Below are 72089 nucleotides of genomic sequence, written 5' to 3' on the forward strand. Positions count from 1 at the left end.
CTTCTTCTCCCCCGTCATATGGTTTGTGCATCCGCTATCAATAATCCAGCTTGAACCCCCGGATGCATAAACCTGCAAGGCAAATTTAGGCTTGGGTCTTAGGTACCCAACTCTTGTTGGGTCCTACAAGGTTAGTGCAAATATCCTTAGGGACCCAAATGCAAGTTTTGTCTCCCTTGCATTTTGCCCCTAACTTCCTAGCAACAATTTTCTTATCCTTTCTACAAATAGCAAAGGAAGCATTTAAAGCACAGTAAATTGTAGAAGGTTCATTCACTACTTTCCTAGGAGCATTATAAACAACATTTCTCCTAGGCATTTGATGAACAACATTTCTTCTAAGCACATTTCTACCAGGCATAACATGAGAACTAGAAGCAGTCATAGCATAAGAGTCATAAGCATGTGAACCAAAAACATCATGACTTCTAAAAGCATTTCTAGAATATCTCCTATCATGATATAAAAAGGCATGGTTCCTTTTAGCATTAGTAGCCATAGGAGCTTTCCCTTTCTCCTTGGTGGAGATAGGAGTCTTATGGCTTGTTAAGTTCTTGGCTTCCCTCTTGAAGCCAAGCCCATCCTTAATTGAGGGGTGTCTACCAACCGTGTAGGCATCCCTAGCAAATTTTAGTTTATCAAAATTACTCTTGCTAGTCTTAAGTTGAGCATTAAGACTAGCTAATTCATCATTCAATTTTGAAATTGAAACTAAGTGTTCGCTACAAGCATTAATATCAATATCCTTACACCTAGTGCAAACTTCAACATATTCAACACAAGAGTTGGATTTATTTGCTTCTACTAGTTTAGCATTTAAATCATCATTTATGCTTTTTAAATTAGAAATAGAATCATGGCATGTTGACACTTCACAAGCAAGCATTTCATTCCTCTTAATTTCTAATGCAAGGGATTTTTGAGCCTTTACAAACTTATCATGTTCTTCATACAACAAATCCTCTTGCTTTTCTAAAAGTATATTCTTTTCATTCAAGGCATCAATTAATTCATTAATTTTGTCTATCTTAGATCTATCTAAGCCCTTGAATAAACATGAATAATCTACTTCATCCTCACTAGATTCATCATCACTGGAAGAATCATAAGTATTAGCATTACGAGTGGTTACCTTCTTTTCCCTTGCCATGAGGCAAGTGTGATGCTCGTTGGGGAAGAGGGATGACTTGTTGAAGGCGGTGGCGGCGAGTCCTTCGTTGTCGGAGTCGGACGAGGAGCAATCCGAATCCCACTCCTTTCCAATATGAGCCTCGCCCTTTGCCTTCTTGTAATTCTTCTTCTTTTCCCATTTTCCACTCTTCTTTTCCTGGTCACTATCATTATCGGGACAATTAGCGATAAAGTGACCAATCTTACCACACTTGAAGCATGAGCGCTTCCCCTTCGTCTTGGTCTTGTTGGGATGCTCCTTGCGACCCCTTAACGCCGTCTTGAAGCGCTTAATGATGAGAGCCATTTCTTCATCATTAAGCCCGGCCGCCTCAATTTGCGCCACCTTGCTTGGTAGTGCCTCCTTGCTTCTCGATGCCTTGAGAGCAATGGGTTGAGGCTCGTGGAGTGGACCGTTCAACGCATCGTCGACGTATCTTGCTTCCTTGATCATCATTCGCCCGCTCACGAATTTTCCAAGTACTTCCTCGGGCGTCATCATCGTGTACCTGGGATTCTCACGAATATTGTTCACGAGATGAGGATCAAGAATGGTAAAGGACCTGAGTAGTAGGCGGACGACGTCGTGGTCCGTCCAACGCGTGCTTCCGTAGCTCCTTATTTTGTTGATAAGGGTCTTGAGCCGGTTGTAAGTTTGAGTTGGCTCCTCTCCCCTTATCATGGCGAATCATCCAAGCTCGCCCTCCACCAACTCCATCTTGGTGAGCATGGTGATGTCGTTCCCCTCGTGAGAGATCTTGAGGGTGTCCCATATCTGCTTGGCATTGTCCAAGCCGCTCACCTTATTGTACTCTTCCCTGCACAAAGATGCTAAGAGAACAGTAGTAGCTTGTGCATTTCTATGAATTTGTTCATTTATAAGCATAGGACTATCCGAGCTATCAAATTTCATTCCATTCTCCACAGTCTCCCATATGCTTGGATGGAGAGAGAATAAGTGACTACGCATTTTGTGACTCCAAAATCCGTAGTCCTCCCCATCAAAGTGTGGGGGTTTGCCAAGAGGAATGGAAAGCAAATGCGAATTCGAACTATGTTGAATACGAGAATAATCAAATGAAAAGTTCGAATTGACCGTCTTTTTGTAGTCGTTGTCATCATCCTTTTGGGAAGAAGTAGACTCATCACTATCGTCGTAGTAGATGATCTCCTTGATGCGCCTTGTCTTCTTCTTCTTCCCTTCCTTCCGTCTATGCCCCGAGCCGGAGTCGGTAGGCTTGTCGTCTTTTGGCTCGTTGACGAGGGATTCCTTCTCTTTGTCGTTGATCACGATTCCCTTCCCCTTAGGATCCATCTCTTCGGGCGGTAAGTCCCTTTGTGAAGAGAACGGCTCTGATACCAATTGAGAGCACCTAGAGGGGGGGTGAATAGGTGATCCTGTAAAATCTTAACTTATAGCCACAAAAACTTGTTAGAGGTTAGCACAATAGTTGCCAAGTGACTAAGGAGGAGATCTTGCACAAAATGACAATCACAGAGAAGACACAGAGATTTATCCCGTGGTTCGGCCAAGTACAAAACTTGCCTACTTCCACGTTGTGGCGTCCCAACGGACGAGAGTTGCACTCAACTCCTCTCAAGTGATCCAATGATCAACTTGAATACCACGGTGTTTTTCTTTCCTTTGATCTTTTCCCGTTTGCGAGGAATCTCCACAACTTGGAGTCTCTCGCCCTTACAATTGAGTTCACAAAGAAATACGGAGTAAGGTGGGAATGAGCAACGCACACAAGACTCAAAAATCAGAGCAACAACACGCACACAAGTCGCAACAAGAGCTCGCAACGCAACACAAAGAGTTCACAACTCCACAAGAGCTCTATATGCTATCACAATGAAACGAATGCGTGAGATTGATGTCTTGGTGCTTAGAAGAGTTGTAGGAATGCTTTGTGTGCTCCTCCATGCGCCTAGGGGTCCCTTTTATAGCCCCAAGGCAGCTAGGAGCCGTTGAGAACACATCTGGAAGGCTATCCTTGCCTTCTGTCGTCGGGCGCACCGGACAGTCCGGTGCACACCGGACACTGTCCGGTGCCCGATTTGTTTCCATAATAGGCGCAGCCGACCGTTGCAGACCGTTGCAGATCTGGCGCACCGGACAGTCCGGTGCACACCGGACAGTCCGGTGCTTCCTTCCGACCGTTGGCTCGGCCACGTGTCGCGCGCCGATCGCGCGGCCGACCGTTGGCGTGGCCGACCGTTGGCTCACCGGACAGTCCGGTGCACACCGGACAGTCCGGTGAATTTTAGCCGAAGTCGCCGGAGAAAAACCCGAGAGCGGCCTCTTCGGCCGAGGCGGCCTGGCGCACCGGACACTGTCCGGTGCACTACCGGACAGTCCGGTGCCCCAGACCGAAACAGCCTGTTGGCTGTACACAGCCAACATTCTCCTTTTCTTCTTCTCTCTGTTTCTAACACTTAGACAAATATATTAGTACACAAAACCAATGTACTAAGGCTTAGAAACATACCTTTACTTGTGATTTGCACTTTGTTCATCCATAGGCATAGATTCACATTAAAGCACTTGTGTTGGCACTCAATCACCAAAATACTTAGAAATGGCCCAAGGGCACATTTCCCTTTCAGAAGGGGGCTATGGAGCTCGTGGAGGAGCAGGCACATGCAGGAGGCCTCAGCCACTCTGTTAGCCACAGCGCAGTACTCGGCCTCTGTGTTGGAGTGGGACACAATGTGTTGTCGCTTGGCGGCCTAGGAGACGAGGTTGGCGCCCAGGAACACGGCATAGCGGAGGTGGACCAACGCGTGTCGGGGCAGCCGGCCCAGTCAGCGTCGGTGTAGACCACAAGCTCCGACATCGAGGATGGTCGGAGGAGGAGGTCGTAATCGAGGGAGCCGCGAAGGTAGCGCAGGATCCGCTTGAGAGCGGTGAGATGGGTCTCCCGTGGGGTGTGCATATGGAGGCACACCTGCTGGATGGCATAGACGATATCGTGCCGGAAGAAGGTGAGGTACTGGAGCGCGTCTGTCAAGCTCCGGTAAGACGTCGTGTCGGTGACCGGGGGCCGTCGTCCTCACAGAGCTTCGCTTGCGTGTCGACTGGCGTGGAGCAGGGCTTGCAGTCGAACATGCCAGCCCGTTCCAGAATGTCGATAGCGTACTGGCGCTGGTGCAGGAAGAGACCCTGAGGCCGACGTTCGGCGGTGATGCCAAGGAAGTGATGGAGAGGTCGCAGGTCCTTCATCGCAAACTCCTTTTGGATGGCGGTGATCGTGCGCCGTAGGAGATTGGTAGTGGATGTCGTGAGCACGATGTCGTCAACATCGAGGAGGAGGTAGAAGGTGTCCTCGTGTAACACTATAAAAACCATTAAATAAAAATAATGTAGCTAGTTTATTAATGTTAATTATGGTAATGAATTTTCCTTTAAGTGTTTGTTATTTATTTGTATTTGGAATGATTTTTGAATGCTCATGATTGATTTTTGGATATTTAATATCATTTCTTCTTAAATGAAAATTCAAATAAATAATATAATAATTATTAGTCCAAAAAATATTTTATTTATAAATAATTTTGGTATAATTATTATGGTTTTAGGGTTATTTAAAAATATATTTTGAAATTAGAAAAGAAAAAAAAAGAAGAAGAAAACCCTAAGGCCCACTAGGGGCCCAACATCCTCCCAGCCCGCGCCACCCGCCGACCACGCGACGCCCGCAGGACCGCGCCAGGCGACCCGCACCCCGCGCCCAGCCCTGCAACCGCGCCCAAGTGCCGCGCCAGCGCCTCCAGCCGCCAGGAGCACCACGACCAGGACACCGCTAGGCCCCGACCGCGCCAGGAACCCGAGCACCGGAGGCCCAGCCGCGCCGTTCGTCTTCCTCTGCGTTATTGGAACTTCAAAGCAGTCGTTACTCCCTCCCCCATTACCCCCTCTCTCCATTGACAACATGGAATGAAACCGACGCCATCAATGGCGCCTTGAAGCACCCCGGTCGTCCCTTTGTCTCCCCGACGACCTCTCCTCTCCCCTTCCTCCCTCTATAAATACGACCGAGCTCCTCTCTCCCTCCTCCCTACCCGAGCTCGCCCCTCTCTCACACTCCTTGCTCGCCCATGCCGTCGCCGGAGCCCCGTAGCCCGTGGAGCTCGCCGGAGCTACGCTACCCGTCGTGCCAAACCTTCGCATAGACGCACGCCCAAGCCCGTCCACCGTTCGTCGCAAGGTTGAAGACGACCCAAAAGAATTTTATGTATTTTCAAAATTACTTTTTGATTCAGTTTGTGAATTCTATAATTATTGTGTTGTAATATGAGCATGTTGTGATTCGAAATTCACATGTATGTGCGCTATGGATTTTTGGTAGATGTATGCGATAATTTAGTGCACCGTGATTATTCATGTTATTTACGGTGACTTTTAAAATATTAGATTAGAAAGAAGTATGACGAGAATAGATAGACACATGATGGTGATAAAAACACTAGATAGGTATTTTTTTATATAGTTAATTTTGTTCACAAGGAATGTTGGAAATTATTTGGAAGATTATAATCATAAGTTTATTTTAATAAATAATAGAAGCTTTTCTTAACATGGAATTAATAAATGGTATAGAATTCATGGCAATATAAACATTATAGGTTATTAGATGATTTATGTCTGATTATTATTAGTGATACTTTCTTTTAGAAAGAAAGGAGAAAACAAAAGGATAGAATTTCATAATAATGTTAAAATAACCTAATTAGACGTTCATACTTTCTTAATAAAGAAAATAATGGTTATGTTGATAAACATAAGTTTTTTACTGATGGATTAGATAATTTGTTTCTAGTTTAAAATGGTCTTTTAATAGATATCATGTTTTTAATTTAACAAGGTTCGTTATAGATATTTAAGTATAGCCATATTAAATAGAAAATTAAAAGAATATGTAGACCATATGTTTCTTAATAAAAATAGAAGATAAATATATGTCCAATTAATAGATTATTTATATTTTCTTAATTAAAAGATAGCAAGGGTCATTGCTTTTATAAACTAAAATGATAGTTTATACATTTTTCCTTTCAAATGATTTAGATCATATGTGCCTAAATTGAAATTAAATATAATCAATAGATGATTTATATTTTCTCATAATTTATTAATTAGACTTACATTTCAATTTGTCCTTAACTAGTAATATAAGCGTGATTAATCCGTTCATCAAATTGAATTCATATTATATATATATATATTTATATATATATATATCATTTAAAATAAAGAAATTAGTGTTATATTCTTTTTATAATTAAAATGTTAGTTTACATATTATTTTGTATATAACTTTCTTAATAAAGAATATAGACCATGTACCTTCTAATAAAAATAAAAGATAGTTATTTATTCATTAACTTTTGCATGACAATCCACTTAAGGGCCTATACCATAACTTTTCATAAAATAGGTGTTTAATAATAATGATCTTTTCACATAAAACCTATTTAGACTTATATCTTAGTTTATCATAAGTGAATGTTTAACAATGATTTATAATATCTTCCATAATGCTTTTAAAATTAATAACGTGTCTCGTAGTCCATTAACCTTTGATATATAACATATATCTTTTCTAAAAGTTTAAAAAGGTTTAATATTGTTATAATGTGTTTTATCATCTTATAAACTCTTAATCTTAGACATATCACATATGACGTTTTATAAAAGATTAAATTGATGAACCTAATATTTGTATATTTTAATTAAGATATTTTTAAGCTCATGTCTTGTTTTATAAAGTATAGATCACACATTTTTGAAAAGAATACCCTCTCATTATAACCATTACTTGCGATGTTTTTGAAAAACGAATGCTCTTTTCGTTAAGCTTTCCTTTAGCTTTGCGTGTGGTGAATGTTGTATGTTATTGAGTGCTGTTTGTTTCTTCTTGTTTATTTGTGTGATATTCAGTGGTTGATCTAGTAGTTAAGAATCAAGATCTATTCCTATCCATGGAAGAACCTCATGTTTTCAATAAGCAAGACAAGTGGACTTCTCCCTCTGCATACTCTGTTTGATCCCAAACAATTCATTTAATAAAGTTTATTCTTGGATATATATGCATAATTTGATGGGTTACCTATTCAGATACACCTAACCTTTCCAACCTTATTCCTTGTTTAACCTAGGTTTATGATTTAATCTAGTAGCTATGCTATTGCTACAACTTTAACTTTATGATGGTACTCCTGATGATATCAAGTTCCAAATGGTAAGTTTACATTATTGTTGTTAATCCGTTGATTAAGCAAGATCATATGATTTAATTGGAACATGGAGTGACCACCCGAGAAAACAGTGCTACCATGAAGGTGGTATGGGACGCCCTTAACTAGTATAATATTCTGTAAAGTAAATACTAAATAAAGTAAGTACTGAGTAAAGTAAAGGGAGAATAATATAGTGAATAAAGTAAGTCTTAAAAAGGAAATGGTACAAGAGCTATACTAGACAAAAAAACCAACTTTGGGAACTTAAGATCAATCTACGTCTAACTCCCACACTGGATATCCTACAGAAAAATGAAGTGGAACCAAACTAACAACTTTCTTTGTTTTGTCCTTGCTTTCATGAATGGCGAGGGGTGTACTCCTCTATTTATACTATTTGAAGTGGAGCCATGAATTCATGTGTCATGCATCAACACCATATGATCAAACCAACCTAAAATGGAGAGCAGGGATAATCCAAGCTTATGCTTCTTTGCATGCTAGAAGGCAATAGAGCTTGGTGGGCCCAAGTGGGGGTTGGTAGACCCTCTCCATAGCTAGTGGGCCCTCCTCCCGTGATGGGGACACTCTAGTTAGCTTCCATGTTGGGTATGTGCCAAAGTTTGTTTACTTGATGTCATACTTGATTGTGGGGCTATCAATCCGTTTGAAGAAATCTGTAACACCCTGAATTTGGGGGTATAAAATTTCTTTGCTCATATTCACAAATTCAGGTGTTACTTCCCTTTTCTCATCCTTCCTTATTCTTTTCTTTTCCATTTCTATAGGAGAAAAGTGCTTATTTTATTTGTAATTATAGTTTAATATGGTTAAACCCTAAGGGAGTATGAGTTGTTGCATCATGTTGAACCCTAGATTTCACTTTTGCTTGGTGCATAATTCTTGGAGTCTAATTTGAATTTGTGGCTTATTTGGATTTGAATCAAATAGAGAAAATAAAAAGAAAAGAGAAAACAAATTTCAGAATAAAAAGAAAAGGAAAGAAGCCCAACCCCGCCGCCCCCTCGGCCTTTCGGCCCACTAAGCCCATCCCGCGCGCGCGCCTCTCCCCCCCCCCCCCCCCCCCCGCTCTCTCTCTGCCCTGCCGGTCCCGCCCGTCAGCGCAGCCGCCTCCCGCGCGCCCGCCCCTGCTTTCCCCTCTCTCTCTGCTCGCGGGCCCGGCTTGTCAGCCCCATCGTCCTCGCGTAACCGCCGCCCGAGCTGCGCGTTGCCGCGGTCTCCGCGCCCACGTCGCGCGTGGAGCTCGCAACCGCCCCGCCCCTGGCCACTTGAGCCCCGAGCCCCACTCGCCCTCTCCCCCTCCCCCATTTGCGCTCCAGCAGACCCCTCTTCCACCTCTCCCCCCGCTGCGCGCACGCCAGAGCACCGCCGCCACAAATCCCCGCCGTCCCGAGCTCGTTTCCCGGCCGCCGTTGGAGCTCCGCCGTGTCCGTTGCCACGGTGAGCTTCGCCCCGGCGTCCGCAACCCGGGACGCGCCCCAATTTCCTCTCCCCCTCCCTATTTCTCTCTGCCCGCGCTCACCCGTCGTTCCCCGTGCAGCCGCGGAGGTCCGCCACTGCCGCCCCGGGCCACCGTCGCGCCATTGCCGCCGCCGAGGAGTCCCCGGAGCCCGCCTTGAGGTAAAGAACCTCTCCCGCCCCTATCAACCCGTGTATTGCCTTCTGTCGTGTGTAATTCCTCGCCGGAGTAGATTTATGCCGCCGCCGAGCCGCTCCGCCGTGGACCGCCCCCCTCCGGTGCCCCTGCCCCGACCCAGACCCCACCAGAGGATTCCTCGTGTCCTCCCCAACCTTCCCGGCCGCTCAGGTCGTCTCGGAGGCCCGCCAAACGCCCGCGCCCCTCGTCTCCGGCGAGTCCTCCGCCGCGGGGACGAGCGCCGCCGCCCCAGCTAGCCGTAGGAGAAGCCCAGGCCGGCCACCCGATCCCCACCGTCCGTCCTAGATCGGGTGGTCCCGTTTTAATTAGGTCAAGCCTAATCCTGGCCGTCCGCCGGAGATCCAGCGGCCCAGGCCCGCTTCCCCCACATCCCGCCTCCCTGCCAGTTGGGCCCCGCCTGTCAGCCCGCCCGCGCGCTCGCGCTGCTCGCCGGTCCCGCCTGTCAGCCCGCCCGCGCCCGCGCTGCCGTTTGGGCCCCGCCTGTCAGCCGCGTGCTCGCGCTGCCCGCCCGGCCCCGCCTGTCAGCCGCCCAGGCCGCCGCGCGCTCGCGCGCCCGCCCGCAGGATCTAATCCTGGCCGTTCGCCTTAGATCTGACGGCCGTAGTAGCCCGATACCCCTTCGCCCGCGCGTTTTCTTAAAGAGACCCCCGGTTTTCTGGAATTTGAACCCGCCGTCCCTGGTTTCTCTCAGTTAGGTCCCTGGGCCTTTTATTTAATTCAAAATAGGTATTTAGGGTATATTTTTAACCCCCTAAACTTGTAAAATCCATAACTTTGTCATATGAACTCCAAATTAGGTGCTTCAAATTGCAAAATGCTCATGATGTTTTTGTCTGTCTATTTAAACAATGTTTCCCTGCTGTTTCCATGTACCAATTGATGATTAATCATTAGGATAGGATTAAGGTTATTGGAACCCTATTTGAGATAATTAGAAGTTGGTAGACTTTAATAAAAGTTGGAGTACTTAAGTTTAGGGACTTAAACACCTAGGTTTAGGAACTTAAAACCATGTAATGATTTAATCCCACCCCTGACTTAAACCTGATTAGTGGATAATGAATCACTTTGTATAGTCCTCTACCCCAGACCTAGGGAACACCAGAGTGCCTATCCCTTTTCTACTATGAACTTGTGATCCCTCTTTGCTGCATATGTTTGGTATGTTGCTTTTTGTTTGTTATTTTCCCAAGTGCATAGTGTGAATGATTACTTTACGTAGACAACGAGCAGTCTGTGTTTCCTGAGGAAGTTGCAGAGGAAGTCCCTGATCAGCAGTTTGGTGAAGGCAAGTGTCCTCTATCCCATTATGTCCTATTCATTTATAACTTACTACCCCGCATTACTTACTCGAAACCTAAGGATTGACTAGCTTTACACTTTACTTTATCCTTGATGACCTTATGGGCTGTTATGGTTAGCACTCTGCTATTGCCTTAACTTAATCAATGAACATGATGTGACTATTTATGATACTGTTATCCTGATGATGTTGATGATCTTGTGATACTCTAGGGGGCTCAGGCTGTTTCCTGAGTACCTCTCCGTAAGGACTTGTTCGTTGAGAGACCACCCAGGATAACAGTGCAACCATGAGGGTGAAATGGGATGCCCTTAGCTGATTAATCAGATGAACTAGAGGTGTAGTTGCTTAGCCGTCGTGCCGTCAATGGGGTCCAGGCACAGTGCTTGCTCTGCCGAGGCTGAGTGCCGAGGTTCTTTCGTTTTGCTCTTTGTTAGTCACTCTCCTGCGGGGAGGGGTACTGTGTTTATCAAACTGGAGAAACCTAACGGGCAGCTATGATCTCTAGGGAATCTTTGTAAAAGCTACGTAGTGATGCCCTGCCGGACCACCTAGGTAGTGGTCAATGGGGATTAGCTCTCCCCGGGTAGAAAGGGAATCATGACTCATGGGTAAAGTGTGCAACCTCTGCAGAGGGTAGTGAAACTGATATATCAGCCGTGCTCACGGTTAAGAGCAGCCTTGGGATCCTCTTTGATTAGAGATACAGATGGTTCGAGATACAAGGATTATGTTATGGTTTTGGTTCGACTATGATGGTGTTGTTCCTCAATGAGGAAATGGTTCACGGGTTGGTTAATGCTAAAATCTGGCTTCTACTAATGATAAATACTTGACCAACTAAAAGCAACTGCTTGAGCCTAACCCCACATAAAGCTAATCCACTTCAGCCAAACGGGACATTTGCTGAGTACGTTGATGTGTACTCATCCTTGCTTTACCACAAAACACCAGGTTGTCCGCATTGTAACCACTGCTCAGGAGAAGGCGAAGCCGTGGAAGGAGACTTCCAGGAGTTCCAAGACTACGACGAATTCTAGGTGTGGGTTGGCGGCAACCCCCAGTCAGCTGCCTGTGAAGGCCTTATCTTTACTGCGTTCCGCTAGTACTTTGATTTACTTGTTAAGACAATGACTATGTGGATGTCTATGACTCTATGATGTAATAAGTACTCTTTTATGTTATTATTCGAGCATTGTGTGATGATGTTCATTTATGTAATCGCTGTGTACGTGAGTTCTGATCCTGGCACGTACATAGTTCGCATTCGGTTTGCCTTCCAAAACCGGGTGTGACATAAGTGGTATCAAAGCCGTGATGACTGTAGGACCGCTGACCTAGAGTAGCACTGGTCGTACTAAGGACTATTGACCTCCCCTCTCACCTTGACCTCTGTTGTTACTTCAAAAGTCGGTCACCTCGACCAACCCTATGTTTTACTACATATATATACTATATTATACCTTGTTAAAATTTTTATCTTATTCTGTCTATGGTTTATTCACTTGTCATATTAGTTCTGCTCTTACTCTTATGCTTACGGTGTCTTTTGTAGATGGCTCGTCTTAGACACACTGCACGTAAGTCGGTGATTCCTTTCCTGCCGTCTCGACTTGCGGAGCGTCCTCTGCACCGTACCGTGTCCGGTCAGTCGAGTCACCTGGAGAGACTGCACCGCCGCCTGCGTGAGGAGCAGGAACGCCGGCGCCAGCACAGAGAGCAGCAGGGCTCTTCCTCCCCTCACCAGCAGGAGGTGGAGTCCGTGAGGCCCCGTTCCTCTGTTGCCCAGTTGGAGGCGCCCCCTGCACCACCACGGGACGCCCCGGCTGTTGGAGGAGCTACTGGAGGAGATCCTGGAGGAGACCCCGACGACGACGACTCAGACCACAGCACGGAGTCCTCTGAGCCGCAGGAGGCGGAAGGATGGGTCGCCCGACCCATCACCCGTGACGCCGCTCGCGGTTGTCACTTCCACGACGCACTCGACACCTTGCTGCGCCAGGCTTTCGACCGGCACACCTGGTCGATCGAGTACCGTTGTGTAGTCTACCAGCACAATCGCGGGAGGTACCCGGACCGCTGGGAGGCTACCTGCCTAGTTCGCCGTCCGGAGGATGACCTCCGGGGTGCGGAGGCCGTTTCGGAGCACTATTCCATCTCCGAGAGGGATACTGCAGAGGCGGCTATGCAGGATGCAGCACGGCGTGCACTCTCCCAGTACTGTTCTTTGTTCGGTGGGGTGGCCGACGGTCTTAACCTTCGGTACTACCCCCGCCGCCCTACTGGCAGCACAGAGAGTGTGGTCGTCTCACCTGTTGGTGAGGGTAACCCTAGGTTGAGCAGCACAGTCAACCTAGTCGCAGTGCTTAACACTGAGCTGGACCACTCTCTGGACGAGCTAAGCAGGGCTCGAACGGAGATTGCGGAGTTGCGTGCTGAGCTGGCAGAGCGCCATCACCAGGAGGGTGGTTCCCCCGCTCCTGTTGGGACTCAGCACCCATACCGCTCACCGCCACGTGGTCACCACACTTATGGTTCCCCTGTCTGTAAGACCCGGATAGATCTGGATCCTTAGATCGTTAGCGTCGAAGTTTGTAATAATTCTTAAGTCAGATGTCTCAGTCTTAGGTAGTCAGTTTAGTTTGCTTATCAGTTGCTTCCATTTAGTTTGGTTTGCTTATCAGTTGCTTTCATGCTTGTTATGATGAACTTGTGCTGGATTTGAATCTTTGTAATGACTGTAGCCAACATGTGGGTTTCCCCTGCAGTTTGGCTTAGCTAGTAATGTTAATGAAGTCAGTTGCTTAGTTGGGAAACCATTTACTTCTACTTTCCTTCTTATCTGAGAGGCTGTGTTGAATCATAATGAGGATCAGTGAAGCTCCTTGTTCACTCAGTGTCGTGAAGAATTCTGTATTCTCTTTTCTTATGCTGAAGGGTTGTAAGATCAATGCTGATGTATGAATGTCTTCCACAGATGTCTGACAACAGGCGCCGATGCAACAGGCGTGCTCAGCAAGAGCAGCATGACCAGCAGGAGGAACAACAGAGGCAGCCTCCCCCACCACCCCCGATGTCAGTGGAGCAGATGTTCTTGATACAGACCCAGGCAGTGCAGGCCATTGGGCAGACTCTGGCAGCCATGCAGCAGGCTCAACAGCAACCCCAACCCCAATTGCAAGTGCAGATGCCCCAGATGCCACGAGATAAGCGTGGTGAGTTCATGAGAGGGCACCCTCCTACCTTCACCCATTCTGCTGACCCCATGGATGCAGAAGACTGGTTGCGCGCAGTGGAAAGAGAACTGCGCACCGCCCAATGTGACGACAGGGAGAAGGTTCTGTATGGCCCCCGTCAGCTGAGGGGAGCAGCCCAGTCCTGGTGGGAGTCCTACCTCGCCACCCATGCTAACCCCGAAGCCATCACCTGGGAAGAATTCAGCGAGAGTTTCCGCAGGTACCATGTGCCGGAGGGACTGATGATCGTGAAGAAGGAGGAGTTTCTGGCTCTGAAGCAGGGACCCCTGTCTGTTAGTGAATACAGAGACAAGTTTCTGCAGCTATCTCGTTATGCACCTGAAGATGTCAACACTGATGCCAAAAGGCAGTACAGGTTCATGAGAGGTCTGGTGGATCCCCTGCATTACCAGCTGATGAATCACACCTTCCCCACCTTCCAGCACCTGGTCGACAGGGCAGTTATGACTGAGAAGAAGCGTAAGGATATGGAAGATCGGAAGCGCAAGATGAGTGGACCCCAGTCCGGAGGCATCAGCCGTCCACGATTCTCAGGCAGTTCGTCTCAGCAAGGCAGACCTGGTCACCCACAGGGATATCAGAATCAGAATCAGCGTCCGCATCAGCAGCAGTTTCAGCGGCAGTACCCACAGCAGCAGCAGTATCGTCAGCACAGCCAGCAGGGAAGTAATCAGTATCAGAAGCAGAACAACCAGGCACCTCGCCTTCCTGCCCCAGCAGCAAATCAGAGCAACCAAGCAGCCCCAGCACAAGGAGGAGGCAGAGGATGTTTCCACTGTGGAGAACAAGGCCAATGGGCGATGCAGTGCCCAAAGAAGATAGCTTAGCAGCAGGCCAACCCCAATGCTCCAACAAGGCAAGGTGTACTGCAGCCGGCAGCAGGCAATCGTAGCCAAGCGTACAACCGTGGAAAGGTGAACCGCTTGGAGGCCGAAGCAATCCAGGATGCACCAGATGTGGCAATAGGTATGTTCTCAGTCGAATCTCATCCTGCAAAAGTGCTATTTGATACTGGTGCAACTCATTCATTTGTCACTGCAACCTGGGTAGAATTGCATAATATTTCAGTAGAGGCAATGATGCCGCCCATGAGGATTAATTCGGTTGGTGGCAAAGTGCAAACAGATAAAATATGCTCACATATAATGGTGGAAATAAGGGGGATAGGATTCCCCAGTGACTTAATAGTAATAGACACCCCTGGGATAGATGTTATTCTAGGGATGAATTGGTTAATGAAGTATGAGGCAAATGTTAGTTGTGACAAGAGGACCGTAACATTGAAGTCCCCGTCAGGAGAAGAGGTAGTGGCCGAGCTATGGATGCCTAAATCAGAAGAGGGAGTCTGTCACCAGATTTCAGTGGATAGTAAAGAGCCTAACCCGCTCGAGGCTATCAAGGTTGTGTCAGACTTTCCGGATGTGTTTCCCGAGGAGCTAACGGGCATGCCACCCGAGAGAAAAGTCGAATTTGCCATAGAGTTTATCCCTGGTACCGCCCCCATTTCCAAAAGAGCCTATCGAGTGTCTGGACCAGAATTGGTGGAACTCAAGAAGCAGATAGATGAGATGTTAGAGAAGGGTTACATCAGACCAAGTACCTCGCCTTGGGCCGCTCCAGTGTTGTTTGTAGAGAAGAAAGATGGTACCAAAAGGATGTGCATAGACTACAGAGCCTTGAATGAAGTCACTGTCAAGAACAAGTACCCCCTGCCAAGGATAGAAGATTTGTTCGACCAGCTTAGAGGTGCCAGCGTATTCTTGAAGATAGATCTGAGATCTGGTTACCATCAACTCAGAATCCGACCCTCGGACATACCGAAGACAGCATTCATCACCAAGTATGGGTTATATGAGTTCACAGTTATGTCCTTTGGATTGACAAATGCGCTAGCCTTCTTTATGTATCTGATGAACAGCGTGTTCATGGACTATCTAGGCAAGTTTGTGGTAGTGTTCATCGATGACATTCTCATATACTCTCAAAGTGAGGAAGATCATGTGGAGCATTTGAAGATGGTATTGCAAAGGCTTCGAGAGCATCAGTTGTATGCCAAGCTGGGCAAATGCGAGTTCTGGATTCATGAAGTCTTATTTCTGGGTCACATCATAAACCAAGATGGGTTAGCAGTGGATCCAAAGAAAGTGGCAGATATCCTGAACTGGAAAGCACCGAAGGATGTTCGTGGGATCAAGAGCTTCATTGGAATGGCTGGATATTATAGGCGTTTCATTGAAGGCTTCTCAAAGATTGCTAGGCCAATGACAGCGTTACTAGCAAAGAAGGTTGAGTTTAAATGGACTCAAAAGTGTCAGGAAGCATTTGAAGAACTGAAGAATAGATTGACTACAGCTCCTGTGTTAGTCCTGCCTGATGTTCACAAGTCATTCTCAGTGTATTGCGACGCTTCGTACACCGGATTGGGATGCGTGCTAATGCAAGAAGGAAGAGTTGTAGCATACTCATCTCGACAGCTGAAGATCCATGAGAAAAATTATCCCACCCATGACCTGGAGTTGGCAGCAGTGGTTCATGCCTTAAAGACCTGGAGACATTACCTGTATGGGCAGAAGTGCGACATCTACACAGATCATAAAAGTCTGAAGTACATATTCACCCAGTCAGAGTTAAACATGAGGCAGCGAAGATGGTTGGAATTGATCAAAGACTATGAGTTGGAGATACATTACCATCCAGGCAAAGCCAATGTTGTTGCAGATGCTCTGAGCAGGAAGAGTCAAGTTAATATGTTGGCCTCGTACCCGATGCCGTATGAGTTAGCCAAAGAGTTCGACAGACTGAGCCTCGGTTTCCTGAACAGTACGCAAGGAGTAACAGTGGAATTAGAGCCCACCCTAGAGCGGGAGATCAAAGAAGGGCAGAAGAATGATGAAAACATCAACAAGATCCGGCAGCTGATTTTAGAAGGAAGAGGCAAAGACTTTCGAGAAGATGAAGAGGGAGTAATATGGTTCAAGGACCGATTGTGTGTTCCCGACATTAAACCTATTCGGGAGCTGATCCTAAAGGAAGCTCATGAGACAGCCTACTCCATACACCCAGGGAGTGAGAAGATGTACCAGGATTTAAAAAGGAGGTTTTGGTGGTATGGCATGAAAAGAGAGATCGCAGAATATGTTGCCACCTGTGATAGCTGCCAGAGAACCAAAGCAGAGCATCAGAAGCCCGTCGGATTGTTGCAGCCATTGCGGATCCCTCAGTGGAAGTGGGATGAGATCGGGATGGATTTCATAGTTGGCCTACCTCGTACCCGGGCCGGTTATGATTCCATCTGGGTGGTTGTGGACCGCTTAACAAAGGTGGCCCATTTCATACCTGTGAAGACAACATACACCGGAGCAACGTTAGCTGAGTTATACATGTCAGGGATAGTCTGCCTTCATGGTGTGCCGAAGAAGATAGTGTCAGATCGAGGAACGCAGTTCACCTCTCATTTTTGGCAACAGCTACAAGAAGCTTTGGGTACACATTTGAACTTCAGCTCAGCTTATCACCCGCAGACAGACGGTCAGACTGAAAGAACTAATCAGATCCTAGAAGATATGTTGAGAGCCTGTGCGTTGCAAGACAAGTCAGGATGGGACAAAAGGTTACCTTATGCAGAATTCTCCTACAACAATAGTTACCAGGCCAGCTTGAAGATGTCACTGTTTCAGGCACTCTATGGACGGAGTTGTAGGACTCCGCTGCATTGGGACCAGCCTGGAGAGAGACAGGTGTTTGGCCCCGACATCTTGCTTGAAGCCGAAGAGAATATCAAAATGGTTCGGGAGAACCTGAAGACAGCCCAGTCAAGGCAGCGAAGCTATGCGGACCGAAGGAGAAGGGAACTGAGTTTTGAAGTGGGAGACTACGTCTATCTGAAGGTGTCCCCTATCAGGGGAGTCAGAAGGTTCGGAGTTAAAGGCAAGTTAGCACCCCGGTACGTTGGGCCATATCAGATTCAAGCAAAGCGTGGAGAAGTGGCCTACCAGCTCAACCTACCAGAGAGCTTGTCAGCAGTGCACAATGTGTTCCATGTGTCGCAATTGAAAAAGTGTCTGGGAGTACCAGAAGAACAGTTGCCAGTGGAGGGTTTGGAGGTCCAGGAGGATCTGACCTACATAGAGAAGCCAACGCAGATTCTGGAGTTTGCAGACAGAGTCACCCGGAGGAACACCATCAGAATGTGCAAAGTCAGATGGGGTCACCACTCTGAAGAGGAAGCAACCTGGGAACGAGAAGATGACCTGAAGGCCAAATACCCTGAACTCTTTGCTGACCAACCTTGAATCTCGGGGCGAGATTCTTTTAAGGGGGATAGGTTTGTAACACCCTGAATTTGGGGGTATAAAATTTCTTTGCTCATATTCACAAATTCAGGTGTTACTTCCCTTTTCTCATCCTTCCTTATTCTTTTCTTTTCCATTTCTATAGGAGAAAAGTGCTTATTTTATTTGTAATTATAGTTTAATATGGTTAAACCCTAAGGGAGTATGAGTTGTTGCATCATGTTGAACCCTAGATTTCACTTTTGCTTGGTGCATAATTCTTGGAGTCTAATTTGAATTTGTGGCTTATTTGGATTTGAATCAAATAGAGAAAATAAAAAGAAAAGAGAAAACAAATTTTCAGAATAAAAAGAAAAGGAAAGAAGCCCAACCCCGCCGCCCCCTCGGCCTTTCGGCCCACTAAGCCCATCCCGCGCGCGCGCCTCTCTCCCCCCCGCTCTCTCTCTGCCCTGCCGGTCCCGCCCGTCAGCGCAGCCGCCTCCCGCGCGCCCGCCCCCGCTTTCCCCTTTCTCTCTGCTCGCGGGCCCGGCTTGTCAGCCCCGTCGTCCTCGCGTAACCGCCGCCCGAGCTGCGCGTTGCCGCGGTCTCCGCGCCCACGTCGCGCGTGGAGCTCGCAACCGCCCCGCCCCTGGCCACTTGAGCCCCGAGCCCCACTCGCCCTCTCCCCCTCCCCCATTTGCGCTCCAGCAGACCCCTCTTCCACCTCTCCCCCCGCTGCGCGCACGCCAGAGCACCGCCGCCACAAATCCCCGCCGTCCCGAGCTCGTTTCCCGGCCGCCGTTGGAGCTCCGCCGTGTCCGTTGCCACGGTGAGCTTCGCCCCGGCGTCCGCAACCCGGGACGCGCCCCAATTTCCTCTCCCCTCCCTATTTCTCTCTGCCCGCGCTCACCCGCCGTTCCCCGTGCAGCCGCGGAGGTCCGCCACTGCCGCCCCGGGCCACCGTCGCGCCATTGCCGCCGCCGAGGAGTCCCCGGATCCCGCCTTGAGGTAAAGAACCTCTCCCGCCCCTATCAACCCGTGTATTGCCTTCTGCCGTGTGTAATTCCTCGCCGGAGTAGATTTATGCCGCCGCCGAGCCACTCCGCCGTGGACCGCCCCCCTCCGGTGCCCCTGCCCCGACCCAGACCCCACCAGAGGATTCCCCGTGTCCTCCCCAACCTTCCCGGCCGCTCAGGTCGTCTCGGAGGCCCGCCAAACGCCCGCGCCCCTCGTCTCCGGCGAGTCCTCCGCCGCGGGGACGAGCGCCGCCGCCCCAGCTAGCCGTAGGAGAAGCCCAGGCCGGCCACCCGATCCCCACCGTCCGTCCTAGATCGGGCGGTCCCGTTTTAATTAGGTCAAGCCTAATCCTGGCCGTCCGCCGGAGATCCAGCGGCCCAGGCCCGCTTCCCCCACATCCCGCCTCCCTGCCAGTTGGGCCCCGCCTGTCAGCCCGCCCGCGCGCTCGCGCTGCTCGCCGGTCCCGCCTGTCAGCCCGCCCGCGCCCGCGCTGCCGTTTGGGCCCCGCCTGTCAGCCGCGTGCTCGCGCTGCCCGCCCGGCCCCGCCTGTCAGCCGCCCAGGCCGCCGCGCGCTCGCGCGCCCGCCCGCAGGATCTAATCCTGGTCGTTCGCCTTAGATCTGACGGCCGTAGTAGCCCGATACCCCTTCGCCCGCGCGTTTTCTTAAAGAGACCCCCGGTTTTCTGGAATTTGAACCCGCCGTCCCTGGTTTCTCTCAGTTAGGTCCCTGGGCCTTTTATTTAATTCAAAATAGGTATTTAGGGTATATTTTTAACCCCCTAAACTTGTAAAATCCATAACTTTGTCATATGAACTCCAAATTAGGTGCTTCAAATTGCAAAATGCTCATGATGTTTTTGTCTGTCTATTTAAACAATGTTTCCCTGCTGTTTCCATGTACCAATTGATGATTAATCATTAGGATAGGATTAAGGTTATTGGAACCCTATTTGAGATAATTAGAAGTTGGTAGACTTTAATAAAAGTTGGCGTACTTAAGTTTAGGGACTTAAACACCTAGGTTTAGGAACTTAAAACCATGTAATGATTTAATCCCACCCCTGACTTAAACCTGATTAGTGGATAATGAATCACTTTGTATAGTCCTCTACCCCAGACCTAGGGAACACCAGAGTGCCTATCCCTTTTCTACTATGAACTTGTGATCCCTCTCTGCTGCATATGTTTGGTATGTTGCTTTTTGTTTGTTATTTTCCCAAGTGCATAGTGTGAATGATTACTTTACGTAGACAACGAGCAGTCTGTGTTTCCCGAGGAAGTTGCAGAGGAAGTCCCTGATCAGCAGTTTGGTGAAGGCAAGTGTCCTCTGTCCCATTATGTCCTATTCATTTATAACTTACTACCCCGCATTACTTACTCGAAACCTAAGGATTGACTAGCTTTACACTTTACTTTATCCTTGATGACCTTATGGGCTGTTATGGTTAGCACTCTGCTATTGCCTTAACTTAATCAATGAACATGATGTGACTATTTATGATACTGTTATCCTGATGATGTTGATGATCTTGTGATACTCTAGGGGGCTCAGGCTGTTTCCTGAGTACCTCTCCGTAAGGACTTGTTCGTTGAGAGACCACCCAGGATAACAGTGCAACCATGAGGGTGAAATGGGATGCCCTTAGCTGATTAATCAGATGAACTAGAGGTGTAGTTGCTTAGCCGTCGTGCCGTCAATGGGGTCCAGGCACAGTGCTTGCTCTGCCGAGGCTGAGTGCCGAGGTTCTTTCGTTTTGCTCTTTGTTAGTCACTCTCCTGCGGGGAGGGGTACTGTGTTTATCAAACTGGAGAAACCTAACGGGCAGCTATGATCTCTAGGGAATCTTTGTAAAAGCTACGTAGTGATGCCCTGCCGGACCACCTAGGTAGTGGTCAATGGGGATTAGCTCTCCCCGGGTAGAAAGGGAATCATGACTCATGGGTAAAGTGTGCAACCTCTGCAGAGGGTAGTGAAACTGATATATCAGTCGTGCTCACTGTTAAGAGCAGCCTTGGGATCCTCTTTGATTAGAGATACAGATGGTTCGAGGTACAAGGATTATGTTATGGTTTTGGTTCGACTATGATGGTGTTGTTCCTCAATGAGGAAATGGTTCACGGGTTGGTTAATGCTAAAATCTGGCTTCTACTAATGATAAATACTTGACCAACTAAAAGCAACTGCTTGAGCCTAACCCCACATAAAGCTAGTCCACTTCAGCCAAACGGGACATTTGCTGAGTACGTTGATGTGTACTCATCCTTGCTTTACCACAAAACACCAGGTTGTCCGCATTGTAACCACTGCTCAGGAGAAGGCGAAGCCGTGGAAGGAGACTTCCAGGAGTTCCAAGACTACGACGAATTCTAGGTGTGGGTTGGTGGCAACCCCCAGTCAGCTGCCTGTGAAGGCCTTATCTTTACTGCGTTCCGCTAGTACTTTGATTTACTTGTTAAGACAATGACTATGTGGATGTCTATGACTCTATGATGTAATAAGTACTCTTTTATGTTATTATTCGAGCATTGTGTGATGATGTTCATTTATGTAATCGCTGTGTACGTGAGTTCTGATCCTGGCACGTACATAGTTCGCATTCGGTTTGCCTTCCAAAACCGGGTGTGACAAAATCTAAGTTGATCTAAATGATGTGTCACTTTAAAGTGCTTCACATGGATCATAATAAGCTTAGAAGTCTAGTGGGTCCAATGAGATAACCAGCCAACCCTTCCTATGTGGGTCCCATCAGTTCATTCTTCTCCATTAAGCTAAAATATGCATAAAATGCTCATGGACATATGATGCTTATTATTTGATAAAATATACTTGTGATGTGCTTATCATCCTTTTATTCCGAGAATGTTGACGGTATTTTGAGTATGTGAAGTACGATATTTTTCCAATCAACAAACCACTCACAACATCAAAAGTAGCACATATGTGTTTGTTTGTGATAATGCAACAACCACTCACAATACCAAAAGAAGTTGCACATGTACAAATTCAAGTCATTGCAACCTCTGCAGCAAGCTGAAGCGAACAAGGCAGACATGTTTACTAATCTAATATTAGGAGCCAAAAATTTGTCTTACTTTTTTTATCCACCTCCCCTTAACTACCAGACAGTAAAAAGTTTCTTTTGTCATGCTTTTTTGCATGAACTATACTTACTCATACGAGTTGAAACAGCTTATGTATAATGATAATAGATACAAGGTATAAGGTAGAATTTCAAAATGCATTAGATCAGGTCCTTTATATCTGGTATATAACAGATTCATAACTCACTCAAATAAATTAAAATAGATTACATTTAACGATAACATAGAGTCCAATTCCCATACATATTAAATTAGTATACACATTAGATTAGTTGCAACGCACCGCGGAATTTGCTAGTATTAACTGATTAACCAAAACGTCCGAGGAAGCTGCCATGGTTTATTTTCATAATATCGAGAACCTAAATCAGTCAGAATCGGGAATCAATAGATCAAAAACCAAGGATGTGGACACGAAGAGAAAAGTTCACCTTCCTGTTGCATAAATCAGCTAGCACGGCAGGCACCATCAACATGGAAGTTGGGGATATGAATGGATGATCAATTGTGGCGCCTATGGAGGTACATGTTTTCTATTTCCCCAGCCACAAGGAGTTAACTAATTAAAGGCCCAATTGTCTAGTATCCTAAAGCTGCGCATATACCACATTTTTGCCATACCAACCCTAAGGCTAAAAAATTCTTCACCAGCACTCTGAATACCCCCAAAGACCAATGTATCCTAAACTGAGATTTGGCGTGGTTTGAAGTAACTCATCTAATTTGACTACCTTCAAGCGTGCCAACATGTGTCCACTAAGCAAGCATTCCATAAGGCTGCGTTCATTTATATTGGATTGAGACTAGAAACTATTCTGGCTAACCAATGTTAATACAAATAAACATAACAATCCAGCTAAAACGGTTCCGAAGGAACCGTTCGGCCTAAATAACATTTCAGTCGGCCACTGGAGCTCAACTAGTCCATAAATGAAAAAAATCTTGGATACACAGAAGAACTGCATCTTTAAATTAAGATAGAATAAAAAGGAAGGTTCTTACAAAAGAAAAACTACACCCGTACTCCAAACCAAGAGTGAGGGGTTGAACCGAGGCAAACACTTGACCAAGGAAGGAGAAAACACTTGACCACCGCACACACTAGTAGAGCCCTAAGGAACTCCAACCCCGGGACCCAACTCCCTGAGCTTAACCGCTCCTGCCAAACACCAAAGGTGGCGTTCCTCCAAATAGGCATGCATGAAATTGATGAATAAAGCCAAGGAATCAAGGTCCCTCCGGAGGAATTCAACGTAAGAACAAGTCAAGCCGGGAATTCTTCAGACATGAATACCCAACATCACCACACCCGGTACAACAAATACTCACATCTTGTAGATTTTAAATACAAAGAACATAAAGAAACCTACACTAACAAAACCTCATAACACCGGCTTCAGAGATGTATCAGTTTACACCAATGAACATATAATGAGCAAGAAAACCAGTCCACAGCAATGCAAACAGGACTCGATAACTAATATGAAGATATATTATATCCCGAAAGGTGGAAGACAGGATCCCAAGTTAACGCTTCACCTCCTCAAAACCTTTTCAACAGCTGATCTCTGTGAATCCGACAGGCCCTGCAAAGGATTTATTAGAGGACAATGTTGATGTGGGCATGTGGCTTTGTTCATTTCACATAGGACATATTCATATCTGTTGAATGATTGATAATGCAAATCAACCGGACAAATGACATTTTACCTGGCAAAGATACTCAAATATTGGTCGATTATTCTCCCACAAGTTAGCAAAGATGTTTGTTAGGAAGTCCGCTAACTTCACCTGCATGAATATGGGTTATTTGACTTTGACGTCATCTAATTCAAATGGAAGATCTTTTCTGCAGTGAAAACGAACCTCATTAAGAGGGTCGTTTTTTGTCAGATCATCGTCATAACTATCATCATCATCCTGTTGTACAACTCAAGGTAAATATGGCATAAATATGACAGAACTAACAAAGGAGCAGACCTGGTTGCTCACAAACCTCATCAAAAACCTTGGCCATTGCATTTAAATGTTCAACTGATGGATTAGTCATTGAAGGAACCGATGCTGAGTGTATGATATCATCTGATATACTAGCATCACCATTCTGAACTTCTTCCCAGTCATTATCCTAAAAGGCAAAAAAAAGTTGGAAGTTTCAGAATCAAACAAGCATTGCAGTTAATAGTTTGAAATGACAAGATTTGGTGTAGAAACCTCTTCGGAGTCATCGTCATCACCAGCACCAATTTGTTCCTGAATTTCAGTTAAAGTATCTGCCAGCAATGAGAAGATCTGCATAATACAAATTCAAGAATGTTAAGCAGCAATTATTAAGAGAAAGGCTACTTGATGGTTGGTGTCACATACATTGGTTAACACTGTTAAAAGAAAAAACTGCCTCCATTTTTATTTATTTGACACCACTTGGTTCAATTTTGTACTAACCAGCGACAAATAAAACGAACGGAGGGAGTATTAGACATACAGTGGCAATTTGGTCTGTACACTAGTAAGGTGATTATCATGTTATCACATTCTTGCCACACTTGTTTCAAATTAGGCGATTAAATTCACAACTCACAAGCACACGTTGGCTACCTCAAGAGAATCATGCCACATTTTTTATTTTGCTGGGTGCTGAACTGCTGGTTGCATAAGACCCAGTAGGAAAAAAGGAATCTTGTCACAAGTGTGGAAAAATTGGGCAATGCATGGCTACATACCAGATACATAGTGCTTCCTATCTAGATTTGAAACATTGACGGGGATGGAAATGTTAATAATCAACTGTTACCTTAACTGGGAGAGGAATCTTGGTCCATTGATCAGGAGTCACTCGAGCTTTTGAACGTGTCGTTATACCTGCACTAGTCTGCATGTTTCTAGGTCAGGCTCCAAAAGAACTTTATCAGGCAAGGTACTAGCTGTAGAACACCAATTCTTACTAACAGTACCTTAATAAGATGCCCTTGAACTTCAACCTTGGATAGCTCAGGATGACGAGTTGATATGAGAAGAGCTAATGCAGTCGTTGTAACCTTTATCTGGTAGGCTCCCTGAATTTCACCTATAAAGAATATTTAACATGGAAGCATATTCAGTGAAACAGATGAGAAGGCAAATTGGTTTCAGAATTCAAAATATGATGATATGATCCAATCAACACTTGCCTTGTAGTTGTGACCATTCTGACATAATATAAACAAGTGAATTGTCATACCCCTGTGCAGGGATAGAAAGCAATAGATTGATGAACCCATCAACATTTGGTGCACTCATATGTACCTGCAGGCAGAGTGAACTGAGGACATGTCTTGGAGAAGCTTAAGTAATCAGAGTAATCTTTCACCACAAATGTCAGACTTAACAGTTAACACACCTTAGGTAAGAGAGAGATAGACTTACTAATCTGGCTATTATAACAATAAGGGAGCTTTTCAATCCTGCAATGCTGCTCGTTTGCATACGTCTCATAATAGCAGCAATAAGGTCCGGTATGTGAGGAGACAGGTGTAGAGGTATTTGTAAAATGAGTTGCAAAACAAAGCTTCCAACAAATAGTGATACTGAACTTTCTAACGCTGGATCTAAAAGCCTGCACAACAATTAAGAACCATGAAAACAGTAACATACAGAAAAAACACTTTGAACATCTGGATAGAATGTAGGCTGACCCATTGTAGAGAAGAAATGTGCTCCCTCCGTTCCAAATTGTAAATCGTTCTAGCTTTTCAAGATACATAGCTTTACTAGGCATGTAGCAAAATCTATGTATTTAGAAAAGCTAGAACGACTTACAATTTGGAATTACAATTTGGAATGGAAGGAGTATTTAAACAACAGAAGACACAGAGAATGTGCAAATTCTGTTGGTTCTTTTAATCCACCACAAAGCATTATGCTTCAATTTCAACAGAAAATCCCATTTCAAAAATATAGTTTGATGTTGCAATTAGATTTACACTGCAGAGGAAACAAAGGAGTTCCCAGCATCAAATCAAGATGGGTCCAGCATTATGTTGCTTTTGGATATTTCTCAGGTCATCTAATGGAGGATTGGAGTTACTGTGATATCTTCTATGAGACTGATTTTGAAATTACCTTGAAGCTGCATCAAGTAGCATCTTGAGTGTTTGTCCTTGTTCACCACCCCAGACAAGCAACTCCTGCCGGCCACCTGATATGAATGCTGCCAAGCATTCTGTCGCATTCTAGTTGAGATAGCTACTATTAGAGATACATTTTAAAACAAAGTAGATTAGCAACAACCTCTGTTTCACAATTTTCATCTGGTACATACACCTAGAGGCTAGAGGCAACAGCTGAGTAAAACTTTATGGAACTGGACCATTCTTGACCTTATAGATATACGCCTAATTTTAGATAATAAGTACAAGTTCAGAGCAATTATTTTAAATATTACTCAATAATATGCCTCCTACATATGCAGACCAGATAACTATTGTGATACAGATGGATAACCCGAATGTGCAAATGAACCGTGTTTTATCATGTACCTGCATCTCTCCATGGTCATCACTTTCAAGAACAATTTGAACAGTAGAAACAAAGCATGTGTCGAAGACTGCTTTAACCACAGCAACTGGAGCATTCTGAAATATGCAGAGCAGTATCAGAAATAACCACTTTAAAAGAAATGTTTTGCATTTGACTTCATATAACTTCCGAGATATACAAGACATACTTTGAGTACCATCGTCAAAAGGTCCAGTGAACCTGCAACCAGTCCATCCGGCTGGACCTTGGGCTAGCAAGTAGCAAAACGACCAGAAATTAAAATTGCATAATGTTGGCAGATGCAGAAAGAAAGAAAGAACAATGGCAGTGATGTGTAAACCAGCATTGACATCTTACTTTCACTAAAATGGATCCAATTGTTGGAAGGATTCGAGACACAAGTGGCTGTAAGCATCCAGGAGCATTCTTGATAGCCTAAAAACTAAGGAATTATGTTAAATGTACCTTTAAGGATCTCAAAAGCCAGAAGAAAAACTTTTGCTTTCGGCTAACAAATGATAACAGGTGCACAGAGAAATTTTATAGAATGTCATATAATACTGCATAAAAAAATAAACCACATAAGTACATAACCGTCAAAAAGTAAAGGAATTGCTTTGAGGCCGTACTAAAATTATCATCGATGGCATTAAGTTCTTAGAAAAAAAAAAGTATATCACTACCACATATACATCAATGTTAATTCATCTGATTATTCTTCTTCTGGTCGGCTCCCTAATGCAGTCAAAAAGAATTCTGTACATAGTGGTTTTATAATATATGTCAAGCACTTGAACTTTCCAGTTCTGACAAAAACATACCTCTAACACTTCGACAGCATCAATGCTGATGAACGGGTCAGCAATGTGCTGTGCCCAAACATCCAGTATGATGGGGGAAATGACAGGCTCAATTAAAGTTGATTGTTCTCCACCTACATTATCAGATGAAAAAAAACACCACAAAATTTTAGTGTCGATACCAGTACATATGACATCTTTTAGAGTGGATACACAAACATGCTGCCATACCAGATTTGATTGCTGATTGCAGGGTTTCTAGAACAAGATGCAGGGTTTCATCAGATGCCTGTTAAAATTCCATGTTAAGGCTTGTTCGGTTTGCTCTCAATCCATTTGGATTGGGCGGGATTGAGTGGGTTTAAATCCAAAGCAAGTCAAGATTCTTCTAAATTTTTTACGATCTCATCCAATCCATGTGGAATGGGAATAACCGAACAAGGCCTTAGTTATGTCATTTTGAGTCAGAAGAGTTAAGATAGGTAATATTTATACCAATAACTACCTGCCGCAGAAGGTCAACAAGAGATGAAAGTATGCCCATAATGTTTGGCTGAATCAGATTCTGATTAGATTCTGGTAAAAGTTGGGCCAGTGCCCTACAAGCACCAACTTTAACCGGGGGTGGCCTGCGATATAAATAGTTCAAAGATAAGTACAACACTTTCCTTGTGCATTTAAAAAGGAAATTACAAGACAAGAATATAGGTCTTACACATCTGAGGCAATCGCATGGGCCGCATTGCATAGATACTGTTCACTGACCCCTTTACTTATCTGTGAAGTTTTTTTGAATTAAGCTTGCTAAAAATTAAGGAAAACAAAAGCAGAAAAAAAAAGGAAAACTTACCAGTGAAGAAAATTTAGCCACACTAGAAAATGCACGCGCATGGAGAAATGGGTACTGATGCACCCCTAAAAACACAAGATTAGTCATAAAACAGGCCACACACAGAATTATCCACCCTAGAGTAGAGAAATGTACCTGTTCCCATAATGTCAATTAGCATTTGCTCAAGTAAATCCCGCACATTGTATTTTGTCAAACCAGAATCCTAAACAGCAAAAAAAACATTGTAAATAAGAGCACAACTTCCATATTTTGTTTTAGTAATTTAAAAAGAAAATAAAATCATATTGAACGTCTCTCTACTTTGCCTCTTAGAGCAATACACTGCTTCATTTAAAAAACAGTATTAAATTTATACATTATTGAAGATTGACTGTCAGGCAATTCCTTCAGCTTTACAGACAGTGAGTTGGGCAGTTGGTATGAACTGTCAAATCTGCCAACTGCAGCGTCCATGTGAGGTAATATAACATAATTAGTAGGGATGAAAGTGGTAATTCGAACTGTTACGATAAATTTAATATTTTAAAATAGATATGTATAAAATTTGACATTGATTTTTTTATGTTATCAAGCACATTAGTATAAATAAGAATAAAATATTACATAAATTGTTTTATGTATTATTTGCTCCCTACAACACAAAAGGTTGAAAAAATTACCGAATTTATTACCGAATCCATACTGAAGTTTATATCTATTATTTAAAAAAATATATGATGAATTTGAGGTTTACTTTTTATGAATCTTTAGAAGCTGAATGTTAAAAACAAGAATACAAATTTGTATTATAGATTCTATATCTTATTTATTCACAATCAAAGAAAAACGACTAAAAAACTGATTACCGAATAAATACCGTTTCCGACCGTTTTCATCCCTAATAATTAGCATATGTTAAGAGCAACTCGCAAAAGGGCCCCTAGCCGAGTTGGTTAGGTGGTCTCCTCAGGTCCTAGGTTCAACTCCCTGTGGGAGCAAATAGGTTGTGGTTAAAAAAATCCCCTCGTCTATCCCACGCCAAAGCACAAGTCTAAGCCCGGTCCTGGTCGTTTCTCACATGGGCTACGGTGGCGCTGTGTATGGGTGGGGCAGGGGTTCGTGGGTTTTCTCGACCTGCGTGGGGTCTTCTTTTAATATAATGTCTGATGGTTGTCTTACCCCCCGCTGGTCGAGTTTTTTTTAAGAACTCCAACAGGAGCCAGTTTTTCAAGTCATCCAATTAGCCGCGACTAATCGGTCAAGTCGATACTCTGAGCTCGACTTGGGTTGACGACTCAACTAGAGCGACCAGGTTTCTGGTCGTTTGATTAGTCGTCGGTCGACCAAGGCATCAAGCGACCAGGTTGGCACTTTAAGTTGGGCAATTGGGCCCAATAGGGTTTCAAGGTTACACATCTAGAGGTAAAACAACGAGCGAGAGAAGAGACGCCCAGAACATGTGCCACAGAACTCGCGTTGCATTCTCCAGCCGCGACTCCTGGGCTCCACCAAGCCACCTCTAGATCCTTCCACCAAGCTCCTGTCCATCCCTCTCGACACTGAGCAAGGCGAAGCAGCAGAGGAAAGGGGCAGCGGCTGGTCCATAGAGGAGAGGGTGACTGGCGGCGACGGAGAGGGGCGGCTAGCAGATCCATGGAGGGGCGATGGAAGATCCCTTCATCTCTGCGTCGTCACCTCCATGAAGTTGAAGTCTTGAAGATGAGCCCATCTTCCTCTGACGGTGAGCTTCATTCTGCACCCCTGCTCCCCTTTTGTTCCCTCCTACAATCATGCTTCCTGCTTGTAGCTTGGTGCTTCTCCTGCTTGTTTGTTTCTTGCATTTGCCTGGAACTGTGCTAGATTGCTTGTTGTATACTATATTGTGTATACACACACTATATACTAAACATATGGACGCATGGACGACTAATGAACGACCAAGGTCGACCAGATCGACCTGGTTGTCGACTAATCATGATTAGTCGCCTAGTCGGTCACTAGGCGACCAGGTCCAACCAACTGATTTGAAAACATTGGCGACAGCCCTTGTCGTGGTTTCGAAAACCGGGAGACAGTAAGATTTGTGTTCAGCACGAGGGCAGCGCGGACTCGCTCCAAATGGTGAATCGAAGGGACTCGGTGGGAAATCTGAGACACGGAATTTATATTGGTCATCGATGGATACAGTGTGACTTTCTCCTGTCATCGTGGGCCCTACGTTGTCCTTCCATGCGCACGGATTTTCCCATTAGGTATGGCGCCTCGTCCTGTTGCTTCTGACATACCGGCTACTGTGGAGGCTCCGGTGCTGAGATCGCCCCTGACCAAGGCTGCCTCGTCCCATCAGACAGTGTGGTATGCTTATTATAAGAAAGGGGCATACAGTCGTGCCCACGACTACTGCGTGGGCCCCTAGTGACGTGCCTTATTGTGGTTGACGTATGCTCGCGGTTATAGCCCAGCGCTTCGAGGTCCAGGTCAGTCGCTCCGCCCCGCTGACTTGCTCGACAGGGACTTGGTCGTCCACTCCGCCATGCAGACTTGCTCGATGGGGACTTGGTCGTCCGCTCCACCTCTTGAACAGCACACTCGTCCTCAGCCTTCTGTGTGGTCTCAGTCGGCGTTATGACCACTGAAGGCCTTCATCAAGCACTTTGTGCCCTTCCCCTCCTTCCACGATGTCTGCAACAAGCTACTTCTTGAGGAACTCACCCTGGACGATGAGTTCACCGCGTCTGCCATGGCCCACTATGGCATGTCCTCGGCCACCCAGCCCCCTCTCCTTTCGACGCTGGAAGGCGGGTTGCGCGTCCTCCTACCTCCCCCACTCCTAGAACCCCTCGTCCTACTCCCAACTACGGAGGCGGTCACCTACCCCGCAAGGGCAGTCGCAGAAGCGATGGCCACACTAGTCGCGACGGCGGTCCCGCATGACCGTCCTTATACAACCCCTAGACCAAGACCATCTCCATGTGGTCGGGCCCGACCAGCCCACCACATCCAACTCTGTTGACCACGCCCTACTACAGTGCTCCTTTACCTTGGGCGCCCCCGCACCCGTTGTCAGCTTCGCCTCTCCTGCTCTCGGGGACCCCCACCTCGCCCACTTGGTTCCTGTGGGGTGGCAGCTGGGACCAATAGTCCCTCGTCGATTCGTTTAGCACCATGGCGCTAACACCATCTCTCACCTCGCAGGATTGGGTGTACTCCGGAGCCGCCTACCACACCACTCCTAACGTCGGCATGTTATCTCACTCCAATCCTCCTCATTCATCCCTTCCATCCTCTATTATTGTAGGGAACGGTTCCACCCTCTCGGTTACCTCAGTAGGTGACACGTTCCACCTTAAAAAATGTTCTTGTTGCTCCCCACATCATTCAGAATCTTCTTTATATTCGTTGGTTCGCCACTGACAACTCTTGTTCCATTAAGTTTGACCCTTTGGTTTAGCTTTGAAGGATCTAGCTACTAGGACCCTTCTCGCCCGCTATGACAGCTCAGAACCATTGTACACACTCTGGCTACCTGCTTCCTACGCCGCCATGTCTTACTCGCATGCCTTGGCTATCACTTTACCCACTACTTGGCATCATCGTCTCGTACACCTTGGGCCCGAAATCATGTCCAAGTTGTCTAGCAACTGTCATATCTTGTAGCAAGGGCCATTTTGATAGTGATAGTCTGTGTGGTTGTGTCATGCTTGTTAGCTAGGCCGCCGTGCTCGCCTCACTTTCTCTAGTTCCTCCTCTCGGGCTGCTCAGGCTTTTGATCTTGTACACTATGATATGTGGACATCACCTGTTTTCAGTCTCTCAGGATAAAATATTACTTGGTGATTTTCTTTGGGCTTTCCCTTTAAGATTGAAGTTTGATATTTTCACTACTATTTCACACTTCTTTGCTTGGATCTCCACCTAGTCCAGTCACTCGGTTCGTGATCCCCAGTGCGACAATGATCGCGAGTTCAACCACTCTTCCTCATGCTCTTTCATCCTTTCTCACGAGGTTCAGCTACAGCTCTCGTGCCCCTACACCTCCCCTCAGAACGATTGGGCTGAAGGCATGATTCGCACCACCACTAACATGCTCTGTTGCCTTCTTTTCTATGTCTCCCCGTCAGCTATTGGGTGGAGGCGTTGAATACTGCCACCCAGACCTCAACCGCCTCCCCTCCAAGAGGGTATGTCATCCCACTCCCTTCATCGCCCTCTTCGACACCACACCGGCCTATATGCACCTCCAAGTCGTTGTCTACGCCTACTATCCCAACACCTCCGCAACGACTTCCCACAAACTTGCGACCTGCTCCACTCTGTCTTTTTCTCGGTTACTCCTCAGATCACAAGGGGTACCGGTGTCTCAATCTTCTCACCCACCCTCTAGCTGAGTTGGTTAGGTCTTGAGTTTGAATCCCAGTGGGAGCGAATTTCATGCTGAGGTTAAAAAAGGTCACTCGCTGGTTACCCTGGGTGTGCACACAGGATGGAAGCTCCTCCCCACCTCCCAACCTCGAGTCCCTCCTTGATGCCGATCCCATCGACCTCTTACGCGCCATGTGCAGCCTGTCGTCTTTGAGCGCCATACGCAATCCCATCGACTCCGCTCGTGCCATCCGCAGTCCCACCTCTTCAACCACCTTCGGCTCACTTCGTTGATCCCGCCCACGTCTACTAGCGGCGAGCCTCCGGCAAGCCGTCCCATGCCCCGACCCGCTCTCTTGACATGGTGTATTGTGTCTTATCCTGTAATGTGCATTGGCCCATGTACTTGACTATATATTAACATATCCCCTTTCCAGTTAGGGTTAGGGTTTCACTCTCCAACATGAAGCATGACAATTTCCCCATTCAAAGTTACATGCCCAAATGCTACTCCTAGTCACCGAAAAAAGCACCACAGTGGGGTCAATAGTTAGATCAAGTTATTTTTGTCGTTTGTTTAATGATATATGCACAAATTATATCATCCAATTCTTTGTCAATAAATTCATGCCATCATTATTTTGTTTTGTACAAAAATATATCACAACAAAAAATAATGGTCGAACTTTATGAAGGTTGAAGGAAGCCTTAAAAAGGGTTCAAAAAGACTCTTCCCTAAACAACGGGAGTAAAATCTTGCACTACATACCCAAAGAAAATCAGTTGATGTAACCAACAGCTTAGGAGAAGCAAAACAAGTATATACCAACCTGTGCTTCACACAACTGTTCTGACAGTGAACCTAAAGCAAAAAGTGATGCTTCATGCAGCTGCAACAAAAGAAAATGTTGAATTAGATATCAGACCAGAAACCATCAAACATAATATCAGCAAAGTTAAATAGAATGTTTGGGGTCATACTAACCACAGCATTTTAAGTTTAAATATGGGTTAATGCTAAACAACACTTAAACTTAAAATAACAGCGATGAATATGATAGACAATGAAACATCAAGTGGTAAGAAGAAACTCGAGCTCTTTTATATCTAACGTAACAAAACAAAAAAAACTCACTCTCCACCAGTCAGCAGAACCCGCTTCCTTCAATTCTCGTGATTCATGAAAACGCATTTGTGAAGCTTCCACAATTGAGTCAATTCCATAATCTTCATAAGCTGTTACTAGCTCTTCCAGCAAAAGAGATCCTGAAAACCAGCAAGTGAGGAAGTAATGCAACCAAGCGACTAACAAATTCCAATTCAAGGGTAGGTTATAAGGGTCTCATAAACCAAAACAGAACTCAAAGAAAGACATCTTTGAACACTTAGGCTCCAAGGGAGTCAGTAACAATAGTAGCAGAAATTCCGTTCATTAATACTAGCTCCTGCTGTTCTGCCAATTGTACGGTTCTTAAAGAAAAGGCAATACACTGGTTAACTGAATTGCACTCTTAATAAGCCTACCAAGTAAACAAAAAAGTATCAGTACTGCAGTTTGTACCAGACACACGACAGCTATAGGTTAGGTCATCCTCATCAGCAACATACTGGTTAGCATCGCGTGACCAGTTTTGCACCTAGAGAAAACAAAACATCAATGCATGATCATTACATGGATAACAAATAAAAAGAAAAAAGAAACATGAAGAGTGACTAATAGACAAACTATTTGCAAGGAGTATATTACATTTTTTTCTTAAATGGCATGTCAAGAAGAAACATAACTCGAAATCGACTCTTAACTTGTTGGTTGTGCTTTGCACTGTACAAAGCTCAGTTTTCCCCAAAATAAGTTGGGAAACCAAAATGTAGCTGACAAAGACACAATTTAATGTGTATGTGGTTCACTTCTGTTTATCCTTAATTAATTGCATAAGTCCAAACAATGATTCAAAAAGAACAAAGGAAGCATCACATGTGTAAAGTTAGTGTTTCAGCTAGTTCATACCTGTTCTTCAGTTATCTGTTGCAAGGCTATAGTATAGTATGCTAGCTCCTTAATGTTTCCCCCAATAACCTAGAACAAAGTTGAAAATCAATACAAACACATGACGCACAAAACAATCATTAAAAATACAAACCTTTGCTAATCTAGAATTCCCCACAATTGTTGTCCATAGCTCAAATAACTGCAAAAAAAGAGAACAAAAAGAAATAGTGGCAAATGGGGTGAGATATAGAAGTTACAAGGAGAAAATAGTAGAAAGGAAATATCTGTAAAAGGGGAAAGAAAGAATTACCTGAATCTCGAATGACTCAAGACTTTTTTCACTGCCATCAGAATCATAACTAATAGAATCCAAAGTTTCTGCACCTTGAATGTATGACAGGTGATAGGTCTTGAATGACGAAACAAATGTCTGCCACAGTGCTGGAAGAATGGCTGCACAAATTCTCCATTTTATCAGAAATTCGAAGGTCTAAGATTGAGCTAATGCTTAAAATATGATGTATCTATACTGTTGGGGCCTTCTCCTTTCGAAGGTCCTCAAAAACATAATTAACCATTTGTTTTCAGCATAAGCTATTACAGGAAACTTCGTCTTCCGAAGTACAATCTTCTTCTTTATGACGAAGGCACACAAGATGAAGATGGGTCCAAAGAGGATAAGAGTAAACATCGAAGTTACCACCAGATGAACAGCTTCGGCTCGCAATGAAGATGGTGAATAATGATGATGACCGAAAGGGGAAAAGGCTACCTAATCCTTAATAACTTGTATTACGATCATGTGTAAATGTTGAGGACATAAATGTACTTTTGCTCAGGCTGCGTCTCGTGCCTATAAATAGATGAACAGTATCACCGTACTGTTCAGGTTGGATTATAATCACTCTCCCGCATTCTCGCTTTCGAGCAAGCCAAAGGTATCAATGTAATATCAATACTATCGAATATTCATTTATATTTTATGAAACATGAATATAAATAAATTAATGAAGATCCAGTCTTCATCTTTATCCTTTCGTATTCTCATTTATATATTAAATAATGAATGTTTGTCTTTTGTGGTCTTCGTCTGATGATTATTATCTCCATGTGGAGATAATACTTCGGAAGACGAAGATCATTGATCCTTAACGATTGTGTTGTCTTGTTCTTGATTCATAACATTTGAGAACGAGTGACCAACATATACTTGCCAGAAATTTTAGCTTCAGGTAATCTAGGAAAGTTCTGGACAAGCTGAAGTAAACATTTGAGCACCTGAGGATAAGACAAGCATAAGAATCATTACTAAATATCAGTGATGCATGCATTCAGACACAACATAGGTTGTATGATGTATATACCTCCATCTGCATGCTCCAGTCATCAGGATTTTGGGACTGCACCGGATAATTTAGAACTATGGAGAATTGCTCTATTAGTGGATCAAGCACTGAAGTCATCAGACTAGCTGTATCTCTCTGCATCGAAAATCTCATCAGATCCCACAATGTGATGAATAGCAAAAAGAACTCAATAGTAAACAAACAGATAATCTACCTTATAGACACCACTCATTGATCCAAGCATAGAAATACATGAATGGACTATTGCAAAAGCCTTTGCACGAAGAGAATTTTCATACAGCTGTTTTCATGGGCAAAAGCAAATGAAATTGTCTTCTTATAAATTGTCATGAAAACATAAACACGAACACAGAAATACTAAAAGAACTAATAGGAACATACATGAGGAGATGATATTATTCTATACAGTGATGGGAATAGCTCTGGCACTAGCTTTGGAACACACATATCATCTAGATCATCCGATAGAAGGGCTAGGCATCTTAATGCTCCACGAACTGCAAAACAGAAGTTCGACTGTGACATGAAAGTACTTCAACTCATATTCTTGCATCTTGCTTCAATAAATGGCATTAGTATAAAATTCCAATCATAATTGTTATCATATACTCCATCCCAAAAATAATCAACCTCTGGCTATGTATCTAGACAAGTGCTTGTCTAGATATATAGCTAGAAGTTGATTTATTTTTGGACAGGAGTATACAGTTATAAACACAGTGCTTAAAACCATGAGACCATCCTAAGATGAAGTTATTCAGATATAGGGTGCACTGATGTCGGGTAAAGTTATCAGGTTGTGTCCAACAGACCTCCCAAATAGACACGCATGTGCATTTTGCGCGCTCGCAAGCAATTGTTTGTCCTTCCAGCAAAGCGTGGATGAGGACACGGAAAATGTGCACTCAGCCTCCCCGTACCCCAAATCCACGGATTCTCTCTCCTCAACGGGTCTATTTGTGTCTCCGCGTGCATGCTCACATTCCTACTTTGGGCGGGCTTTTGCGCATGTGCATGCCTCCTCTGCTAGAGATAGCCTCAGAAAGTACAACAGCATGTAAGGTGTCCAATGGGTAAAGTTCTTCAAGAAACTTGCTCAGTATGGACTGATGACACAGATACAGAGATACTTGCCCATTTATATGTGAACATAATAAGAAATATACATGAACTTGTTACGCAACCTAAGAGCACGGCAACAGATGATCCAAGTCGACAAATCCCACTTCCCAGAATAGCTCTACACTGGTCCACTCCATCAAAACAACTCCCATCATTCCAGCCTTCCTGCATAGCCATAGGTCTGCTGTTTTACAGGCCCTACCTCTGCCTCTTTTATTCCTTAAGACTCCTCTCTTTTTCCTCAGTGCTCCTCCCCTCCTCTTTCACATGAAACACCATGGCAAAATGTAGCACTCATGGCTGCAATCACAACCTTTGCTCATCAAAGACATCTAACAAACAGATCATCCCAAAAAAACAATCTAGATAACCATACTCCAAACCTACAGCCCTGGTGTGGGCTGTAGGTTATGTGTTTTGTTTGGGGATTCTTCTCCCCCATATACTCTGTTTTCTTAATGAAATGATGCACAACTCTCCTGCGTGTTTGAGGACAAAATGAAATCAAGGCACACCAAGGAGAGATTTTATATAAAAAAACTCACCAAAACACACACACCCCTTTTAGGAGGGATAACTGTGCTTCAAACATGACCACAAACATCAACAAATGAACTAAGCATCCAGGGTAAACAGCCGAGTAAGAGCTCTTGGAGGGCATGGTTCCCACAGAGTACCAAAGGATACTTTCACTTGCCACTGCTTGAAGGACCCACCAGAACATTAGGATTGAAAACATGTAAGAAGCACTGGTGCTTCCAAAGCTCCCAAGCCACAAGGATTATCAAGGAGTTCAGGCCATCTTGCTGATCTTCAGGATTCGGCACCACCAACTCGAAAAACGAGTTGCTGAATTTTGGTGGAGACTGGAAACAAGATTAACCAAGCACGACTTCTGAAATATGAGCTTCCATTGCTGAGAGAATAAGCAAGAGATAAGTAAATGCTGAATCCTTTCATCGGCTTGGTCAGTGGTCACATATGGGACAGGCACAAGGATCTGGCAGACCCCATTTGGCACGAAGGTTGGCAGTCAAACATCGATTGTTCACAGCTAACAGTAAGATAAACTTGAATTGCAGCAGTTTCCAGCTTTTTCCGAACTCATTTCCCACAAATTTGATTGATCCAAAGAAACATGTGTTGTATGCTTACTTATAGGAGTAGCAGCCCGACCTTGTGAATTTCCATACAAGCTTATCAGGGACATCATGCTGCAATATCAAACCATCAGAAGTCCCAAATTTGCAGGCATTCTACTATGACCTGGATAGTGAGAGCTCCTCTGATGTCTTGCACTCTAGTCCAAAGAATTGTTAAAGAAACAACTCAACTAGAGGACCTTGGGTTATTAGGAGGTTGACAGCATCGAGTTTAAGCTCCAGAACCATTAATATACCCCTAGAATAGCTGCATATCTGTACACCAATACACCACAAAGCAAGAGAAGTTATTTACCTTCATTCCCATTGCTTTGATCGCCAATTAACTTTAAGAGAACCGGAAGTAACTCAGGCCAGTCTTCAGGCCAATCTTGCTGTCCAATAGCTGCTACAGCCATGCTAATAGCAGTGCGAATTTTCCCATTAGAATCATCCAATGAGGTAAGCAGGAGCTGTCGTATGACCACCTGAAACAAAACAGCATTGGGAGAAATGTAAATTAGACACCAACACAGGTATTTAACAACATAAAATTCAAGAATTCATGTGGTAGTCTCGGCCTAACATTGATCAAGAAATCAACACAGAACAGCCTAGATGCCATCACCTCTGTCACTGTGCATACATCTTTTTATTATGTTCAAAACTTATTTCCCTGCCCTTCTCATAGAAAACTACCATCAATTCAAGAATCCAGGAATAAAGCATCAAAATGAAGTGTCCCCATATTAGAAAAAAGGGGAATGTTATATATCAGGCAATTGAGATTTTGTTTTCCATCAGGTGGTGCTCTCAGTTGTCCATTATGCATCAAATGGCTTCAAGCTATGTTCATTCATCTGTGCTACTGCTTCCCAAGAATAACGCCACAATGCACAGTGACAGCGCTCACCCCCACCCTCCTCAGCAAATTTCCTTCCATGCCCTCTCGCAAGCCATCTGGCTGTCTGACATAGCCTGCTGCCAGCCGTTCCTACCACGTCACTGCACGAGCCCCAGACATGCCACCGCCGCCAGCTGGCCTGCCTCCCCTGGAGCTTCCTCTAAGGCTAGCTGCAGCGGCATCTGCCACACTCGCCCTCCCCTACCCCTGTAGCCATTTAGGGTGACGCGTGAGCTGCAACGGCGCGCGCTAAACGGCCCCCTACCTGCTACAGCCGTAGGGGAGGACGCGCACGTCCCCCAGATCAAGGGGAGCACTGTAGCTCCCCTTGCACAGTGCTCCCCTATTTAATAGTTGAACAAAAATAGTAATAAAAGATGAATAGGGTTAGATAATAATATTTTATAGTTGTAGTGGGATATAGGGGGATAATATAGGGGAAACCGCTGCGGGAGATGAAAATTTAGGGGGTGAAATGTTGATGATGTGACGCAAAAAAGTGATATAGGGGGAACCGCTGCGGATAGCCTAAGTCTTGAAGCCATGGAAGTTCTCTCCCCAGCAGCCCAAATTATCTAACCCAGCCAGGTCCCGCCAACATCTGCACCTGCTTACATCAGGCTCCAGAAAACTTCAGCTTTTTCAGTACCCCAGTGTAAAGACCAAAGAGGTGTTGAACAAACAATGATGAATCTAGGTTGTTCCCTCCCTGGCCGAGTTTTTATGAGTCTAGGTTGCATCATTTTTAAAATTTATTCCAAAAATGTGGGTACCATTCCCCATTCTTGCAGATTTCAAAACCTGTAGCTTTTTAATTCAATAAATTTTATTAAAGAACAAAATGGCAATTGTTATCATATTCTTGGGCAAGCCGAGGAAGCAATGAAACAAAGGGCACATTCTCACTCAAGTTCTATTTTGCTGGTACCTTTTCTGAAGCAGAAACAACAGGGGGCACAAAATTCTCTTCGTCTTCCTGCCAATGCTGCTTGATAAACTGCTTTAGTAAGACAGCAGCAAGGTAGCAAATTGTAAAGGAACAACAAAAAGAAGAAAAGGCTAGCCCACTCATAAAAAAAGGAAACCTGAAAATAATACAGCATTCAACACAGGATTTTGATAAAAAGGAACAAAATGTACAAAAATTGGTTGGAAGGATATCTGTCGTAAACCAAACGAGATCTCTTTGTTGATTGTAACTTTTGTAAGGGCAGCTCCATATCCTGAGAAAAAAATTACAGAAAGAAATAAGTTATTGTCAGTTGATTGCAATTCATGTGTCAAAGAATTGTGCGAACCCAAATCTAGCAAAAGGTTTCAACCTGATTGGCAAATAATTGACAGATATAACAGACCACAATTGAAAATGTGGATGTGCATGCTAATTATGGTTACTAGTTGCAACAGCATGCTAATTCTATGACCACCTCAGTTATCTACAACAAGAGGGCATGTAAGAATGGTGCTGGGATCAATCACACTTTCAGTGCTAGAAAGAGTGTCACTTCTGACAGAATATAAAGCATCATCAATGAAGCTGACATGCACTACAGTGGAGCCAGGTTCCCTGTTGTCAAGTTGTGCTGTGAACTACAGTGGGGCCAGGTTAAATGTTGTCAAGTTGCGCTGTGGACTGGATTAGTTATGAATTTGCCTCTAAGGACTTGGACAGGGATAGAGACGTTCTCACACAGCTAAAATATACAGAAGTTGTGTTCCTGGGAAGCAGTGTACATATAGAGCAAAGCAATCCCAATCAAAGCCTTAGCAACCAGAGCAGTGCTGCACTAATGCGCAGCACTCCCGAACAGGACAATGCTACGACAGTAAACCTGCCTTAAACAATAAAACAATCATCATTTCTGAAGTCGCTGCTCACAAGCCTAGGGGATCCCATCAACTCTCAGCTTGCTCAACTCTCAGTTCACCCCTCAGCTCTCACCAGTCACTAGTAATTTGCCACACCCGTAGTATCTACAGCCGTCAGCCAAAATGAAGAACGCAGCCAAAAACTGGAGCAGAAAACAGCTTCTGGCCAACGCGTGAAGCTGAATTGCTCGATTCTTCAGTTACAAGCCAATCGTCCACGAGAGAGGGGGTAAAGGTAGGAGGTGGCGAACCAGGGAGAAGCGAGGCCTGGCGGAGCGACTCCTCGGCGAAGGCGCGGACATCGCGCGCGGTGTCGAGCGTAGCCGTCAGGCAATCCACCAGCCACCGCTGGTCGCCGTGCGCCTCCATCTAAACCGCAGGCGACGCTGGGATTGGGGCTCCGCGGAGTTGAGTGCGAGCGCGCTCCTCCTTTTTTGTTTCGAAATGGGATCACGCGCAGTGGTTGTGGCGAGCGGGGGCGGAGGGACTCGGGGGCTTTAGTCTAGGGTTTATATAACGAAGCGTGGGGAGGCGGAGGAGACGGAAGAAGAGACGAGAGGTGGCGGCCGAGAAAGGGAAAAGAAGGTGGGATCGAGAGAAAATAGAGATGGGCCAGGATTTGGGCATGGGCCCGGTGTGCGCTCATGTTGGTCTGACCCCACCTGCCAGCCTAGTTAGTTCTTCCCACCAACCAAACGTTTCCCGTTTTGAAGGTGCCGCGCTCCGGTTTTCGATGGCGGGAAAGGAATAAAAGCTTATGAGTTCATTTATAAATTTATTTATCTATATCTTCTCTTCTCTATCAATCTATATATATACTACTACCTCCGTTCATAAATATATGATATCATTTATTTTTTCAAAAACTTTGATCACTCATTTTATTAAAAATATTTATTCAAAATGTAAAATTTTAAGTTAAGCACAAACTACCTTAAGTGTAAAACAAATCAAAAAAATAAATGATAACTCATTATTTTTTTTGATAAGACAAGTGATTAAAGTTTTAAAAAAATCAACAGTGTCATATATTAATGAACGGATGGAGTATAAAAGATCTAGTTTTCTTTTTTTCTATCATATCTGTGAGATTTAGTGTTTTCATTGAAATCATGCAGTACTCGGTGTCCGGTAGGAACCCATAAATTTTTTTGTGAGATAAGCGACCCTCCCCAATGGAAAGTGATATGTTAACGCACACGCAAAATTGGTATAGTATATTGATCTAGTCGACGTCCACATATCGTCGTCGACCACCAGCAAGTGTATGAATATCCCAACTTTGCCAATTTGTTCACGTTTTGGTTCCATATATATATATCATGTGATTACAGACAGTTGTGCGCCTATGTCATCCACTAGAGACCCATGTATTTGTTATTGGGCTGGATCGCACGTCGATTGCTCTTGGTCCAAGTGGGCGATGGCTCCTCCCGCGATCAACATCTTCTGTTGCCTTCCCTAGATTGAAGGGTTGTTGACATCTCTCCCTCGAGATACAACTCGTCCCCAAGCTAAAGAGGCCGAAAATTGTTGCTTGGTAAGTTATTCCTTTTCCCATGTAGCAAGCAACGTCGGTGAGCCCGTCTAACGAATCAATAGCTGGGGCGTCACCTTGTCATTCCAAGGAAGTTGTGGACATTCTTAACACAAGTTGGTGTAGGGAACTCCTTGATTATATGTATCTTTCCTAGATCGGTGGCAATGCCAGCTGCACTCACGATATGTCCCAAAAACTCAAGTTTGTCCCGTGCAAGCAAACAATTGGATTGCTTCAATTTAAGCTTGTTTTGACTAAGTAACAGAAACACTTGTTCGAGATGTGTAACATGGTATACCAGAGTGGCACTATACATCGGCACATCATCTATGAACACTACCACGTATTTCCGCAACCAATGGAGACAAGACATGGTTCATGAAGTCCTGAAAGGTGGTAGGGGCTCATGTTAGGCAAAGACATTCATGCGTTTGGAATGTTGTTTTATACTCATCTCCCTCCTTGATCCTAAACTGGTGATAACCTTAGCGATGATCAAGTTTAGAGAAAATGGTTGCACCACTGAGTTCATAGATGATTTCATCAAATATAGGCATGGGGTAACGGTTCTTGACAGTGTACGTGTTAAGACGCCTATAGTCCACACATACCCTCCACTCCCCGTTTTTTTCTTTACCAATAATACCAGTGAGGCAAATGGACTCGAGCTTTGTTGTATGATTCCACTGGACAACATTTCTTGTATTTTCTTCTCTATTTTGTCCTTTTGTTGAGGCGTGTAGCGATATGGTCGCAACCAAAATGGTTGTGCCCCCAGCAACAGTGGGATGTGGTGGTCAATGCCTCTTTAGGGTGGCAAACCGTGAGTTACACGTTGTGGGGGACAGATATCCCCCGGGTCCACTAGAAGGATAAAAGACCTCACGAAAGGCCCAAAGGCCCCATAATTCATAGAGAAAATTCCTGGTATGCCATCAGATTTTATACTCATCCCTTGTGTGCCACTAAGTGGCATATAGGTATAATTTTTGGTGTCTATGACATGTGGGGCCAGTGGCATACAAGGGATGAGTATATTTTCCAGTGGCATACAGGGAATTGGCCCTAATTCATAAGGTCATCCCCTTGTGGGCCTGGGAGGAACGACCAGTTGGACGGATCAACACAAGGTCGGGTCGGCGCAAGCCTAGACGACCCAACAAGATTCGAGCAGTAATCATAGTAGTGACCCGACCTTCCCGCGCAAGGGCCCCATAGATCGGAACTGAGCGAGGATAAGTCGGCTGAACTATAGGAAGACAGACTCAGTTAGTTCACTATTATTTTGGAACACGTTGTTATCGTACCCACATGTAATGCCCACAGTCAAGTATATAAGACCTAGGGGGCACCCTTTCAAGACGATCGACATCATTCATTACTTAGCCATCCACCCCGTTCTCTATGTTTTCCAGCACTAGAGAACTCCCTTGTAACCATCGCATAAAGCACTCTCGCCAGGACGTAGGGTGTTACGCATCTCAAAGCGGCCCGAACCTGTACATCATTGTCTACTATTTCTCGTGCGCCCCGCACGAACCATCGAGCTACAATCGATAACATCGTCCTACTCCTAAAAGCACCTTGAGGGGTAACCCTGGGTGCGCGGTCGGACCCGAAACACCGACAGTTGGCGCGCCAGGTAGGGGGTGTGTCGTCGATCCAAGCTAGCTCGATGGCCGTCACCTTCCAGCACAAGATCATCCTCCGCCCCGGATCCATATTCTGCTTTGGTACTATCTCATCAGTAGCGGATGAGGAGGGAACTCTTTATCGCCTCGCGGATCCGCCAGAGAGAAAGCCTTCCTCAGAAATCTCCGAGAAAATCGGGGCGAGGCAGGAAAAAGCACAACCTCCAGCGCTCCTAAAAAAGATCACCTCCAGCAAGCTAGGAGCCGAGGGTCCTTCAGCCCGGAGAACTCCGCTGTCCACCTCTCCGACGATAGAATGGACACGGATCGCAAGGAAAAAGGAAGCAAAGGATCATCAAGCTGATCTTTCTGTGCCTCCGCCCTCAAAGGAGAACAGAAAGAAGATCGCCGTGATAGCTACTCCATTCTACCCCGACGTCCTCTTCATCGGGAGAGTGGAGTCGCCCCCCATCTCCGACGACGAGCCGACTGCACCCGGGGAGGAACCTCCTCAGCGGGAATCCCACCGACGAAGGAACCGACGCCGAAATATCCGGCGACATCACGAGGCCGGAGAGCGGGACCTGGCGCAACCCGTATCGCGAGACGAGGTCTCAGAGATAGGAGAAACTCCGGAGGAACGTGTCTTCAGGGAACGAAGGAATTCCCGACGACGCGATCATCGACGAGCTCAAGAACATGCCGAACAGGAGACAAGGCAACGTCGGGAAAATCCACTCTTCGGGCATAACTTGAACCCCGACTTCGCCCGAGCCATGAACACGCCGAGTGAAGTCGGAGGAGTGTTGGCTCGGATAGCTAATGGCCTCCCTCGGACTCCCGACGCCGAGGGCTATCGGCGGCTGTTCACTCAAGCAGCCAATCACCTTCTACCCCTCGCTCACCCGCCGAACGATCTACGACACACCATCAACAGTCGCCGGGACGCGCGGAGCTCCATCAATGCTTCGCGTGAACGACGACACGAGAACGAGATCCATTGCCGGGAAGAGTACGATCGGGACCATGGCATCCCAGCACGGAGTCAGGCTACCAGGACCGAGTCGGCCACAGCTTCAACTGGTGGCACCACCCGGGGACGGTCGAGGCACCACGACGATCACTCCCCTCCCCGGGACAGACAACATCATCGACGACAGGAGGACACATGTGGAGTATTGGCACTTACTCCGCGCCTCAGGGCCATTCAATGGCCCCCTAACTTCAAGGTATCCAACGTCGACAAATATGAACCTAAGCAGGATCCAGGAGGCTCGCTGGCCGTCTACACCACCGCTGCCCGGGCTACTGGGGCAACCGAGGACATAATGATCGCGTACTTACCTATCGTCCTCGGACAAGACGCGATGCAATGGCTGCGACACCTACCCCGACATATCATCCAATTCTTTGTCAATAAATTCATGCCATCATTATTTTGTTTTGTACAAAAATATATCACAACAAAAAATAATGGTCGAACTTTATGAAGGTTGAAGGAAGCCTTAAAAAGGGTTCAAAAAGACTCTTCCCTAAACAACGGGAGTAAAATCTTGCACTACATACCCATAGAAAATCAGTTGATGTAACCAACAGCTTAGGAGAAGCAAAACAAGTATATACCAATCTGTGCTTCACACAACTGTTCTGAAAGTGAACCTAAAGCAAAAAGTGATGCTTCATGCAGCTGCAACAAAAGAAAATGTTGAATTAGATATCAGACCAGAAACCATCAAACATAATATCAGCAAAGTTAAATAGAATGTTTGGGGTCATACTAACCACAACATTTTAAGTTTAAATATGGGTTAATGCTAAACAACACTTAAACTTAAAATAACAGCGATGAATATGATAGACAATGAAACATCAAGAGGTAAGAAGAAACTCGAGCTCTTTTATATCTAACGTAACAAAACAAAAAAAACTCACTCTCCACCAGTCAGCAGAACCCGCTTCCTTCAATTCTCGTGATTCATGAAAACGCATTTGTGAAGCTTCCACAATTGAGTCAATTCCATAATCTTCATAAGCTGTTACTAGCTCTTCCAGCAAAAGAGATCCTGAAAACCAGCAAGTGAGGAAGTAATGCAACCAAGCGACTAACAAATTCCAATTCAAGGGTAGGTTATAAGGGTCTCCTAAACCAAAACAGAACTCAAAGAAAGACATCTTTGAACACTTAGGCTCCAAGGGAGTCAGTAACAATAGTAGCAGAAATTCCGTTCATTAATACTAGCTCCTGCTGTTCTGCCAATTGTACGGTTCTTAGAGAAAAGGCAATACACTGGTAAACTGAATTGCACTCTTAATAAGCCTACCAAGTAAACAAAAAAGACGCGCTCCTCCTTTTTTGTTTCGAAATGGGATCACGCGCAGTGGTTGTGGCGAGCGGGGGCGGAGGGACTCGGGGGCTTTAGTCTAGGGTTTATATAACGAAGCGTTGGGAGGCGGAGGAGACAGAAGAAGAGACGAGAGGTGGTGGCCGAGAAAGGGAAAAGAAGGTGGGATCGAGAGAAAATAGAGATGGGCCAGGATTTGGGCATGGGCCCGGTGTGCGCTCATGTTGGTCTGACCCCACCTGCCAGCCTAGTTAGTTCTTCCCACCAACCAAACGTTTCCCGTTTTGAAGGTGCCGCGCTCCGGTTTTCGATGGCGGGAAAGGAATAAAAGCTTATGAGTTCATTTATAAATTTATTTATCTATATCTTCTCTTCTCTATCAATCTATATATATACTACTACCTCCGTTCATAAATATATGATACCATTTATTTTTTCAAAAACTTTGATCACTCATTTTATTAAAAATATTTATTCAAAATGTAAAATTTTAAGTTAAGCACAAACTACCTTAAGTGTAAAACAAATCAAAAAAAATAAATGATAACTCATTATTTTTTTTGATAAGACAAGTGATTAAAGTTTTAAAAAAATCAACAGTGTCATATATTAATGAACGGATGGAGTATAAAAGATCTAGTTTTCTTTTTTTCTATCATATCTGTGAGATTTAGTGTTTTCATTGAAATCATGCAGTACTCGGTGTCCGGTAGGAACCCATAAATTTTTTTGTGAGATAAGCGACCCTCCCCAATGGAAAGTGATATGTTAACGCACACGCAAAATTGGTATAGTATATTGATCTAGTCGACGTCCACATATCGTCGTCGACCACCAGCAAGTGTATGAATATCCCAACTTTGCCAATCTGTTCACGTTTTGGTTCCATATATATATATCATGTGATTACAGACAGTTGTGCGCCTATGTCATCCACTAGAGACCCATGTATTTGTTGTTGGGCTGGATCGCACGTCGATTGCTCTTGGTCCAAGTGGGCGATGGCTCCTCCCGCGATCAACATCTTCTGTTGCCTTCCCTAGATTGAAGGGTTTTTGACATCTCTCCCTCGAGATACAACTCGTCCCCAAGCTAAAGAGGCCGAAAATTGTTGCTTGATAAGTTATTCCTTTTCCCATGTAGCAAGCAACGTCGGTGAGCCCGTCTAACGAATCAATAGCTGGGGCGTCACCTTGTCATTCCAAGGAAGTTGTGGACATTCTTAACACAAGTTGGTGTAGGGCACTCCTTGATTATATGTATCTTTCCTAGATCGGTGGCAATGCCAGCTGCACTCACGATATGTCCCAAAAACTCAAGTTTGTCCCGTGCAAGCAAACAATTGGATTGCTTCAATTTAAGCTTGTTTTGACTAAGTAACAGAAACACTTGTTCGAGATGTGTAACATGGTATACCAGAGTGGCACTATACATCGGCACATCATCTATGAACACTACCACGTATTTCCGCAACCAATGGAGACAAGACATGGTTCATGAAGTCCTGAAAGGTGGTAGGGGCTCATGTTAGGCAAAGACATTCATGTGTTTGGAATGTTGTTTTATACTCATCTCCCTCCTTGATCCTAAACTGGTGATAACCTTAGCGATGATCAAGTTTAGAGAAAATGGTTGCACCACTGAGTTCATAGATGATTTCATCAAATATAGGCATGGGGTAACGGTTCTTGACAGTGTACGTGTTAAGACGCCTATAGTCCACACATACCCTCCACTCCCCGTCTTTTTCTTTACCAATAATACCGGTGAGGCAAATGGACTCGAGCTTTGTTGTATGATTCCACTGGACAACATTTCTTGTATTTTCTTCTCTATTTTGTCCTTTTGTTGAGGCGTGTAGCGATATGGTCGCAACCAAAATGGTTGTGCCCCCAGCAACAGTGGGATGTGGTGGTCAATGCCTCTTTAGGGTGGCAAACCGTGAGTTACACGTTGTGGGGGACAGATATCCCCCGGGTCCACTAGAAGGATAAAAGACCTCACGAAAGGCCCAAAGGCCCCATAATTCGTAAGGTCATCCCCTTGTGGGCCTGGGAGGAACGACCAGTTGGACGGATCAACACAAGGTCGGGTCGGCGCAAGCCCAGACGGCCCAACAAGATTCGAGCAGTAATCACAGCAGTGACCCGACCTTCCCGCGCAAGGGCCCCATAGATCGGAACTGAGCAAGGATAAGTCAGCTGAACTATAGGAACATAGACTCAGTTAGTTCACTATTAATTTGGAACACGTTGTTATCGTACCCACATGTAATGCCCCACGGTCAAGTATATAAGGCCTAGGGGCACCCCTTCAAGACGATCGACATCATTCATTACTTAGCCATCCACCCCGTTCTCTACGTTTTCCAGCACTAGAGAACTCCCTTGTAACCATCGCATAAAGCACTCTCGCCAGGACGTAGGGTGTTAGGCATCTCAAAGCGGCCCGAACATGTACATCATTGTCTACTATTTCTCGTGCGCCCCGCACGAACCATCGAGGTACAGTCGATAACACCGTCCTACTCCTAAAAGCACCTTGAGGGGTAACCCTGGGTGCGCGGTCGTACCCGAAACACCGATAGCTGGCGCGCCAGGTAGGGGGTGTGTCGTCGATCCAAGCTAGCTCGATGGCCGTCACCTTCCAGCACAAGATCATCCTCCGCCCCGGATCCATATTCTGCTTTGGTACTATCTCATCAGTAGCGGATAAGGAGGGAACTCTGTATCGCCTCGCGGATCCGCCAGAGAGAAAGCCTTCCTCAGAAATCTCCGAGAAAATCGGGGCGAGGCAGGAAAAAGCACAACCTCCAGCGCTCCTAAAAAAGATCACCTCCAGCAAGCTAGGAGCCGAGGGTCCTTCAGCCCGGAGAACTCCGCTGTCCACCTCTCCGACGATAGAATGGACACGGATCACAAGGAAAAAGGAAGCAAAGGATCATCAAGCTGATCTTTCTGTGCCTCCGCCCTCAAACGAGAACAGAAAGAAGATCGCCGTGATAGCTACTCCATTCTACCCCGACGTCCTCTTCATCGGGAGAGTGGAGTCGCCCCCCATCTCCGACGATGAGCCGACTGCACCAGGGGAGGAACCTCCTCAGCAAGAATCCCGCCGACGAAGGAACCGACGCCGAAATATCCGGCGACATCACGAGGCCGAAGAGCGGGACCTGGCGCAACCCGTATCGCGAGACGAGGTCTCAGAGATAGGAGAAACTCCGGAGGAACGTGTCTTCAGGGAATGAAGGAATTCCCGACGACGCGATCGTCGACGAGCTCAAGAACATGCCGAACAGGAGACAAGGCAACGTCGGGAAAATCCACTCTTCGGGCATAACTTGAACCCCGACTTCGCCCGAGCCATGAACACGCCGAGTGAAGTCGAAGGAGTGTTGGCTCGGATAGCTGATGGCCTCCCTCGGACTCCCGACGCCGAGGGCTATCGGCGGCTATTCACTCAAGCAGCCAATCACCTTCTACCCCTCGCTCACCCGCTGAACGATCTACGACACGCCATCAACAGTCGCCGGGACGCGCGAAGCTCCATCAACGCTTCACGTGAACGACGACACGAGAACGAGATCCGTTGCCGGGAAGAGTACGATCGGGACCATGGCATCCCAGCACGGAGTCAGGCTACCAGGACCGAGTCGGCCACAACTTCAACTGGTGGCACCACCCGGGGACGGTCGAGGCACCACGACGATCACTCCCCTCCCCGGGACAGACAACATCATCGACGACAGGAGGACACATGTGGAGTATTGGCACTTACTCCGCACCTCAGGGCCATTCAATGGCCCCCTAACTTCAAGGTATCCAACATCGACAAATATGAACCTAAGCAGGATCCAGGAGGCTGGCTGGCCGTCTACACCACCGCTACCCGGGCTACTGGGACAACCGAGGACATAATGACCGCGTACTTACCTATCGTCCTCGGGCAAGACGCGCTGCAATGGCTGCGACACCTACCCCGACATTACATCGACGACTGGAGCGACTTCAGTCGGCGCTTCACCGCCAACTTTCAGTCTCTCTCCGATAAACCGGCGCAACCATGGGACCTCAAATCCATCAAGCGTCGAGGGGACGAAACTCTTCGGTCATACCTCAAAAGGTTCCAGACCATGCAAAATCGTATCCCCGAGGTCGCGGAGGCGGCAGTGATCGAGGACTTCTATAGGGGATCCAATGACTCGGCCTTCGTTCGAACCATATTACAGAAGGCGTCGATTACCTCCGAGCAACTGTTCTGGGAAGCCGACCTCTACATCACCGCCGACGAGCGAGCTCAGGACCTCATCGGAGGAGCGAAGCCAGCACCAGCGGCACCGCGACACGACACGAACCAGCAGCCCGACAAGCGTTGGGAGAAGAGACCTCGCGAAGAAGTCCACGTTGCCGGACCACCTGCCTCTCGCGCCCGAGGAGGACCTCGTGGAGGCGAACGCACGCTGGACGACATCCTCGACGCCCAGTGCCCGTACCACAAGGACATGCGCCACACCCTTCGGAACTGCAGAGACTTCAAGCACTCCGTCGGGCACGGCCGACCCTTCCAACCTCTACCTCCTCCTCCGCCGCGAGGAGGACCAGGAGAACCGCGACAACCCCGGCAGCAGGAGGAGGGAGGAGGTGGAGCCTTCCCGCGCGTCGATAGAGAGGTCAATGTCATCTTCGGCGGAGACGGATCGCAGAAGAACAAGAGACAAAAAAACCTCAACGATCGTCAGATACTGGTGGCGGCTACTGGTCCACCCGCCCCATACCGATGGTCGGAGCACCCGATCACCTTCACCCGGGCAGACCAGTGGCTCAACTTCGACCACCTAGGCAAATATCCGCTCCTCGTCGATCCGGTGATCCGAGAGAGCAGGCTAAAGAAGGTATTAGTGGACGGGGGAGCAGCATCAACGTCGCCTTCCCCCGGACACTCCAAGGCTTGGGAGTTCACCTCAAAGAGCTCCACGAGTCAGACACTCCTTTTTTCGGCATTGTGCCGACTGAAGGAGAATACCCGCTGGGCCACATCTACATGCCGGTCACCTTCGGAACTCCGGGGAACTACAGAATCGAGTTCCTAAGGTTCGAAGTGGCGAACTTCGACTGCGGGTACAACGCCATCATCGGGAGGCCTGGATTGGCAAAATTCATGGCCATTCCGCGTTATACATACATGATATTGAAGATGTCAGGGCTGCAAGGGTTCATGACTGTGCGCGCTGACTTCCAAGGCGCCGCAGAATGTTTCCGAGTGGCCATTCAGGCGGCCCTCACCACCAAACCATCGGCGACTTCTTCTGCGCAGGCGAACTCAAAGCCTGAGGAAGACCTCGCGGTGCCCGCGAACGAGGCTTAAGCCGCGACCTCTATGCGGCCGACTGAAGAAACCAAAAGGATCAACCTTGGGTTCACTGATGAACGCAAAACCGCCATCATCAGCTCTAGCCTGGATGACAAATAGGAAGGCGCGCTCGTCCAGTTCCTGCAAGATAACCGAGACGTATTCGCATGGCAACCTGCGGATATGCCAGGAGTCCCAAGAGAACTGGCCGAGCACAAATTGAAGGTCTACCCCCAGGCGAGGCCGATTCGACAAAAATTACGTCGTTTCACGCCCGACAAGAGAGAGGCCATCCGCGCTGAGCTAGCTCGCTTAGTCGCGGCTGGATTTATTAGAGAGGTGTTACATCCCGAGTGGTTAGCCAACCCTGTTCTTGTACTCAAAAAGAATAAAGTGGATTGGCACATGTGCGTCGACTATACGGATCTCAACAAACACTGTCCAAAGGATCCCTTCGGGCTTCCTAGGATAGATCAGGTGGTAGATTCCACCGCTGGATGTTCGGTGTTGTCCTTCTTGGATTGCTACTCTGGGTATCATCAGATTAGCCTGGCAAAAGAAGACGAGGAAAAAACAGCATGCATCACTCCATTCGGAGCTTTCTGCTATACCTCCATGTCGTTTGGCCTCAAAAATGCTGGAGCGACTTATCAGAGAGCTATTCAAACATGCTTAGCCGATCACTGGGGCAAGCGTGTGGAAGCTTATGTGGATGTGGTGATCAAAACAAAAAATTTAGAAAAATTCATTGAAGATTTACAGCTGGTTTTCAACAGTCTACGACGATATCGATGGAAGCTTAATCCCGAAAAATGTGTTTTCAGAGTACCAGCAGGAAAGTTACTCGGGTTTATTGTCAGCCACCGGGGGATTGAAGCTAATCCAGAAAAGATTGAAGCTATCATGAGGATGGAAGCACCGCGATCAGAGAAGAAAGTTCAAAGACTTACCGGATGTATGGCGACCCTGAGCAGATTTATATCTAGACTGGGAGAAAAAGGCTTACCATTTTATAAGTTACTCAAGAAGGTGGACAAATTTCAGTGGACTTCAGAAGCACAGGAAGCCCTAGTTGCATTGAAAAAGTTCTTGACGACACCGCAAGTGCTGAAACCACCGCGTCGAGCCACGCCGACTCAACCAGCAGAAGATCTGTTGTTATATATCTCTTGCACGACTCACGTGGTGAGCACCGTGTTGGTAGTGGAGCGAGCAGAAGAAGGACATGCATACCCAGTACAGCATCCTGTTTATTTCATCAGTGAAGTTCTGGGTCCCTCGAAGAAGAAATATCCTCAAGTTCAAAAGCTATTATATGCAGTACTTCTAACTGCACGCAAGCTCCGTCACTACTTCGACGACCACAAAGTCATAGTGGTCACCGGATTTCTAATAGGAGATATTCTTCACAACAAAGAAGCCATTGGGAGAATAGCCAAGTGGGCCTGCGAGCTAGGATCTCATGACATTGAATTTCGACCTCGCACTGCCATAAAAACTCAAGCACTGGTTGATTCCGTATTAGAGTGGACCGAACAACAAGTACCTGATAACCCAGAAACCGTAGAAGTATGGCGAATGTATTTCGATGGCTCGTTAAAGCTGCAGGGAGCAGGCGCAGGGATCCTCTTTACTGCACCTGGAGGCGAACACCTCAGATATGCCCTTCAGTTGTTATTTCCAGCCTCTAACAATGCAGCAGAATATGAAGCTCTGATTCATGGACTGAACATTGCTATATCACTGGGCATCAAGAGACTGATGGTGTATGGAGATTCTCTGGTGGTCATAAGTCAAATAAACAAAGAATGGGATTGTTCGAGCGATTCCATGGGAAAATACTGCACTGCTGTCCGGAAACTAGAAGACAAATTTGAAGGCCTGAAATTTCACCATGTAGAGAGAGATCGAAACATGGCAGCCGATGTATTGTCCTAGCTAGGGTCTAGTCGAACTCAGGTCCCACCTGAAGTTTTTGTTCAAGAAATATTACATCCAAGCATTTCACTGGATCGAGCAGAAGAATGTAATACTCTAAGCCAACAAGAGTCAGATTCTGATGACTAGAGGGGGCCGATCATCAAATATATAAAGAATGAGGAGGAGTCAGATGACAAGAATGCAGCCGAGCGCATCGCAAGACAATCTGCTCACTATACACTCATTGGGGAAACACTATATAGAAGGGGCGCATCAGGAGTCCTCATGAAATGCATTCTCTCAGCTACTGGAAAGCAACTTCTGGATGAGGTCCATGCTGGGCAATGTGGAGTACACGCAGCATCCAGGACCCTGGTTGGGAAGGTCATCAGGTCAGGTTTTTACTGGCCAACAGCAAAGAGTGATGCGGCCGAGTTAGTCCAGAGGTGCGAAGCCTGCCAGTACTTGTCAAAACAGCAGCATCTACCAGCACAGCAGCTGCAGACTATACCCGTAACCTGGCCGTTCGCATGTTGGGGATTGGATATGATTGGACCTTTCAAGAAAGCTCAAGGAGGATACACTCATGTACTGGTGGCTATCGACAAATTCACTAAATGGATAGAGTTCAAACCCATTGCTTCTCTAACTTTAGCTAAGGCAGTGGAATTCATACAAGATATAATATTCAGGTTCGGAATACCAAATAGCATCATAACTGACCTAGGATCCAACTTCACCAGTTCAGAATTCTTCGATTTCTGCGAGCAAAAGAGCATTCAGATCAAATATGCCTCAGTGGCGCACCCTAGAGCCAACGGGCAAGTAGAAAGAGCCAACGGGATGATATTAGAAGCACTCAGAAAGAAAGTCTTCGACAAGAATGAGAAGTTCGCAGGAAAGTGGATCAGAGAGTTGTCATATGTAGTTTGGAGCCTGAGAACTCAACCTAGCCGAGCTCTGCATGGAAATACCCCCTTCTTTATGGTTTATGGTTCGGAGGCAGTGCTACCTACCGATCTCAAGTTCGGAGCACCGAGGCTAATCTTTGAAAACATAGCATAAGCTGAAGCTACTAGGCTGGAGGACGTTGACGTACTCGAAGAAGAGCGACTGAATACGATGATTCAATCAGCGTGATATCAGCAAACTCTGAGGCGCTATCATGATAAGGCCATACGGCGTCGATCCTTCGCAGTGGGAGATCTCGTCCTCCGCCGAATTCTAACGGGGGAGGGACGACATAAATTGTCACCTCTATGGGAAGGACCATTCATAGTAGCAGAAGTCACTCGGCCGGGATCATATCGCCTCACTCAGATGGACAGAACGGAAATTGGGAACTCATGGAACATAGAACACCTCAGGAAGTTTTACCCATAGCTACATCCCAGAAGCTCTCGGAACGACGATGTATTCTGTAAATCGAGAAAAATATCATCAATAAAAAGGTTTCAAAGGCTCTCAGATTGTTCACTGTCAATTGGCACACTTACTTAACTCGGGGTGACCACTATGCCCTGAGGCGGCACGACATGCTCACGCTTACTTAACTCGGGGTGACCACTATGCCCTACTAACGGAGCAATCGGCTTAAGTCGGCGATGACTTAAGGCGGTGCGACATGCTCACGCTTACTTAACTCGGGGTGACCACTATGCCCTACTAACGGAGCAATCGGCTTAAGTCGGCAATGACTTAAGGCGGTGCGACATACTCACGCTTACTTAACTCGGGGTGACCACTATGCCCTACTAACGGAGCAATCGGCTTAAGTCGGCAATGACTTAAGGCGGTGCGACATGCTCACGCTTACTAAACTCGGGATGGCCACTATGCCCTGCTAGCGGAGCAGTCGGCTTAAGTGGGCACTGACTTAAATTGGCACGACACGCTTGGCACGTTTGCAATTACCCATCTTAGGGCAACTTCTATGCCCCACGTCGAAATTTCAAAACCATCACACTACATTTACCTCTACAAATGTAGATACTATGGAATTCTAACAATGGGAAAACAATAGTAGCATTCAGTATTCAAAAGTGTTCTCTAAAACAAAACATCCGAGCACATTAACCACACATTCAAAGCATTCAGTGTTTTCTATTTAGTAAAGTTCTTATCAGGAGCAACTGATGAAGAAGGACGACTCGAGGAATCAGGAGCGGCATTCATGTCAGCCACTATGTCGTCAGGAACAACCACGCCGGGTCTCCTCATCAAGATCCGCCCCGCGCGAATAGCTTTATCCATAGCTTTATCGCGCTGGGCCCTCAGAGTAGCAGAAGTCTCTTCAGCGGCCTTGACAGCCAGCCGAGCGGTTTCTAGCTCCTGGGCGATGGATTTCTTGGAAGCACGCAGATCCTTGATGACAGCATCTTTGGTCGACACCAACTGCCTGAGGCAAATCACATCATCCAAGGACTCTTGCAGCTTATAACGATGATTATCTAACTCCTCCCTGGTGAAGTGATGACTCCTCTCCAAGATGGTCAACAAATTGCTGGCGTCGTGGTATAGCTTGTCAAGGTTGTCACGAGAAGTGGCGAGGGCACGCTTTTCCTCCTACAGACAAGAATCAGTTTCTCCAAACGTCGAGCAAGCAATAAGAACACAGCAAACAAAGTCAAGATTCACATGTCACCTTTTCAGAGTCGAGATGAGCATGGAGAGTAGAGTTTAGCGTGTTAGCAACATTCAGAGAAGCAGAAACCCGGGCCAGTTCAGTCTGACCTTGAGAATATTTTTCTTCAAGATCAGAGCACCGCCGGGCCAGTTCAATCTGACCTTGAGAATATTTTTCTTCAAGATCAGAGTACTGCTGAGCCATATCTGTAAAGAAATAGTCAAGCAAAGGTGTTCAGATAAAAAGCAGATTAATCAGGTAGCCAAAAAAGGGAGCAAAAGAGCACTGACCAGCATTTGCCACCTCCAAGTCAGATACACGCCGCTGAAGCAGCACTGGATTCCAATGCACCAGAGACAAAGCTCCTTCTGGGACAAAGGCACCCTACAACTTCAGCCGACTAGACATCTCATCAACCAACGCCTGGCATTAAAAACAGACAAGCATGAGAACAATTATCTGCCTGGGGTAAAGTCAGACCAGAAGAAACCAAAATACCTGGAGGTTGGAGAAGAAAGAGGGAACCCCCAAGTCATGAGAAGTCAATTGATGGCTTGGCGAAGGATCACCAACCGGAACAACTCGCAACGAATCAGCAGGAACCAATTCAGTGTCATCAGCAGAAGCCAGAACTCTGTCATCTGGTGCGCTGGCCTCTAAAGCGACTCCTTGACCCAAGGCTTGGGCTATCGCCATGCAACCAGAGTGTGGAGGAGAAGACCCAACGTGAACATCCATGGAAGTGTTGGAGGGAGAACCCACTCGGACACCCTCGGGGGCTGGGTCACAGCTCGCGCTACCCATCCGAGCCGGATCATCTCCGGCAACACCCTCGGGGGCTGGGTAAGCGCCAGCACCATCCTTGAGGGCCGAGTTCTCTGCAGCAGCCACCTCTAAGGCTGAAGGTCCCTCAATCACTTCCGTGGGAGCAGTGCAATCCAGCCCAGCCTCCTGACCCTCAAGACCACGCTCTAAGGTCGATGAGGCACGGGATGCTGCCCGGGATGACCCCAACCCGGCATCGGGCACATCAGCACAAACATCCATCGCGCCACCATCTGCCGGCTCTGACAACAGATCTTCTAGAACCATGTCTTCAGGAGTTTGATCAAAGTTTGCTAGAGATAATTCTTGCAGACCAATGAGGGCAAGCAAGGCAGGAGAAGGAACACCACTACTTTCCCCACTAGCTATGTAACGCCGGCTGTTCTTCCGAATCAGAGGGATTTCATCCTCTTCTTCATCATCTTCATCAACAACACGGACAGTACACCCATTGGGGTCAGCAGCAGTCGGGTCACACCCATTGGGGTCAGCTTCAGCAAATTCAGGCACTGGCACTTCCTCAGCAACAGGAACAGAAGGACCTGCATCCTGATCCAAGCTAGACACTCGACGAAGACGTCTCTTTTTCTTCTTCTGCCCCTCAGCAGGAGAATTGGGTTGATCGGCTCGGCGAGAACGTTTCGGGCGAACATTGTTAGACCTCTGAGCGTCCAAAGCTTTGCCGGCCTCAGGGATGGGCGCCACCACCAGTGTTTCAGCAGGAGCGGCATCAGAAGAATCCTCAACTAACATATCCAGCATGGCACTTATCTCTGTGTCACTTGGATTCAAAGGCACCTCAAAATGAACTTGCCTCTCGTCGTTAGGAATTTCTCTGAGTGAGGCAACCAAAGCACTAACTTCTTCGGGGGAGGGTCGCACTCTAAGGCCCAAACTGCTATCACAAGTAGGAGGATTTGACACAAAACTGGTAAAGGCCTAGGAAGGAGGCAGATTCCAGGCCGAGTATGCAACAGGAGCGCCGATGTTCGACACCTTGCCTCTGAGTATCATCTCGAGCCGGCTCACCAAGTCCATAGCAGGAATTCTTCTATTGGTTACCCGGGTTGAATTAGCCAAGCCTCGATACAGATAGGCTGGATATGCTCTGTCTTTCAGCGGCTGAATGTTCTTGAAAACAAAGTCGGCGACCACAGCTTCTGCAGTTAGACCCCTTTCTTTCAACAATCCAACTTCTGCTAACAGAGCCCCTACCTCAGCCACCTCCTGGTCTATGGGGGATTCGGCCCAGCTCGGAGTACGAACATCTGGCTGTCTCCCTGACCGTGCGGGGAGGGAATTCCCATGATTCTCCATGATGAACCATTCCAGGCGCCATCCCTTGATGTTGTCCTTGAGTGGGATGTCGAGGTAGTCAGTCTTCCTCCAACGGCGCATCTCCAAGCTCGCGCCCCCACCAGCTGGTGCTGCCCTCTGGCCATCCCAGGCCGACAGTGGTACAAATACTTCCAAAGGCCAAAGTGGGGCAAAACTCCAAGAAAGGCTTCGCATAAATGAACAAAAACAGAAACTTGCAGAATGGAATTGGGATTCAGATGGGTCAGATTCAAGCGATAGAAATCAAGGAGACCGCGGAAGAAAGGAAAAATGGGTAGAGCAAGTCCGCGGATAAGAAAAGGAACGTATATGACGGATTCGTGGGTGTCTTCTGTCAGAACAGTGACCCACGGCAGATCCGCCATGAACAGAGCTCCTTCGAAGGAAGAACTCTGATGGAAACGAGATGAAGAAGGTTGGATTTAGAGACAACAGACATATGGTTACCTGCGAAAGGCAACTGACTGTTGGGATCGATGGGGGGAATGATTGCGACGGACGAACTCGAAGCTTTCCGCTTGGGCGCCATCTCAACCTCGCTAGCGAGCGGAGCGGAAGCGATATTGCAGGAGAGCAGAGAAAGCCTGGATGCAAAAAAGCAGAAACTAGGGCACGGAGCGTGGAGGCGTGCGACAGTGCAGTACATATGGGATTTTCCCGGGCCAGATGCCATTTCTAAAAAGTGCCCAGTCATCACCCAGCCGTTATTTCTAAAACGCTGGCGTGCCGTGTCATCACCCAGCCGTTATTTCTAAAACGCTGGCGTGCCATGTCATCACTCGGCCGTTATTTCCAAAATGGCCGATGTGGCCCAAATTGACTCAGCTGTTGTTTCTAAAAACACTGACGTTATCTGACTTCACTCAGCCACTACTTTCAAAGCGGCCGACGTGGTCCGTTATCACTCGACTGTTACTTCTAAAACACCGACGTCTCCAGTAATCACTCGGTTGTTATTCCTAAAACAGTGACGTGACTCCAGAAGATTCGGCTGTTACCTCTAAAATGCCGACGTTGCCAGTAACCGCTCGGTCGTTATTTCTAAAACACCGACGCGGCCCGCTATCGCTCGGCTATCACCTCTAAAAGCCCCAACATCGCTGATAATCACTCGGCCGCCACTACTAAAGCGCTGTCATCGTGAAGAAGGCAATCTGAAGCACGGCTCAATGATTCTAAGTCGCTACTCAAGCATTACGTTCAGAAACAACCTCTGCAGTAGGCATTAACACAATCGTCGATCAGCAAGAAGGCAGAATGATACACACAAGAGGGATCGAAATCATTCTTCATTATACGGGAAGTACTACCGAACTTACAAATCAACTCATTATGAGCTGATGCTTTCCCTTCTACTACATTACATTTAACTAACTATACTACTAGCTACTACTACATTATTTCGCTAATACTATTTCTACTACTAATCTACACTAACATCTAAAACCAGTGGCATCTAGCCACTAGCCTTGTTGCTGCCCTTGCTGCTGCCTTTGCCGCTGCCGCCGTCGCCGCTGCCACCCTTGCCGCTGCCGTCACCGCCCTTGCCGCCGTCGCCGCTGCCACCCTTGCCGCTGCCGTCACCGCCCTTGCCGCCGTCGCCGCCGCCGTCACCGTCGCCTCCGTCGTCGTCGCCGTCACCGCTGCTGCCCTCCTCGGACGAGTCAGAGGAATTCGCCTCGTCCGAGGAGTACTTGGACTCATCCGAGCCCTCGAGCCCGACGCGCTCGACGGGCCGGATGTAAGTCCATACCTCCGCGACGATTCCCTAGGAGTCGTCTGAATCATCAGACGACGCTGGGGGAGAGGCAGGAGCCGGAGAGCCCTCAGACTTGGAGGAGAACTCCTCCTCCGAGTACTCTGAGTCGCCGAAGTCCTCCGAGGGAGGAGTCGGCTCGCGCTTGCGCTTGTCGCCCGAGTGATGCGAAGAGCCACCACCTTTCTTGCTCTTGCCCATGGCGGAATGGAAGGAAGGAGATGAGATGAAATAGCAAGCAGTAGCAAGAAATGTGAAAACGCCGGAGAAGCAAGAGCACTATTTATAGAAGAAGAAGGCAACCACTCACCTCCTACCACGGCCACCGAACAGTCACAAAAATTCAATATGCAATTCAAACCGTCTGAAGACACGTCAGGCGGCTGACGCCGTTTCACGTAACACGACACCCATTGGGACTCCAGTCAACTGCACGGGCGATATGATTACACCCGCGGTCACGTCAAGTTACTACTCAGAAGCAGTTTGCTAAACGCTCAGCGTACCAAGCCGTCCCTTGCCTACACCCATTGGGGGGGGGACGCCCAGAAATTATCAGTATATTTTCCAAAACTGTCACATCCGTACAGTATATGCAATGAATACTCCAAGACAGAAAAGAGATACCAGCAAGGATTAAAGGAAAGCCAAATATAGCCGAAAAGGTACAAGTCTGATCGACAGAAGCATCAAAGCGCGAAGTGACATGAAGACTAGTCAAGGGCCATCTATCGAACGTCCAATCAGTCGCAGATCAAATAAATTGCCAGACCTAGCAAGATATGGGTAGATCGGGTACTCAACTTCAGAGACAAAAATATATGCTGACCTCTGAAGCATAACGTTGATGACATAATGCTGACCTTTTAAGGCATTCGACAAAAGAAAAGGATGATTTCTAAAGAAAAAAAGAAAAGAGACACCATGAGATGAAGACCTTCGAGCGGATTATTTTCAAAAATCCATTCAAAGCTCGGGGCGGGGGCTACACCCAATGAATAATCATCCCCAAAAGATAAAATGCTGACCTCTAAAGCATACGACAAAATTAAGGCAAGGCTGACCTCTGAAAAAGCACAGGTGGAAGATAAAAATAATCTCTGAAAAGACTTGAAATGAGGACCTTCGAGTGGATTATCTGCCAAAATCCACTCGAAGCTCAGGGGCTACACCCACAGTTCAACAGTGCAAAATGCTGACCTCCGAAGCATGAACCTGAGACAGAACACCAAATTTCGAGGAATAATAGCAGAAGAAGACAGTAAAAAGAAAACGTGTTAACCGGATCACTCAGAATTCTGAAGCAGTGGCCCGACAGACTTATTTCCAAAGCATTCCCTGTAAAAATCAAATACTGCAAGCTGGACCTAGGGTCTTTGGGCCATTTATTTCAAAACCAGCAAAAAGATCGGGGGCTTGTGGGGGACAGATATCCCCCGGGTCCACTAGAAGGATAAAAGACCTCACGAAAGGCCCAAAGGCCCCATAATTCGTAAGGTCATCCCCTCGTGGGCCTGGGAGGAACGACCAGTGGGACGGATCAACACAAGGCCGGGTCGGCGCAAGCCCAGACAACCCAACAAGATTCGAGCAGTAATCACAGCAGTGACCCGACCTTCCCGCGCAAGGGCCCCATAGATCGGAACTGAGCGAGGATAAGTCGGCTGAACTATAGGAAGATAGACTCAGTTAGTTCACTATTATTTTGGAACACGTTGTTATCGTACCCACATGTAATGCCCCACGGTCAAGTATATAAGGCCTAGGGGCACCCCTTCAAGACGATCGACATCATTCATTACTTAGCCATCCACCCCGTTCTCTACGTTTTCCAGCACTAGAGAACTCCCTTGTAACCATCGCATAAAGCACTCCCGCCAGGACGTAGGGTGTTACGCATCTCAAAGCGGCCCGAACCTGTACATCATTGTCTACTATTTCCCGTGCGCCCCGCACGAACCATCGAGCTACAGTCGATAACACCGTCCTACTCCTAAAAGCACCTTGAGGGGTAACCCTGGGTGCGCGGTCGGACCCGAAACACCGACACACGTGAAATTCACAAGATGGCAGCGTTATATCACTTCCACTTTTTGCATGAATTACACATGAAATCACTCTAAGTATCCAAGTTTCAACATAATCAATACTTCACTTTATCATTTTTATGTGGGGACTTGAGGTTATCTTCTTATAATATTTATTAGTCTTGGTAAATTTTTTGCAATTTTCGGTTGACACTAGAATAATTTATGAATTTAATTGTATTTTAATGATTTTATGTAGAAAGAAATTAATAGTACACAAATGCCCTAAAAATTTCATGAAAATGTACGAAGGCACAACATATGTCCACATATAATCCTAAAAAGTTTGGACTTAAAGGATATATAGGGTTCTTAGGTGGCTCTAATACCATTGATAGAACTATGGGTGCCTAGGATCATGCCAAAGCCCCTAGAATATCAATTCGATCTAGGAAAACCTCGATGAAGAGTAGATCCTAATCTACTGAGAGGTTGAGTTCCACATATCTTTGTTGTTGTTGTTCATAGTTGCTTCCCTCGTGTCTGTCACGGAACCTCCCAAGGTATTAGGCCCACCTACAGATGTCATTGTCCTAAGGACATCGAACAACCATGTAGATGCACATAATCACTCGACAAGTTCGATCATCTGTATCATCATCATATCGCCCAAGAGTGCTTCACCCATCACGCAGACATTACACACGTAATCGGAGGAAAGAATAAGCGGAAGCGGATTACAATAACATAATGTACATTCATAAAATATAAAGAGAGTGTTTATTACAATATCGGGTGTTAAGGGTGCATGACTTATTATTAGAAAACAGGGAGGTAAAACATGCTCCCACACAAAAGCTTAGTGTTTTAAACTGGGAGGCAACACATCCTCCCCAAACAGTTTACTGATTGGCCTCCTCCTTTGGCACCATCTTTGAGCAGAAACATCAAAACTCTGTTGTTTCATCACCTACAAAAACATGGGTTCGAAAACCCTGAGTACGGAGTGTACTTTCACAAGTCTTACCCGACAAAGTAAAAGACTCTCAAGGATATGCTGGCTTGTGGGATTCAAGGTAAAGCTTGTCAAGATTCAAAGACTCTGTTTGCAGAAATGCTTACTAATAGTTGATCCTTAAAAATCTAGTTTTATTATTAGGTTAAGTCATTACCTGCATCTAGAGTTCATTCTATCCTAGTTCAAGCACTTGGCCTACACTAGCCGTCTTTTATCAACCCTTCATTTCACTGGATTTCTATGTGTAGGGCAGTGACCAAGTCTTCATGTCCGAGAAATAACGGCGATCCGAATCGATTAATACCCAGCTGGGGATCTCCAACCACGCGACATATGTAGCACTTAACCCTTGCATATGTCAACTCGCCACCGGGTTTCTCAAGACTAGACCGGGTTCACGCCAACCGAGAGCATAGATACACCACCGTCCAGGCTCTTGCCACGGAGGGTACACGCTACTCTTGCCATCTCTCCACTCCCATTGCGTGTTGGCCTTTCTGGTATTAGTCCGACCAAGGCAAAGCTTACCCATGACGAGGCATGTGTCCAGTTAAAAGGTCCTCAATCATCAAGCCTACATCGACACAGTCCTTAATCGACTCAGATGGAGACACTACATCGAGACTTCCTTCTCGTGCAAGTCACCCGCCCGGTCTCCTCTTTATAATTTACAACCCAAAGTTTGGTACCTGTCAGAGGTACATTTTTTCGATGTTGAACCCATCATGGCCATGATGGATTCAACATCTAGTCTTTTCTTTAAAAACTTCCCATCCCATATGAATCATCATCTTTGTTTAAAACAAAACATTTTGTTTCTAAAGGAAGACTACGCATCAGAAAACTTTTAAGTAAAACAGGTATCAAGGAATGGTAAACAGTTCCAAGGAAGGAAATGCAGCAATTGTTTATCATTCAACTCGTATCACCTAATGCATCATTTCAAGTGATAAAGAGTTTGAAATAACAAGGAAGGGGTAAATGCACTGAGGCTTGCCTTATGTTGTAGGAGGCTCAGGGTCTGTTCCACAAATATCAAAGTAGAAGTTGTTCTCGACAGGTGGAGTTTCAGCTTGTGGGGGCAACTTCTTCTTCGACTACCACTTCTTCTTCGTTTTCTATACATAACAATACATATACATGAATGCTCATGTGATGCTATGAATATACAGTTACAATAGAAACACACTAAGTTGTATCTTGAATACAACTTTCCTTCACGGTGCCCACTAGTCACTAGAGTTTCCTAGTTTAGTGATGTATTAGGGTTAGGTATTTAAATCCTAGAAGGCTAGTTTCTTGGGTTTGGGATCAAACAATGTCCAAAGCATGCTAAACTTTACCCAAGGGTTTTAGTCATCATATTAAGCTCACCCAAAAAGTTTTACTATTTTTGGAGCTACCAATTAAATTCTAAAATTCTAAAAGGCTAGGTTTAGGCATCTTTAAATGCTAAATAATTCCTGATTGAGACTAAAAACCTTGGAACTATTTTTATTAAATAGTAGAGGAATTTAGGAGTCTAGTAAAATTGGTCCCATTTTTTTAATCATTTTTCTACCAATTTCTATGGATTTCCAAACTTACTTGGAAAAAGAAAAGGAAAAACTATTAACAGTGTTGGGCCGAAATCAGCCCAACAGACCTAGGCCTACACAAAACTCAGGCGCGCCAGCGACCGCGCGGGTGGATTGCGCAAAGGCCTCTGATCATTCAAACAATTGCGAAGCGCTCACTGATACTATTCACATGAGTCACTTACACTCACATCAAAGCCCTTCTTCTTGGTTCTATTTATGTCCGCGAGACCCCCGACGACGCCGCATCGAACACCAGACAGCCGCTATCGGAGCTCACCGCCGGCAGCCCTCTTTCGAGGCGACGAGCACCCCAGCCACTTCCCTAGGCATAACCAACCCTCACCCCACAACCAATAGGATTATTATGGCCTACGGTCTACGATACTCGGTTCATGGCGGACTCCGAGGTTCGCTGGGCTTGGTCTCGATGCCGCGACGCGGTAGAACTCAATTGATAGGCATGACAAGCACTAAGGACTCACTAGGAGCTCGAAACGGTAGTGGGATGGGTAGGACGAAGAACAGAGAGGGCGGTCCACGTCGGGGTGGTGGACCACGGAATATTCTAGCGTCGAAGGGTTGTTTCAGTGAGATAAAGGCAGTAACGTTAAATTAAATGGATCGAGGAGTACCCCTAGCATCGGAGGAAGCTCGAACGAATAGAATTTAAGGAATGCTTGCTCAATTTGACCTGGCCATGGAGGGGTCTTTCACGGCGAAGCCGAGAACAGCGAGGGGGGAGCCAACGACTTTATTAGGTTTCTTCACGAAATTGAGCGGGTTGCGTAAGCACTCAGGTGTGTAAGGTAGTAAAGAAGTAGCGCTCGGGCTCAATTTATAGGCAGGTTGCCAGAATCGGACGGAATTCAAAAGATCTCCATGTGCGCTAGTGAGCTTGCGCGCGGGTAAGGCCACGACGAGCGCCCAGGTGAAATGCTTCGGTCGAACGACGCCACCTCATGGTTACATGCGCCACGTCGCGGAAGATTTTTACCAAATAACGCAAGTTTGAGCATTGAACACGGCAGCGGTGGCGTTCTTATCCCCGGTGAGGTACACTGAACCCAGATCGCTATCTTGCCTGCTAGCCCAAATTCGGATGAGCACTGCGCCCTAATTCATGTAGTTACTTGCAAATCGGTTCGCATCAAAGTGGTGCATTAATCAATGTTTTTTCACTTTGGTATAACGACCATACCGAAAATCCCCATGGATTAAGCACACGACGATGCCCAAGTTGGCTCAATAACACTGAACCCTAGCTTCAGTATGACCAAATGCAGTAATTGCATTTCTTTCCCCATCAGACCGACTGACAGCGCCACTTCAAGGCACCATTACTTCTGTTTTCACATAGCAACAACCCAACCTTACTTTAGCAAAGTTATGCTCCTATATACCACCTTCAACTTCATCATAGTGACCTTGGACTTAAACCCACTGAATCGTCTTTAATTTATTTCCAAAGTCAGACTAGCACCACTATTAAGCTAGGTTCAGAATTTTCTTATGACTGACAGCCCCACTTCAGGCTAATTTTTCTCTAATTTTTGTACAACATGAATGCTTAGTCACTTAATCAAAGTTGTACTCCTATCATAACTCTTCAATTTTGATGTATTGACCTAGGGCAAAATCTGTAACACCCCAGATGTTTGCCTCATGTTAGGCAACATATATGGATCTCAGTGATAAATGTTAGCATGAATAATGATTTCTTTGTCCACTACATCTCTGTCCATCAAGAATATTAAAAGGATCTCACGGAGTTCAGAATTCAATCATCTCGCATGATGACAAGTTCTACGCTGGTTTAAATTGCTCGGTTAAGTAAATGCAATTTGGAAAGCGCCTGATCTGATAATTTTGACCGCGTGCATTATCCGAGAAATCGTGCGCAAGGTTAATAATTCAGATTGTTTCTTTAGCACGTTATCTTGGCAACGAAATTGAGTGTATGTTAGTAGATAAGGTTTCAGCTAGTTTCAATTAAATCAAACACAGAGTAAATTATCAAAGTCGATGTCGTGGTTTGGTCGGATTGCGTCCCGCCTATGTCTAAGAATTCGGACATATATGACTGTACACAAATTATCTGACCATAAGAATATTAACCAAGTTGAATGCAGTCTAAAATAGTATTGTTGGTATTATTTTGATTCGTTCCATTTGTGTCTTGCGCAGACCCAAATTCTAAAATTCGGATTTATACTGGTGTTTTTTAGAAAAGCAAAAAAAAATAAAAAAAATGGGAAATATCCTCGCTCATTCCTATCCGCTGTCGCCGTTCTCCCTGATCTTTTTCACCGCTCGACGGCCAACGGCCTTAGACTGTGTTCAACGGACGCCACTACCACTCCCCTCCCCTAACACTGTAGCCGTTTAAGCGGCTACAGTGCGCCCCTATTCTCTTCACCGCCTTCCTCCTCCTCCTCCTCTCCCCTCCCGATTCCTTCTCTCTCCCGCTAAATGGATGGGCACGCTACGGCGCTCGCGTGCCCTCCGGTTGCTAGCTTCCCAGAGAAGCCCGCGCGGTCAGAAAACTCCGAGGAGCGAGCTCCAGGCGACTCCACGGACACCGCACCACCGCCGGAGATATTTGCCGTGGATCCGCCATCCGCCGCGATTGATTTGCCTTGCTCCGGGCGGCGAGCAGCAGACGCCGTCGTCCACGCGGATCCCCTGGGCAGCTTCGCCGAGCGGCGACCCGGTCGATCCGTGCGAAGACGCCGCCGTCGGTCGTGTTCGCACGCCAGTTCGTCGTCTGCGGGACTCACGTCAAGGCGACATATTCCAATCGGCGACACATCGACGCTCACCAGATCTGCTTCTTTCGAGCTGCGACGTCGAAGGTACGCCCCTTTCTCTCCTCCCAGTTTTTCATGTCGGATTCAATCCGTGACCCAAAAACATCTCCGTGTCTTTAAACCGTACCGTTTACATGTACATGTACTTGATTTAGTAGCTGGATTAATTTGTTCATGGCGATTTGGCCAGTTAGGGTTTACTGGTTGTCCCCATCGCCTATTGTTAGGCTTTTACACTTACCTGATCCGTCGTTATCTTGTAGAGCATGTGCAAGCCTAATAGTTTTTCGAGCATACGATACAACACGAAGAGTCGGGTGTGATTTTCATAGTCGTCATCGTGGCGTGCTTATTGTTTGTTCAAGCACCTAAGTCGATCAGCTCAAATAATATGTGCTCATGTCAGTTGTATGTTCATTGCTCAGTCTTGCTGGTACACAATTCATTGTTCATATTGGAATGCCAACAACTAAGCACGAATTACCGTTCATTTCCTCATGACAACCCCTTTGTTTGATGCATATCCCTTTTTTGCATTCTAATAAGTTACTCTGTTTATGAACTCCACTTAGTTAACATACAACCCCTTTGTTTGATACATCAGTAAACATTGCATGCAACTAACGAAACCTTCACTTATTATGCAGCTTCAAATATTTATTTCATTATTTGACGTCCACTTCAACTAACTGAGGTTCTAAATCCTTTTTCGCTTTAGTTATTTGTTTATAATCAACTTGTTAAGTGTACTGTCCATGTCTGAAGTCTGTGCTCCCATGTTTGTTGTGCAAGTTCATTTTATTAGAAGCCACGAACATATTCACCCAGGCATGGATACTGTGATCAATTAATTTACAGGGCATACACATTGCAACCAACAATTGTTGGTAAATTGTAACAATTGTTTAGTTTGTAACTGTTTCACATTTGTTTATTGCATTGGTACCAACTTTTGTTTCCTAACTGACATTAACACTTCAATTTACCCAAATAGTAACCGAAGTGCCCCTAATTTTTTGATCTATGCACCTTGTCTAGCCAAGGAGGAAGTGCTTGACGATTGAAAACAAGATGAGCAGCCATGATGTCAAACTGGTGCAAAACTTGGTCCTCAATCTTGCTTCCTCAGTGGAAAGTCGTGCAGTCAATATTAGGACCTTTTTAGAAGAGGCTTTCCGTCATTTGGGTGACGAGCATTACCTTCTGAATGCTCTACTTGCTATTCAAAAAGAGGTAGACCTGATGGAGCAAGATGCAATTGAGAGCAAAGCAAGGTCTGACCCAGAGAAGGATAGGATGGAGGAACAAATTAACCTTGCTCAGGATGCCAAGCCCGTGCCTAGACAAATAACTTTCACTCCCCCATCCTCACCAGAATTGTATGAAGCCAGTGACAATGACTCCTACGATTCCGACAGGTCCACTAGGTATAGCATTTGGAACCTGTAATAATGGTACGTAGAACCTGGTCGTAGTAGTACTAATGCATCCAAATAAAGTAGGAACCTGTGTGGTATGTGTTTGATGCTTGCAGTAACCGATGTAAGAACGGTTCCAGCTTATCTTACTTTTGTACGAACCTGTTCTGGGATGCTTTATCCTTTTGTAGTCAACTAATTTCCAATGCTTCATCCTGTTGTTCGTAATGTCTGAAGCTGATTTGCAATGCTTTAAAGTCTGACGTTTACAGTTCAAGTTTGTTATGTGTTGTCCAACTTAATGTATTTATGTATTTCATTCCAGAATGGCTGACAACAACTCAAACACTCCTTATCGACCACCTGCTGCCAGCCCCAATACAGGTAACCAAATTTTCCCCCCACCCTTGTGGGATCCTCAGATGTGGTAGCCCCAAGGGTTCGACCCAACACAGGCTTCAACATTTACTAATCCTTCAAATTCCCATATGACAAATCCTACCTGGTCCCAGGGACCTAATGACCCATCTGGATATACATTTCGTACACCATGGAACCCATATTTTGGTATGACAACTCCTGGGGGTCCTCCTACACAAACATGTTTCGGTCCACCACAAATGGTACCACCCATTCCATGTCCACCGGTGCCCACCCATGTTCCCAACCAGACTGACCCTATACCATTTGAATCCGAAGCAGAACACAGTGTCCAGGAAGTAAACAGCCCTAGCAAGCCGTTAGATACACCAGGGACATTTAGGAGGACGAAGGAACAGAACTTCAAACCTGATGAAGACCTGTTGCTTTGCAAAACATGGTTAGAGATTAGTAGTGACCCAGTGATTAGCACAGGGCAGAGGAAGGAGGGTTTGTGGGCTAGAATAGAGAAAAGGTACAATGAACTTAGAGGTGAGTTTCCAATGAGACTTAATAGGGCTCTCAGCAGCAGGTGGGACAAAATAAGAGCTGAAACAGGGAAATTTGCCAGATTCTACGCAAGAGTCCTCAGGGAAAACCAAAGTGGCCTTACAGATAACGACAAGGTACATTTATATTCACTTGTAAAAGTAAATGTATGTTCATGGTAGATGTGAACGTAATGTTATTTGTGCACTGACAAGTGGTAATACATCTTGTGTAGACTTCGAAAGCTGCAACTTTGTATGCAACATCACAGAAAAAGCCATTCCATTTCATGCACTGCTGGACTCGCCTGAAAAACGAACCCAAATGGGATGCCATGGTTCATGGCAGCCCCTGGAGAGGCAATGCGGGGACCGAGCCAGTACGTAGTCTTACACCTACTGGTTCTGTTAATGAAGTACACACTGATGAAGGTGGTTCAAAAGGCAAGAGACCATTAGGACGTGACTCAACGAAATCATCACGGAAGAAGTCAATGTCCAGTGCATCCGAATCTACGGACTACCTGTCAAGAATCCATGACATTCAGATAGCAAGATTGAAGCAAAGTGAAGAAAAATCAGAGCTGAAACAACAGAACATTGAGTTCATGAAGGAAGTTGAACTGAAGAAGTTGGAGGTTCAGTCCAAGGAAATAGAAGTGCAGCAAAAAAAATTGATGATGGAAGATAGGAAGCAAAAGGTTGAAGAGCTCAACAAACTTTTTGCCATGGATATGGATGCTTTACCAGAAGAGATGAGAGCTGTATACACGGCGATGAAACAAGGTTTAATGGAATATTTCATCAACAATCCTGTGTGACGAGTAATACTGTATTTGATAAGGTGTTTGTCACCTTTGTATCGGCGAACCGTGCTCCTCTGTGTTTGGACATGTCTATTTTAGACTGGTTGAACAATTCGTTAGTTGTTTGAGTTAATCAGCTTGGTTTTTGAACATTGTTTAATTTGACATTATTGATATTGATAATAAGGATTATGATACATTACTTGAGGTTAGGAAACATAATCAAACTTATTTGTACCAGAGCCATTACACTTACAAGGAACCATGACTTCTGAACTACGGACATACAAAGCACATACGACTACTAATCCTGGTACACATCATTTAGTTCATAATTAAAAGTAAACAACATTGGTGTAGCACATAATTCGGAAAAAATGCATCAACCCATGGCGCCTCGACGAGCCCAGAGGTGTTCTATGAGGTCGTGCTGTAAAGACAAGTATGTTGCCTGACAAGTGATGTCCAGGTCCGGATCGTTGGGTAACTCGGAGCGGATATGATTGTTCAGCCACTCGTTGCGGCCCTCACCAGTATTGTTGCACGGTTCAGGCGGCCCTGAGGGGCCAATGAAGTCGACATTAACTACACCATCTCCTTCGTCCTCGACAATCATGTTGTGCATAATAATGCAAGCAGTCATCATCTCAGCGAGGTGATTACGATCCCAACCATAAGCAGGTCCACGTAGAACAGCCCACCTTGCCTGCAAAACTCCAAAAGCTCGCTCAATGTCTTTTCGACAACTCTCTTGCTTGGTTGTAAAGTGAACCTTTTTCTCCTCAAATGCGTGGCGAATAGCTTTTACAAAGGTAGGCCAATTTGGATATATGCCATCTGCTAAGTAGTATCCGAAATTGTAAGTAGTCCCATTAATAGTGAAGTGCACTGGTGGCATCGTCCCATTACGTAACGGATCAAACACAGGTGACCGATGAAGCACGTTGAGATCATTGTTGGTACCAGGCATTCCAAAGAAGGCATGCCAAATCCACAAATCGTACCCAGCGACTGCCTCTAGTATCATTGTTGGCCTAGAATTGCGCCCACAAAACTGTCCACGCCATGTAGTAGGACAGTTGCGCCATTCCCAATGCATACAATCGATAGAGCCTAGCATACCAGGAAACCCCCTGTCGGCGTTTACACGTAGTATGCGAGCAATGTCGTCGTGGTTAGGGATACGAAGGTATCGTTCGCTAAACGAAGATATGATTGCGCGACAAAAACGGATAAGGCAGTCCCTAGCGG

The 72089-nt window shown here is 46.0% G+C and overlaps 1 protein-coding gene and 1 pseudogene across 3 annotated transcripts; both read right to left on the reverse strand.

Annotated features, from left to right (window-relative positions):
- Positions 1–22988: 22988 nt before the first annotated feature.
- LOC100384150 (uncharacterized) lies at positions 22989–41497 on the reverse strand. Of its 3 annotated transcripts, none has more exons than XM_008660698.4 (33): positions 41199–41497; positions 40240–40301; positions 40007–40099; positions 38491–38662; positions 36292–36407; positions 36104–36190; positions 35908–36024; positions 35758–35821; positions 34854–34996; positions 34695–34742; positions 34562–34630; positions 34115–34190; positions 33689–33819; positions 33384–33443; positions 28345–28414; positions 28210–28274; positions 28075–28136; positions 27865–27988; positions 27591–27648; positions 27381–27493; positions 26917–26994; positions 26747–26809; positions 26559–26654; positions 26143–26252; positions 25447–25636; positions 25212–25326; positions 24996–25108; positions 24836–24913; positions 24256–24333; positions 24038–24169; positions 23908–23961; positions 23752–23832; positions 22989–23609 (listed from the first exon to the last, which is right to left on the reverse strand). In XM_008660698.4, exons 1-33 carry the CDS (start codon positions 41314–41316, stop codon positions 23577–23579), a joined length of 3069 nt encoding a protein of 1022 aa, XP_008658920.1. In that variant the 5' UTR covers positions 41317–41497; the 3' UTR covers positions 22989–23576. The 3 variants fall into 3 exon arrangements, with proteins under 3 accessions (XP_008658920.1, XP_008658923.1, NP_001349174.1); NM_001362245.1 differs by having other exon boundaries at positions 23248–23627; positions 41199–41431; XM_008660701.4 differs by lacking the exons at positions 38491–38662; positions 40007–40099; positions 40240–40301; positions 41199–41497 and adding an exon at positions 37578–38416 and having other exon boundaries at positions 22989–23627.
- A 14335-nt stretch (positions 41498–55832) lies between these two features.
- Positions 55833–57447, reverse strand: LOC118473439 (uncharacterized; annotated as a pseudogene).
- Positions 57448–72089: the final 14642 nt, after the last annotated feature.

This window comes from Zea mays, chromosome 9 (genome assembly GCF_902167145.1).
Source record: "Zea mays cultivar B73 chromosome 9, Zm-B73-REFERENCE-NAM-5.0, whole genome shotgun sequence".
In the NCBI taxonomy this organism is placed as follows: Eukaryota; Viridiplantae; Streptophyta; class Magnoliopsida; order Poales; family Poaceae; genus Zea; species Zea mays.

What these genes read in the sequence shown, in the direction of transcription:
- LOC100384150 (NM_001362245.1), bottom strand. Translation starts at nt 41,316, where the DNA reads ATGGAGGCGCACGGCGACCAGCGGTGGCTGGTGGATTGCCTGACGGCT. An exon ending in TTGAGTCATTCGAGATTCAG is followed by an intron (nt 34,743 to 34,853) that starts GTAATTCTTTCT and finishes CTTTTTTTGCAG; the next exon opens with TTATTTGAGCTATGGACAAC. An exon ending in GGAATTCTAGATTAGCAAAG is followed by an intron (nt 34,631 to 34,694) that starts GTTTGTATTTTT and finishes ACTTTGTTCTAG; the next exon opens with GTTATTGGGGGAAACATTAA.